The sequence below is a fragment of the Cervus canadensis genome, chromosome 13 (assembly GCF_019320065.1).
Source record: "Cervus canadensis isolate Bull #8, Minnesota chromosome 13, ASM1932006v1, whole genome shotgun sequence".
In the NCBI taxonomy this organism is placed as follows: domain Eukaryota; kingdom Metazoa; phylum Chordata; class Mammalia; order Artiodactyla; family Cervidae; genus Cervus; species Cervus canadensis.
The window spans coordinates 73,576,575-73,644,758 of record NC_057398.1 but is presented as its reverse complement, the minus strand read 5'-3'; the positions used below and the strand labels follow the sequence as shown (position 1 = coordinate 73,644,758).

Here is a 68,184-nt window from a genome sequence, read left to right as displayed (position 1 = left end):
ACCTGTATGTGGGTCAGAAGCAAAGTTTAGAACTGGACATGGAACAACAGACTGGTTCCAAGTAGGAAAAGGAGTATGTCAAGGCTGTATATTGTCACCCTGCTTATTTAACTTATATGCAGAGTACATCATGAGAACCGCTGGGCTGGAAGAAGCACAAGCTGGAATCAAGATTGCCGGGAGAAATATCAATGACCTCAGATATGCAGATGACCCCACCCTTATGGCAGAAAGTGAAGAGGAACTAAAAAGCTTCTTGATGAGAGTGAAAGAGGAGAGTGAAAAAGTAGGCTTCCACTAAGGAAAGTTAAAAAAAAAATCATAAGAGTTAGTGGGGTTTGGGGCTAGAAAATGCATATAAGCACCCCCACATCTCTGATGGACTCTGTTAGGACCATCGCAGTGTCGACCCAAGCCTACCTGCTTGTTGTCGGTGAAGTATATCCTGCCTGTTCTGGCATATTCTGGTTGGGTTTCCACGGGCACACGGTGTGGAAAGTCAGGAGACTTACCCCGAGACAGCTTGTCGTGGCCACAGTGTGTTATTGAGGGGGTAGTGGGGCTGGGGTGCACAGGAGAAAGGAATCTAGATGATACATAGGGGTCATCTACACAGGGGGAGAGAGAGTCTGCAAGCGGAATAGGACCTGTAGATGTATTTTTTTTGGCTCACAGCTTTGAGGGTTTAAAAAATTTCTTAGATTAGTTGCCAATTTTAGTTCAATTTTAGTTAGTTTAGTTGCCAATTTAGTTCAGAGACTTCACCAAAATATCCAGAATTTTCACTCTTTTTGACAAACCGCCCCACCTTCCTGCATGGTGGGTCCTGGCTGGGCTGGGGAGCTGTTGCCTGCTCCAGGGCGATGTGCCTCCAGCAAGTCACAGGACTCACTCATTCACTTACACAATTTGCCTGGACCCACAGATGTTTGGGCTTCCCTGGTGGCTCAGATGGTAAAGCGTCTGCCTGCAGTGTGGGAGACCTGGGTTTGATCCCTGGGTTGGGAAGATCCCCTGGAGAAGGAAATGGCAACCCACTGCAGTATTCTTGCCTGGAAAACCCCATGGACAGAGGACCCTGTTGGGCTACAGTCCATGGGGTCACAGAGTAGGACACGACTGAGCAACTTCACTTTCTTTCTTTCTTTCTTTCTGTGGATGTTTGAGTTTGAGACCCCTGATGTTGTGAGCAAATGCTGTGAGTAATTGCTTCATTTCTTTTTTATTTTTTAATACTGTGGCAAGTATATATAACACATAGTTTCCCAGGTTGCTCAGACAGTAAAGAATCTGTCAGCAATGCAGGAGACCCAGGTTCGATCCGTGGGTTGAGATGATTCCCTGGAGAAGTGAATGGCAACCCACTCCAGTACTCTAGCCTGGAGAATCCCATGGACAGAGGAGCTTGGCAGGCTGCAGTCTGTGGGACTGCAGACATGACTGAGTGATTAACACTTTCATACACAACACAAAATGTACCACTTTAACCATTTTTAGCTATGCAGTTCAGTGATCCTAAATACTGTTGTGTGACCATCCCTACCATCCATTTCTGAAACTTCATCCTCCCAAACTGAAACTTGGAACCTACCAACCAACAGCTCTTCACTCCCCCACCCCTCAGAAACTGGCAACCACCATTCTGCATTCAGTCTCTATGAGTCTGACTATTCTAGGTAACCATAAAAGTGGAATCATACAGCACTGGCCCTTTTGTGGTTGGATTATGTTACTTAGCACACTGTCTTTAAGGTTCGTCAATGTAGTTTCCAACTCAGAAATCTATTGCTCATTTTACAGAGGAGGCAACTGAGGCTCCAGATAAGCCTTCCATGCCCACACGTAGTGGGGGCAGAGGTGAGATTGGAACCTGGATCCCCTGAGTTCCATCTCAGCAGCATCCCCCTTGTCATCCCCCTTGGGCCAGTTTCAACGCTCCAGCAGCATCAGGAAGAAAGACGTGCTCCCCTGGCAGCAGAGTCCCCCTGACTCAGGCTGGCTGTGGACGCGCCCTTCTTGCTTGTCCCACGCCAGTCTTGGGGAAAGCAGAAGAGCTGAGCTCTGATCGGAAGAGTAGTAGACGTCAGTGACCCATATTCCCTGAGAGGCCAACGAACCCTAGTTGCAACCACAACAAAGCAAATTCATCCTGTCCCCTCAGCATACTCTTAGCTAATCCCTCAGCTCCGAAGAGAATTTAACAATGGCTCTCTAGGAACTGGAGTTGTCACAGCGTTCTCCCGTTGTCAGGAAACAGCGAGGCACCCTCGTCCAAGCCTGCAGCGTACCTAGAATAGCCCCTTCTGGCTCTCGAGGGAGTGATTCATTAGGTAGGGTTGTGTTCAGTTTACACCCACACATGAGCCATCGTTCTTCAGTGAACGTGAACCAGTGCTGGGTGGTGTGTGTCTGCAACACCTCGGCATATTTCCTGCTGCTCTGCACTCACCTGCTTTGCCAGCAGGAAACGGGCAGGAAGCTGTCTGTGTGCACCAACGGGAAGAAGCCTTGATGGCAGTCGCTCTGGCTTCCACGTACCTTCTTACTGGGTGCATTTCTTCTGGAGCAAGCTTGCTCAAAGTTAGTGTGGCTTCACACAAGCTAATTGGCTTCCCTTTCATGTTCTGCCATCCAAGATTCTAGGGGAAATCTTCCTCAGAATCAAATGCTAAATTGGTTTGGCACTTTCTTATTTTAGCCTTGAGATTATTTCTTGATTTGGAAAAGAGTAACATTTAATTTTACTTTAGAGATCAGCCTCTTCATGCTACTCTAATCAGCAAGACTTTTCTTGGTTGGGGGGTAGTGGTGGGGTTTGAGGACAGAAGGAAAGTGGGGGCAGGGGAGCAAGAAGGAAGACCTCCCAAACATCAGTAATCCTTTTCCTTGCACATAAGAATTATTATCAATACCCTAGATGTGAATAATGTGGTCTAGCACTTTTTTATTTATGACTGTGGCAATGAATATAACTTGGTGCTTAACCAATTATTTTTAAGAAGTGGGAGCACAGTATTTCTTTGCATGTTGAAAACCAGAAATAGAACCTTTAAGAATTTCTTCCATCTGCCAGCCTGAACGTTGGCTGCATAGAGATTTTAACAGCACACGTGATAGAATAGAACCTGTTGCCCCACATGCAGAACACAGGCCCACGAAATCCAGCGCCCCTTGGGACATGAAATTAGCTGAATCCTGTCGCCAGCCAGTGCCCCCCTTAACTGCTTGGCAATCAGAGGTAAGAACGCTTACCCAGAGGTAAGTGACATTTGATCCATGTCACTACCCATGAGCATTACCCATGCCCAGGAAGGACAGACTGTTGAGGAATAAACACACATAATGATGCCTTTCAGCTGCAGTTTGCTCATTTTAGGAACTTCTCACAGGGATAAGTAGGAGGTGAAATCTAGGGTATTGGTTTTGTCGTTTCAAATGTCTGTTTGGGTTGGAAATGGCTTGAAAAGGAAGTGGGCTTGTTCTGGATGAGTCAGGACTTTTAAGAAGAGATCCAGAGACAGTTAAGATACAGTCCCCAACCCATAGAGCTACAAGATTTGTAGGAGAGGCAGACAAGTAGTTGGAACTGGAAAAATAAAACACCCTGATGTCTTGGAGTTTGCCCTTGATGAGAGAATAAATCTCTACACCAATTCCTTCCCTATCAGTGAGACTAGTGGGGGGAGGGAGTCCTGCCTGGGAATTCAATTTGGCCCAAAGTCAAGACAGTCTCAGTGTTCCGGCTTCTGCCGCGGGGGTGTATAGCTGAGGGTGGAGTGGGGCGGGTAGATGACTCGGAGCTGGGAGAGGCACCAAAGTAGGCTCTGTTCTTTCCTCTCCACATTTCAGTTTCCTCATCACGTCTCCAGTTTCAGAAAAGCCTGCTACGCACACAGCCTTCCCTGTACCAGCTCCGTGAGGTTAGTTTGGTGGCAACAGTTTCCTGGAGACTGAGGACGGCGGTCCTGGGAGGACACAGCTCCCCTCCGTATACACACTCTCCCCGGATCGCCAGGGCAAGGGGAGCCTTACAGAGACGACGGTGAAACACCTGGGTCACAGGATGAAGATTCACAGACCATGGCAGTGGTTTGAGTTCTCTACGCAGAGGGGTTTCAGTGGCCCCCTGTCACACCTACCCTTTTTGCTGGGTCAGTTGCAGCAGCTCCTTCCTTGCCTCCAGGGAGTTCCATGAAGGTGCCTCGTGTCTGCCCACCAGCACCAGGGAGCACCCCCTGACCTCCCACTCCTGCCCCTGCTCCTGCGGCCTTGTGGGACGCAGTGCCCTCGCCGAGGATGGCAGGGGAAGTCCGTGTCAGAGTGTGCCCCCTCCCTCCCACTGATGCAGGGCTTCCTGCTCCTGCCAGGCCCAGCACCCTGATAACTGCCCTGTGTGCCCGGAGTCTTTCAGGGGCCTGGGCAAAAGGCTCCTTCAGTCTGATGCCTCTTTAGAAGGCTTTCTCTACCCAGTTTTCAGGGGAAGGCATGGAAGCTATGGAAACTCTCAAGGAAGACAGTTAGGGAGGCGGGGATGGTTCGTTCTTAGAAGAGGTCCTCTTCTGCATTGGCCCTGGGATTAAAGACCTTGATATGGTCCCCGAGACTCGCCGTGATCCGAACTCTGCCCTCCTTGCCAGCCCCATTCCTCACCAGCCCGTTCAGTTTCATAGTGCTTCTCCCCTACCCGTCTCTAGAAACACTGTGCCCTAGGCCTGGAGACGGTCCTTTCACCTTTAGCCTCACCCACTTTCCTCCCACTTCTGTTGATCGAATCCTACTCCTCCTGCTGGGTTCAACTATGATACCACTTGCTCCAGGAAGCTACCCATGTCTACTCCCAACACTGGAGAAAGTCGCCCTTTTCTATACTCCCTGCCCTACCATCAAAAGGAGGTCACTTAACATTGCAATGTCTGTTGGCATCTCCTTCTCCCCTACCAGTCCCTTAAGAGTAGGGACTGTATCTTACACTGATTTTATTTGCCTTTCTATTGAGAGGATGCAGGAGATGATAAATTATCGGATGGATGAATAGTGGAACATTTCCTGAGATCAAACTCATACCCCTGAGTCTCTTCCTTTAAGACACATTTTTCTCAAAGAGGTAATCAGTGCACAGATCCCTGATGGACCCAGCCTGCTGGTCTTCTGGCCTGACGCTTAAGGTCAGCCTGGCTTAGGCTTGAGCTAGGATTCCTCCTACACAAGCATCTGATGGGCATGAAGCACAGCAGTGCTTCTCAAACTTTAATGTGTACGGGAATCCTGGGATCCTGTTAAAATGCAAATTCCAGCTTCGTGGGTTGGGGTAGGGCCTGAGCTGCTAAGGCTGCTGCTTGGAGACCGCACCTTGAGTGCTGAGGCGCTAATTGGAGGTCTTGTTCAGTCTCCTGAGACTGATTCCAGGATTCTAATTTACAAGAAGTAATCAGCAAAGATTCAAGGACTGACGAAGGCTTTCTAGGAGAGATTTATTTATTTTTTATGCTTTATCTTATTGACAACCGAACATGTGGCCACCACTATAGGTTGCTGTCTCCTCTTCTTATGCTCAATCCTCTATCCCCTGTCTAACAGAGGCTGCTAAATTTCAAATGCCCACCCTCCTAGCCTCCCTTACTGTTCTGCACACTAAGTCAGTTCAGTCATGTCTGACTCTTTGAAACCTTATGGACCATAGCCGGCCAGGCTCCTCTGCCCATTGGATTCTCCAGGCAGGAATACTGGAGTGGGTGGCCCTCCTCCAGGGGATCTTCCTGATCCAGAGATCGAACCTCTGTCTTCTGGGTCTCCTGTCTTGGCAGGTGGATTCTTTACCACTGAGCCACCTGGGAAGCCTTACTGTTCTGAATGAAATTCATAACACGAGCTGGGGATAGGAGGTGGTGAGTTCCTAAGTTCTGCCTTAAAATACTAATGCAATGGATTGAGTTTCAGAACTAATTTCAGGAGTTTAAAGACAGCAGGCCAACATCTTTGCAATTATCTTAGCTTTCCTCTTATGCTTTTTTTTTTCCTCTTATGCTTTTTAACTTGTAGTCACAGAATAGCTGCTGAAGCTCAATAAGATCAAGCATCTCTAAATATCATCAAATATCTAGTCAGTTTCAAATTTTCATGATCATAATTTTTTCTACAGTTGGTTTATTTGAGCAGGAACATATTACATTTGGTTATTTTTAATAGTATTATATGCTTTAAGCTCCAAATTTCTTTTTAAGAGATAAAAATAAATCCTTGTTTGTTTAAGCCAGCTTAACTGAGTTTTATGTTCCTTACAGCCAAACTGTAATACAGTATACATTTTTTAAAATAAAACTTTCCTGAATTAACACATTTCCTGAATTAACACAAATCAACACACTCTGCTTATAGAAATCCTTAAAAACATGGAAAAGTAGAAATAAAGACAATCAGAGTCCCATTTTTGAAGTACTATTAACATTTTTACATATTTCTTCCAGTGTTGTTTGTTTAGTTGTGATAATACAATAGTAACGAATCTGCATCATTTTTGTTTACTATTTTTAAAAAAGCATTTTAGGGGTGATGAAAACATTCTAAAATTGCTTGTGGTAATGGTTGTATACCTGTACATATTCTAAAATATAAATAGGTGACGGTTGTTCAACTACACATACTCTAAAAATCATTGACTTTTACACATTAGGTGAACTGTATGGCATGTAAATTATATCTCAATAAAGCTGCTTAAAATTTTTTAAATAAGCATTTTCTGTTATGATAAACTTTTTAATGTTTTAAATTCTTATACAGTCATCTGTCAAGAGGCTAGACCTCAACTTATTAAGCCTTTCCCCTATTGTTGGATATTTGAGTTGGCTCTACCTTTTGACTGCCATGAAAATCACTGCAGCTAACTTCTTGGTACTTAAGACTTCTCTCTGTCTAGAAGTAGCTCTTCCCAGAAGCTGAAATATTATGCCAAAGTGTAACACGGCTTAAGCATTTATTGAACATTTAGTGAGGGCTTCTACCAGTTAGCTGTGGATAACACCAAGTATTATATCATTACTTCATATGTGCAATTTCTTCAAATTCTTCACCCCCCCTAAGAATTTCAGTTCAGTTCAGTTCAGTTCAGTCGCTAGTTGAGTTGGACTCTTTGTGACCCCCCTGGACTGCAGCATGCCAGGCTTCCCTGTCCATCACCAACTCCTGGAACTTGCTCAAACTCATGTCCACTGAGTCGGTGATGCCATCCAACCATCTCATCCTCTGTCACCCTAAGCATCTATTTTATCCCTGTTTTCAGAAGTTGAACTGAAGCTCAGAGAAGACAGCTACCTCCCCCAAGCTCACAAAGCCAAGAAGCAGAGGAGCTCAGGTGCTTGCCCAGCCCTGCCCACCCCCAGGGCCGTGATCACTGCACTCCTTACCAGGTCTTAATCTTTTCAGACCTTTCTAAGTTCAATGGTGAAAATATAATCTTGTTCTGAGTGATTTTCTTTTCATTACTGGTGATGTTGGCTAGTTCTTTGTGTTTGCCAAAGCAGATACGCTCCCTTTTTTGTTCATCGCTTGTTTTGGCCTTGCCCATAGTTGACTACCCAATTTGAAGAGTGAATAAAATGTGATCCACAGCTTATCACCGCAGTGAAAAAGAACAACTCCAGGCACAGTTTCCTTCTTAGAGGGCTGCACGAACGTGAAAGTACTTTTAATGATGGCTAACCTGACTCCTACTATCCAGCTCTTTGACACAAATGCCTGGCTCGCTCCCTCATCCCTTCCACCTGTCTGGAGCCTGGTCACAGACCCTTCAGCTCAGCACAGGGCAAGGGAAGACTGCCCGGCTGTGGGGCTGGGTCTCCACCTTGAGAGTAGCCTCTGTTCCCTCCTGAAGCAGGAGGGCTCAGAGCAATACTCAGGCACGTGTTCCTCACTCTGCTTCCAAAGCACTTAACCAAAGAGTTATTTGCTTTCCATGGTTATGTAGACAAATATGACAATAATGAAGATGCCAAACACAGCAAGTGTCAAGCCCATTGGAAACACTTCCAGGTTCCCGTTTCCAGCTCTCCTGTTCACTCTGCAGCAGGCTTTCTCTTTGAGGTTCCTCAGTGCTTTGTATCTGATGTTTGGTGCCCTTGTAGCACATCTGTGAAAACAGTAGTGGCCTTTAGGGTTGTGTACAACTGCTACTCGAGGACCCCTTAAAATGCGTGGGGCTTCGGTCCCAGGGGAGCAACCATGGTGGGACTTCCGGAAGCAACCCTCTGCTCATTTAAAACCTAAGCTAATTTCAAAGAGTAATATTAACAGGATATCACCAAGATGTGAGATCTCTAAAATCCCACAGAACATGTATTTATCACCATGTGTGTGATATCTTCCGATGGTGGTGCAAGGCCAGGCTCAGGGTCTTACGGTCCCCTGATGCCCGTTGGGGATGGGTACTCGCTGATGGGGGCATCTGTACATTGGCCCTCTCCCTTTTCTCCACAGGTATAAGCACTGATTTTTCAGGGAGGAGATGGGAACTACTTTTGAAATCTGCTTATTTTACATTGCCAAAGGAAAGAGGGGAATTTCTGATCTGCTAGTCAAATCCTGGCAATTGGCCAAAATTAATTCAGAAGTTAGGAAGTATACCAGAAGGCTTTACTGTTTTGACCCATAAAACATCTGTTTTGAGTTTTTATTTCAACTCCTTGCTCTTTTTTTTTTTTTCCTTTTCTTTTTCCTTTCCCACCAATAGGAATAAAGGTTTCTAAATGACTACTAATGTTTCTAAATGACTTGGGTTCTGATCTTAGCTTACTGTGATTTATTCTATCCTCCTCAGCTTCTCTGGCCCATTTCCTTATCTCTAAATATGAGTAGCGAAGTACAGAGTCTGTAAGGCCCCTTAGACTTTGAAATTCTGAGAGATCACCAATCTTTCTCCTTTTGCAACACATTGTTTTCAGACTCAAACCCCTCACAGAAATCTGAATAATGAGTTTTTTTTTTCCAGGAGTTGCATAAGACTCATATCTTATGCACATACATATCTTCTCATATGTTAAGAAAAGCATTACCTTCTTCCCTCAGTACGCTTAGAATCCGAGCAGAAGATTTCTACAGCTTTTGATTTATTGGTGGAAGTCTTGCATCTCTAACGAACAGAAAAAAATATCAAGAATTTATAGTTTCCAATATTTTATACAAAGAATCTTATTTTTTTTCTAGGAAAAGTCATATAATCTGAGAACTGATAAGTTTTGGTGTATCAGGTAGTCTGTGTGTGTGTGTGTGCTCAGTCATGTCTGATTCTGTGACACCATGGACTTTAGCCCGCCAGGCTCCTCTGTACATGAAATTTTCCAGGCAAGAATACTGGAGCAGGTTGCCATTTCCTACCCCAGGGGATCTTCCTGACCCAAGGATTGAATCCACGCTTCTTGCATCTCCTGCATTGGCAGGTGGATTCTTTACCCCTGTGCCGCCTGGGAAGCCCATTGGGTAGTTTAGTACCTCATAACACAAACTTTAAGTTAGCCTTCCTTTATTCAATAATTAGTAAAAACATCCAAGTTCTGTAGAGTAATATTTTACTTCAGTGACTCAACACGAACAGCAGACACGCCGGTGAAGAGGGTCACGTGATGCCAGCAGCGTTTTGTTCTTAAATATCAGCTCTTTCTTTTCTCTCTTATTTGTACTTCTTTATTGCTTGAAACTTTTCATAATGATCCCACATCATTTTCGTATAAAGAATAAAATTATTTTAAAAGACAAGTTGGCAATGAACATGGATTAGAAAGTAATTTAGGAAAATGAAAATGTTCTGTAAGAGTAGAAGGAGAGATAATCATGGCGTTTCTGTTTTTTCCTTTTTCCCCAAATTTCTTTCATACTGGTATATTTTTCAATTAAGTCAAAAGGTATAGCTCTTTAGGCCTTTGTTCCCTCTCTGTGAAATAGAGTTGTAAAGATTAAATGATTTAAACTGTATGAAGTGATGAAAACATCTGGCACATGGTAAGCATTCAATAAACATTAGTCATAATGATTGCGATAATGATAACTGTTATTAATCTCATGTTGTTGTGTCTCTTCATATGTCTGGTTCCCCTTGACAGTCCATTTATAGTTAAGATTCAGGCCTCATCATCCTCAAATGTCTGCAGTGTCCAGGGGGTGACCCCTAGGAAGGTGAAGATGTGGTGTCAGATGGTGTCGCTGACTGCCATTTACCAAGTTCTAGGTCCCATTTCCCATGAATGCACTGAGCCTCCTCGACCACCCTGCCCTCATCTGGTAGACACTCATGGCTCCATGTTAGAGAGTGTATGTTTGAGGCACAGAAAGGTTCATAAGTTGTCTAAGGTCACTCAGTATTATCAATGGAACTCTACACCAGACTCCTCTCTACCTTCCAGCTTCTAAAAAAATAATTTCCCTCCTATGAGAAGTCTTCTTCACTGCTCTTATCCACTCAGATCACTCGTCTGGTCTATATTTCTTTGACCCTCATATACATATTCTATACCTGACTTTGTTGACCTGAAGTTTTGTTTATTTGTTCAATAAACATTTGTACTGTGCTGCTGAGTACCAGTCCCCATGCTGGCAGTGAGGATTTTCACAGGGACCACCACACTATCCTTGTCCTAAACAGCTGATCACTGAGCATGGGGAGTTTGTGTGTATTCTGCACTGACTTCCTTCTCCCTAATCAGACCATCTGTTGGATCTCACAGAGCTGTCTTCTATTTCTCTCCACTCCCCCCCCCCCCAGTTTTATTGAAATAATTGACATACGTTGCTGTATAGATTTAAAGTGTATGGCAGGATGCCTTGATTTTCTATTTCTCTTTAATCAAGCCATATTATCTACCACTGGGGGCAGATATTTGTCCCCCTCCCAGGGGCCCAGCACCCCTGAACACAACAGGAGCCTCTGACAGCTGCCACGCCTCCAGAGTCCTCAGGAGGCTGTTGGCTGAGAGTGAGGGAGTCAGGCGTCAGGAGCAAGATGGGACTTGCCTCTCAGGAGAGGACTGACCCGCACATTCACAGAACAAACAGAACAAGATCCGGAAGGAAAGACCAGAGGAGGAGTTCTGACAGCAGGACTGAGATAGACTGACGCGGGGGTGATGGAGGGTGGGGCAGGAGAGGGAGGCCGCTGGGCACTCGTGTGAGCCACAGAATTTGCAGGAGGAAGGACAGCCCTGGTCTTAGCAAGTGTGTCTTCAGGACACCCCAAGAGAACACACAACTTAGTGAGTCTGGACACCCACCTTCAGAGGGTGCTGGGCCAGCAGGTGTGATGGTCTCAGCCCAGCGTGGGGTGGGAAGGGCCTGGCCTGCTCCGTGACCATCTACTGGGGGTCACCTACTCCGGCAGAGACCACCAGGGGTGAGTCAGTTGTGGCCTCCACCACTCCCCCCTACCCACTACCCCACCTTCTTAAACAAGATGGTCTCAGCAGTGGTTTACCAACTGCAGGGTTTCTGCAGACGGTGGGAGCTGTGCCTGGCACAAGAGCACCACGTCTGAGGGAGCACTGTTCTCAGCGAGGACACCACCACACACAACTGATGCACTGCATCAGTTTCCTGGAGGAAGAAAGCAAGGCTCTGGAGGTAGAAGGACTTTGAAAACTCCCACATGTGTGGGCTGCGGGGGTGTGCTCACCAAGAGACACTCAAACTATTTCCAAGGGGGTTGGAAACATCTTTTATAAGCACATTCTTTTCTTTAAACCTTTTTTAATTACGGAAGTTTCAAACATATACAAAAGTAGACAATAGTATAATGAACCTCTGTGTACCCATCAAATGCAGTTTCTTTTTAATCCTCTTACATTTAAAAATAGATATGTTAAGTAAAGCATTGGGGTAGAAATCTGCTGCAAAATCAAATTATAGGATTTCACAGTTCTTAGGCAATCACATACTCCCCTCCTATCTTTCCTCCTGTCATAGGAGGTGTAGGTCTTTGATTTCCTTTTCTTCTATAATTTATTGCCCTTACTTGTATTCCTAGAGTTCTCCTACAGTATGTAAAAGGTGAATGTTTTGATTTTCAAAAAAAGAGTAATTATGCTTGTCAACATGACTCTGCAGCCATCAATAACAATAATAAAGACTATATAACAGGGAAAGAGTTATCAGCTAATGTTAAACACAGTAAAGTACAAAATGCTATGTGCACATTGACGACAGCTGTGTAAACACATACTGCATGTGCACATAAACAAAAACCGGAGGGAAACTGAAAGAATTAAATCAGTTTTTGCATGTTTGTAGTTGATTTATTTTTTATCTTTGAACAATTCTTTAATGTTGCTGTAATACGATTTTCACTGTAAACACCATTTACAAGGGAACTAAAAAATATTGGTGCTCATTAAAGCCATGGCTTAGTGAGGGTAAATGGTACCCATGGGGAAATGGAATATCTCTGCTCCTTTCTCCCTATGCCCGGAGCTAGATTCTGCAAAGGCAGCTGCTTTTGCAGAGCATTTGCAGCTGATACTGAGGAAATGCGTAACCTCCTCTGCTGCTCCACCCCCTTCAGTACACCCCTAGCACTGAAATCAGAAAAATACACTCATCCACATATTATCGATCAACTGTAGATGTACATGTAGTAGTTCTGAGATATACCAGTACAATAAACCATGAGTGTCTCACTACAACACCAGCTAACGCTTACATAGCATTTCCGGTGTGCCAGTCCCTGTTCTAAGCATTTTACAGAAATAAACTCATTTAATCCTACCACCCTACGAGGAAGATGCATTTATAATGCCCATTTTGCAGATGAGAAAACTGAAGTATGGCTGGTTTAAGGAGTGTGCCCATGGTCATGCAGCTGGCGAGATGGTGGAGCCAGCGGCCAACCCAGGCGCTGCAGCCTCGGAGTCCCTCCTCCTCACAGCAGGCTGTACTGCGTAATGATGGTGCTCTTCACTGGAAGGGAATTAGAAATACCGTGCCCGAATGTTTAATATCTTGGGCATAGAACGTGCCTCAGTTCGTTTAATCTTTCTAACAACTCTAAGAGCTAATTGTCACCACTTTATAGGTGAAGACATAGAGACTTATAGGCTAAATTATTTACCCCAGATTACACAATTAGTGAAAGGAATAGCTGTAATTTAAATTCAGATATTCTGGCTTCAATGCCTATGCTTTCTGGTTTTTAGTTTTGGAATCATTCTGTTGGGGAAATTCATCATTACGAATATACCAAAACATATTTCTGAAAACTGATATCGTTAGTTGATAAATTATCCAATCATCAATTAATTTCCTAAAGAAGTAACACTTGTAACCATCAGATCTCTTCTTCAATATTTCAGATAAATTGTCTTTTTATAAGCTTTTTCCAGGTAGACTATTTTGTGCTAATTCTGGCCTACTTATATATCAGTTCAGTTCAGTCACTCAGTCGTGTCTGACTCTCTGCGACCCCATGGACGTCAGGCTTCCCTGTCCATCACCAACTCCCGGAATTTACTCAAACTCATGCCCACTGAGTCGGTGATGCTATTTATATATGTGTGTGTGTGTGTGTGTGTGTATACATATATATGTGTGTCATATTGAATGTGAAAGTGGATTGTGTATGAGATATTATGTCATACTCTATTATGGCTAACTATAAAACACTGGGCTATTATCTAGAGCCAGAAAGAACAATAATCATTTTGTATCCTCATTAAATCATTACTCACCCAAAAATGTATTCGCTCTTGAAAAATAATCTACCTTGACTAAAGCCATTCATACTTGCCCATAAAGAAATGCAAGTTTGTTTGCATTTCCACAAGAAGTGTATTTTACAATGTAGACCCAAATCTAGCCAGAAATGTCATAGGTTGATACCCACAATTATAGGCAATCAAAGCGGTGCCGCACGCTGGGTTTCCCACCCTTTTTTCCTCTAATCCTCCCATGACTTCAAACTGTTGGACTCTGGGGAATCTAGAGGCAGTGAAGCTCCTGGGGGTGGGAACGAAATTCTCTCCTAATCACTAATGCAATTAGTCGCTAACTCACTAAAGCAATTTTTGGAAAAGGCCTATATGTAGAACCAGACTTTTTACCAAAGACTTGGCAAACTGGCAGTTTGCGACCCTGCTTAAAGGCAGAAAAAAACCTTTTGATTTAGAACTCTTTAAAATTGAGTTAGCCCAATCCCTTTATTGACTAAAATGATTAAGTTAATAAAAGATTTTACAATAATCTCAGACTCTTTCTTGTTTTTACCTCAACTTTGATTAAATAAAGCTCTCATCTAAAACATTGTGTTCTTTTAACCTAAGTAATGATTTTGAATTAATTTAATAATCTGCATCACATTAACAAAAGAAAGGTTAAAAACCTTGTGATCATTTGCATTCTCAATTTTTAAAACAATTCTCAGCAAACAGGAATAGAATGGGAATTTCCTTAACTTGTTAAAAGATTTCTTCCAACACCTACATCAAAAATCATACTCAAAAGGAAAATGTCATAAACATTTTCTTTTGATCAGAACCAAGTAAGAATTCTTACTATTATCCCTCTGACTTAATATTGTAATAAAGAGGTCTTAGGCAGCGCCGTAAAACAAAAAGAAATGAAAGGTAATCAAAACGAACTAAAGAGATTTACAGAAAAATGATGATGATTGCAAAGAGTTCATTGTTAGAAAATCAATATACCAAAGTCAACTGCATTTCTATCTACGAGCAACTAACCATTTAAAACATAATTTAAAAAAGATACTATTCCCAACAGTAATCACAAAAAGTCGGACACGACTGAATGACTAAGCACAGCACCCCACAGCACCTAACAAAGCTAACAAAAGATAAGCCTGATCTTCACTGAGAAAATAATACAATCTTACTGAAGGACATTAAAGAAAATTTCAATAAATGTAAAGAACACGAACAGGAAGACTCAGCAGAGTGAAAATCTAGCTCTGTCCAAATTAATTTATTAAGTCAATACAATTTCAATCAAAATTCCAGTCTACATTTTTCATGGAATTTGATAAACTTATTCTAAAATTTATATAGAAGAACAAAGAGACAAGTAAAGACACCATTTAAAAACAACAAGGTGGGGGAAGATATGCCTCATAACTCAGGCGAGAAAAAACTAACAGGCCAACTCCAAGTTGACACAAATACTAAAATCATCTGACCAGGATTTTAGAGTAAATTTCACAAAGTGCTTCAAGGAACAATGAGACATGTTTGAAACAAATGAAAAAATTTTAATTCTCTACAGAAATGGTACAGGAAAATCTAGTGTAAATTTTGGAATTGAAAAAATTCAACAACCAAAATTTATTTAGATGGGCTTGACAGCAGAATGAAGAAGACAGAGGAAAGAGTCGATGTCCTTGGAGATAGAAGTATATAAGTCATCCAAAACAAACAATACAGAGAAAACAGAATAAAAAAAAATGTCTCAGAGTCTTAATGGATTATAATGTCTAACATGTACGTAATCAGAGTCCCTAAAGCAGAGGAAGATGAAGTCAGGCTAAAAAAGGTATTTGGAGAAATAATGACTGACAAGGTCCCAAATTTGACAAAAGGACTAGAAAAGTCAGTTTTCATTCCAATCTTAAAGAAGGGCAGTGCAAAAGAATGTTCAAATTACTGGACAATTGCATTCATTTCACATGCTAGTAAGGTTATGCTCAAAATCTTTCAAGCTAAGCTTTAGCAGTACGTGAACCAAGAACTTTCAGATGTACAAGCTGGGCTTAGAAAAGACAAAGGAACCAGAGATCAAATTGCCAACATTCACTGGATCATATAGAAAGCAAGGGAATTCTAGAAAAACATCTATTTCTGCTTCATTGACTAAGCAAAAGCCTTTGACTGTGTGGATCTCAACTGGAAAATTCTTAAAGAGATGGGAATACCAGATGACCTTTCTTGTCTCCTGAGGAACCTCTGTGAGGGTCAAGAAGCAATGGTTAAAACCAGACATGGAACAACTGACTAGTTCAAAATTGGGAAAGGAGTATGACAAGGCTGTATATTGTCAATCTGTTTATTTAACTTATATGCAAAGTACACCATGCTAAATGCCAGACTGGATGAATCACAAGCTGGGATCAAGACTGGTGGGAGAAACATCAACAACCTCAGATATACAGATGATACCACTCTAATGGCAGAAAGGGACGAGGAACTAAAGAGCCTTTTTTTTTTTTTTTAATCAGCCATGGATTTACATGTATTCCCAATCCCGATCCCCCCTCCCACCTCCCTCTCCACCCGATTCCTCTGGGTCTTCCCAGTGCACCAGGCCCGAGCACTTGTCTCATGCATCCCTAAAGAGCCTTTTGATGAGGGTGAAAGAAGAAGGTGAAAAAGCTGGTTAAAACTCAACATTCAAAAAAACAGATCATGCCATCTGGTCCCATCACTTCATGGCAAATAGAAGGGGAAACAGTGGAAACAGTGACAGATTTTACATTCTTGAGCTCCAAAACCACCTTGGACAGTGACTGTAGCCATGAAATTAAGACTGTTGCTCCTTGGAAGGAAAGCTATGACAAACGTAGACAGCTTATTCAGAAGGAAAGACATCATTTTGCTGACAAAGGTCTGTACAGTCAAAGCTGTGGTTTTTCCAGTAGTCGTGAATGGATGCAAGAGTTGGACCATAAGGAAGGCTGAGTGCCAAAGAATTGATGCTTTTGAACTGTGGTGTTGGAGAAGACTCTTGAGACTCTCTTGGACAGTAAGGAAATCAAACTGGTCCATCCTAAAGGAAATCAACCCTGAATATTCACTGAAAAGACTGATGCTGAAGCTGAAGCTCCAATACTTCGGCCACCTGATGTGAAGAGCCAACTCATTAAAAAAGATCCTGATGCTGGGAAAGATTGAAGGCAAAAGGAGAAGAGGGTGGCAGAGGAAGAGATGGTTAGAAAGCATCACCGACTCAACGGACATGAATTTGAGTAAACTCTGGGAGATGGTGAAGGACAGGGAAGCCTGGCAGTGCTGCAGTCCATAGGGTTGCAAAGAGTTGAAACACTACTTAGCGGCTGAAAAACAATAGCAACTAATCTATAGATTTAAGAAGCTGAATGAATTCCAAACAGAATAAACCCAAAGAAAGCCATGCCAAGATATGTCATAATCAACTTTCTGAAAACTTTCATGATGTTGAAGGGTATCATAAAGAAAGTGAAAAGGCAACCTTACAGAATGGGGAAAAATATTGGCAAATCATATATCTGATAACAGTCTAGTATTCAGAATATAAAGTCTTATAACAAAAAAAAAAACAACAAACTATCTGGTTAATATCACTTGAGGAGACATTTCTCGAAAGAAGATACACAAAAGGGAAATAGACACTTGAGAAGATGGTTTAGCATCACTAATCATTAAGGAAAAATGCAAATCAAGACCGCAATGAGATTCTACACCCACCAGATGGCCGTTAAAAAACTTGGATTGGAATAAGGAGAGGTGACAAGGATATGAGAAATAGGAACTCTCATACATGGGTAGTAGGAAAATGCTGCAGCCATTACCATACAACCCAGCAATTTCACTCCTAGTTATGTACCCAAAAGAACTGAAAACAGGCCCTCAACTATTTGTATGTGAATATTCAAGGTAGCACTATCCAAATGTTCTTCAATGAATGAATGAATAAAAAAATTGTGGTATATCTACACAATGAGCTTCCCTGGTAGCTCAGTTGGTAAAGAATCCACCTGCAAAGCGGGAGACCTGGGTTCGATCTCTGGGTTGGGAAGATCCCCTGGAGAAGGGAAAGGCAACCCACTCCAGTATTCTGGCCTGGAAAATTCCGTGGACTGTATAGGCCACGGGGTCGCAAAGAGTCGGACATGACTGAGTGACTTTCGCTTCACTCACATACAATGGACTAGTATTCAGTCATAAAAGATACAGATACCTGCTACAGCATGGATGAACCTTGAAAACCTTATGCTAAGTGAAAGAAGTCAGTCACAAAACATCACATACTAAGTGACCCCATTCATATGAAAAATCTGGAAGTAAATTCATTGAAACAGAAAGCATATAAGTCATTGTTAGGAACAGGGTGGGGAATAACTGGCCACTGGGTACTGAGTTTTATTTTGCGCTGATGAAAATATTTTGAAATTAGATAGAGGTAGTGGTTTCACAGCATTATGAACGTTCTAAATGCCATTGTTCATTTTAAAAGAGTAAATTTTGCATTGTGTGAATTTAACCTCAGTTTTTAAAAACGTCTGACTCCTGTCATTGTACTGTGAATGTCTCTATGCTGTGGTCCCCAGTCTTTTTGGCACCAGGGACCACTTTTGTAGAGACTGGGGAGGGAGGGAAGTGCTTTATTTCTGTTGTTATCACATTGCGATATGTAATGGGATAATTAGACAGCTCACCATAATGCAGAGCAGTAGGAGCCCAGAGCTTGTGTTCCTGCAGCTAGCCGGCCCCACCCGGGGTGGCAGGAGAGCATTGGGAGTGGCTGCAAATGCAGATGAAGATCTTCAGCTGCCCACCACTCAGCTTCTACTGTACAGCCTGGTTGCTAACAGGAGGCTGGGGACTCCTGCCTTTATGTCTTTCATCTAAGAAAATACATAATAAAGTTTTGGGGAGGGAGTAAAAAGTCATAATGTCTACAGTCTAGTCTGAGAAACAGTAATATATGAACAAAGCTAGTGGAGGTGATGGAATTCCAGTTGAGCTATTTCAAATCCTAAAAGATGATGCTGTGAAAGTGCTGCACTCAATATGCCAGCAAATCTGGAAAACTCAGCAGTGGCCACAGGACTGGAAAAGGTCAGTTTTCATTCCAATCCCAAAGAAAGGCAATGCCAAAGAATGCTCAAACTACCGCACAATTGCACCCATCTCACATGCTAGTAAAGTAATGCCTAAAATTCTCCAAGCCAGGCTTCAGCAATATGTGAAACGTGAACTTCCAGATGTTCAAGCTGGTTTTAGAAAAGGCAGAGGAACCAGAGATCAAAATGCTAACATCCTCTGGATCATCGAAAAAGCAGGAGAGTTCCAGAAAAACATCTATTTCTGCTTTATTGACTATGCAAAAGCCTTTGACTGTGTGGATCACAATAAACTGTGGAAAATTCTGAAGGAGATGGGAATACCAGACCACCTGACCTGCCTCTTGAGAAACCTGTATGCAGGTCAGGAAGCAACAGTTAGAACTGGATATGGAACAACAGAGACTGGTTCCAAATAGGAAAAGGAGTACATCAAGGCTGTATATTGTCACCCTGCTTATTTAACTTCTATGCAGAGTACATCATGAGAAATGCTGGGCTGGAGGAAGCACAAGCTGGAATCAAGATTTCTGGGAGAAATATCAATAACCTCAGATATGCAGATGACACCACCCTGATGGCAGAAAGTGAAGAAGAATTAAAGAGCCTCATGATGAAAGTGAAAGAGGAGAGTGAAAAAGTTGGCTTAAAGCTCAACATTCAGAAAACTAAGATCATGGCATCTGGTCTCATCACTTCATGGCAAATAGATGGGGAAACAGTGGAAATAGTGACTGACTTTATTTTTTTGGGCTCCAAAATCACTGCAGATGGTGATTGCAGCCATGAAATTAAAAGACGCTTACTCCTTGGAAGGAAAGTTATGACCAACCTAGACAGCATATTAAAAAGCAGAGACATTACTTTGCCAACAAAGGACCATCTAGTCAAGGCTATGGTTTTTCCAGTAGTCATGTATGGATATGAGAGTTGGACTATAAAGAAAGCTGAGCGCTGAAGAATTGATGCTTTTGAACTGTGGTGTTAGAGAAGACTCTTGAGAGTCCCTTGGACTGCAAGGAGATCCAACCAGTCCATCCTGAAGGAGATCAGTCTTGGGTGTTCATTGGAAGGACTGATGCTGAAGCTGAAACTCCAATACTTTGGCCACCTGATGAAAAGAGCTGACTCATTTGAAAAGACCCTGATGCTGGGGAAGATTGAGGAGGAGAAGAGAACAACAGAGGATGAGATGGCTGGATGGCATCACCGACTTGATGGACATGGGTTTGGGTGAACTCCGGGATTTGGTAATGGACAGGGAGGCCTGGCATGCTGAGGTTCATGGGGTCACAAAGAGTCAGACAATACTGAGCAACTGAACTAAATGAACTGAACTGAACAGATAAAATTTTAACACAAATGTGGTAAAACATTGAGACTTGGTATTTCTAGGTGAAGGAACTCACCATCAAACCGGAACTCCAATAGACAAAAACTCTTTGTTGGAAACTTTCTGTTAAGTTTGAAATCATTTCTTAAAAGACGCCAAGAAAAGAGTAAGAAGACAAACCTACCGATGGGGAATGTTAGTAATGGGAGAGGCCATCCATGTCAAGGGGCAGGAGTTACATGGGAAATCTCTATCTTCCTCTCAATTTTGCCGTGAACCTAAAACTACTGCAAACATACTTGTCTCACAAAAAAGAGAGAAAAATCTCAAACTACTAGAAGATACATTCTACACTTAATGACTGACAAAGGATTAGCATCTAAAATATACAAAGATTTCTTACAAAGCAACAAGAAAAAGGTAAACAATCTAATAGAAAAAAATGGGCAAGAGACATGAACAGGCATCTCACAGATGAGAAAACACAAATGACCCACTACACAAGTGTAAAGATGCTCAACTTGCAATAAGAAAAATACAAATTACAGTTGTAATGAAATACCATCTTCCACCCACTACACTGACAAAAATTAAATTTGTCAATACTACACTTTGAAGAAGATTTAGAAGAATGGAGCTCTTAACATACTGCTGGTAGGAGTGTAAAATGTTGCAGCTACTTTATAGAACCACTTAGCATGGTCTCTTAAGTTGAAGAGAGATATTTCCTTCGATTCCACTACTAGTGGAGCAGGTCCACTTCTCGGTATATTCATTCAATCAGAAAAAATTTCTTGTGCATGTACACAATGGGTCATGTGCCCCAGTGTTTGTGGCAGCACTGATTGTATTAGAAAAGCTTGGAAATGATCTGAAAAGCCCAACAAATAAAGAATGAATAGATATATTTTCATAATAACTGTATAGCAGTAAAAATGAACTAGAGCAACAGATATTGAGTGAAGCTCACAGCATAATACGGAATGATAAAGGAAAGTTGCAGAAGAATACTTGGGCTTCCCAGGTGGCTCAGTGGTAAAGAATCCACCTGCAATGAAGGAGACATGCTTTCAACCCCTGGGTTGGGAAGATCCCCTGGAGATGGAAATGGCAACCCACTCCAGTATTCTTGCCTAGGAGATCTCATGGACAGGAGCCTGGTGGGCTACAGCCCGTGGGGTCACAAAGAGTGGCACACGACTCAGGGACTAAACCACCACCACAGAATACTTACATTGTGATGTAACCTAAATAAAATCCAAAATTATGAGAAACTGAAGTTTGTGGATACTGTAAAGAAAAGGAAAAGAATGAAAGGTAGAAAATTCAGGGTAGTGACTACCTTGGGGAAAGGTAGGAAGGGAATACAGTCAGGGAGGGATACACTGGGGTCTTCAACTGAATTGGAAATGATTATTTTTTAATCTCTGGAGTGGGACTCTAACTACTCATGTGATTCTCCATACCTTTTCAGATGCATAAGATACGTTATAATAAAATGTCAAAAAAAGTTTTTCAGGTTTGAATTTTCTTGTCCATTTGGGAAAGTTCTGGGTACCCATCTGCATATACGTCAGCCCATTTCAACTCTCCTGATTTCTGTAGCATGGTTTAATGAGTGAATGGAAGGATGGATGACAAGCGCCTCTCTTTACAAAGAAAGCCTTTGCTTCCACGGGTGAACATGGAGTCCTTCTGCGATACAAACAAAAGAGACACTGGGGGGAGCTGTTTCACCACTCAGGTGCCTGGTTGTTTTTCCGCCCCTTTGAAAGCTTGATATACTGGAAAGGGCAATAGAATGGAAATTGGGAGGCTGGAATTCTATTCCAACTTTTCTTCTAACGCTGTGTGGGTTGGGCAAGTCATATCTCCTCTCTGCTTGTTACTTCATCTATAAGATGAACCATATAGCCTCCTCCAAGAAGCCTTTCAGATAGGAAATTCCATAATCAGTAGCTATCTCTAGTAAATCATGCTTAGACTCATGAATTGTGATGAATAGTTCCTGGTGCTCACAAAGCCCTACCAAGTCCCAAGAAATTAAAATAACTCATGGGTCCTCATGTGAGAAATTCCTATCCCCCAAATGGATACACATAACTAAACTCATAAGGCAAATTATAAATTAGTTAAAGTCAGTGTGGTTATATTCTTAGATGAAAGGGAATGGAAAGATGTACATCCTAAACAAATACATATTTTTCCTACAGAAAAAGATCACCACTGCTCATAATTCTGTTTTATGAAAATAAATGTTTATTTTTATTATCAGCTTAGAATCACTATAATCAGAGTTTGGTTTCACTATCTCTTCCTGCTGCTCTTGTATTTCAAAAACTGAGTTTTACTACATAGAAAGAACCAACATGTAACCAATAAGATAAAGGCAAAAAAAATACAATAAAGGCACATTGATTATTAAGCATATCTACCGGGAGGTCAGTATTTTTAGCAGAACAATGTTAAATTACATTCCCTGTAAAGATGGCATTTAGCTCCCATTAGCACATGTCATAGGTAAGAACAAAGGGCTTATTAAGTAGTTATAGAATATGCAATTTACTCTTCACTTTGACTCAACTGAATATACGACCATTATTGGGAATAAGGATGTTTCTCAATTAATTAAGAAACTACTATAGAGATGTTTAACATCAGGTCTCCTAAAATCTTTACATGCAACTCAAACCACACACTTAATGGCAGTCTTAAGAGTAGTATATTCCCTAGGTATACAGGGTCTTCTGTTTGCAGAGCTTGGGGTAGGCTCTGTACGTGATAATTACAGGCCTACGAGGCATATTATCAGCAACAATAGCAATTGAGACACAGAGAGTAAAAAATCCTATGAAAGTCCTGGCACAAAGACACTGAAACGATCTCAGAATCAGAAATGGAAAAGACACGAAGCTTTCTCTCCTTTCCTTTTCCTTCCCCGGATTGCCAGTGTGTTCTGCACTGGAAGACCAGAAGAGGGGACAAGGACTCAGAGTGCCAGCCTGCCTGAAGGTCGAGGACATGGAGCAGGGGGCTTCACACACAGCCCTCTGGGGGTACCTGATGGGTGGAGGACAGGAGCCGACGGGGAGAGAACAGCCTGGAGGCTCTGTGTGCCTCTGTCCCAGGACAGAAAGGCCGTGAGTGGAGGGCCCCATGGAGGTGTTGGCATGTCCAGGGGTCAAGGAAGTAGTGATGGGGGCTGTGCAGACAAGGAGCTGGCTATTACGACTGTGAAATTGCTTATGCTGAGAGAATTAGAAAATTGAACAAAAAGGTAAATACACTGAGGATAATGGAAGGCAGGTTTCTCCCTGTCAGAGCAGTGACTTACAAACACAGAAAGAAGAAAGGTTAGAACACTGCAATGCTGGATTGTAATCGAAAGCCAATATGGACTCATACTTTAAAAATGTACGTATATAGAGATATAAAAATAGTGATTGATGCATATGCCTATGTGTACATAGAAACAAACATTTTCTAACTCTGTCCACTGAGAGGGCCTAGAAGCAATGACTCCCCAGTAACAGTGAGCTCACCGAAGGTCTTGGTTTCTGAATATCATTCCGCAGTAAAAGAAGCCAGCATTCCTGGGGCAGAAAAGCACAAGATGGGTCTGAAACATCTTGTTAGTTTCGGAAGTTAAGGACGTGCTCAAGGAATGATGAGCACATGTCAAAAAGACACAGTATCCATGTCTTTTTCTGTTTTTGTTTTGTACTGTTTTCACTGCACTGCATGTGGGATATTAGTCACCACTTCTTGTTATTTAGTCACTAAGTCATGTCTGACTCTTTGCAACTCCATAGGCTGTAGCCCACTGGACTCCTCTGTCCACGGGATTTCCCAGACAAGAATACTGGAGTGGGTTGACATTTCCTTCTCCAAGGGACCTTCCCAACCCAGGGATCGAACCCACGTTTCCTGCAATGGCAGGCAGATTCTTTACCATCTGAGCCAGCAGAGAAGCCAAACCAACCAACAAATAAACAAATGAGGGTGAAGGGAAAGTCTTCCTTATAGTAAAATACCAACTACTAAACGTGGAAGAAATAATAGAAATAGAAACTTTCAATGGGCCATCCTGATGATGGAAGTTGAATTAGGCAGTCATTTCTGAGTACTGGGCTAATGAATACTGGGTTTGATGAGGTATCATTTCAGAATATTTTCCCTCAAAACTTTGTTCAATTCCAAAGAGAGAAATGATAGCTTTATGGAGGGACCTGACAGACACCAACTTTTCCAGGTGATTAAGGTTAGCATTTACCAGCAGTGGGACAGAATGACAAGAGCACACCATTTCTGAGGGATTCCTGCCCGGATACACGGCCTGAATGAAAATCAAAAGAAAAATCACCCTGCAAAATGAAAGGCCTGTCCTCCTTAAAACAGTCAGGGACATTTGACAGGGAAAGACCGAGGCACTGTTGTTTCAGACTGAAGGAAGCTGAAAAGACTTGACAACTACAGGCAACACGTGTTCCTGGATTGGCCTTGGGCCAGAAACCAGAAGACATAATGGGAACAGTTGGTGAAATCTGAATGGGGTCTGAACACTGGATGGTAGCATTGAATTAATGTGCATTTCCTTATTTGGAGTGTTATACAATGGTTATGTGGGAAAGAATCCCGTAGGGGTAGGCAGAATACATGCTGGAGAACTGAGGGGCTGTATGACTACTGTTTGCTTTTAGTGGTTCAGAAAGACATAATGGTGGGATACACGCATGCACACGCATGCACATATGTGCACACACACACAAAATAAGGGCCTACTATATAGCATAGGGAACTATACTCAATATTTTGTAATAACCTATAAGGAGAAGGAACATATATATCATATATATACAAAAACTAAATCACTAAAACTAACCAACATTGTAAATCAACTATAGTTCAATTTTTTTAAACGTGGTAAAAGGTAACCCTTGGATTTTCTGGGATATGGGAATTCTATTGAGTTGGTCAGAAAGTTATTTTGGGTCTTTCTGTAAGACGTAATGGAAAAATCCAGATGAACTTTTTGGCTAACCCAATACTATTCTTGCAACTTTCCCCAAGTTTCAACTTATCTCAAAATAAATTATTCAAAAAATGTTTAAAGAAGCAGGGGATAGATTTAAACCTAAGATTGAGAATCCTATGTACTGAGAGAGCACATATAACATTTTTTAAAAAAGTTTGATCTGCCTCATTCAACACACAGCACTCACAGAGAGCAATCTTTAATTATATCTGTATATTTAACTATATAAATACATTTGTGTGTGATGTGATAAGTCACTTCAGTCATGCCTGTTCTTTGCGACGCTATGGACTCTAGTCTGCCAGGCTCCTCTGTCCATGGGATTCTCCAGGCAGGAGTACTGGAGTGAGTTGCCTTGTTCTTCTCCAAGGGATCTTGTGGACCCAGGGATCCAACCCACGACTCCTGAGCCTCCTGCGTTGGCAGGCAGGTTCTTTACCACTAGCGTCACCCACCTGTAGGCTACTGTAAATCACATTCTATGGCACTTGGGAGTTCAATACTGAAGATTCCGTCTCCATTATATTATTTTTCACTAAGTATATTGCTTTGTACCGCAGATAATGAAATATCATGCTTTTTATATAATATCAATGATAAGAATATTATTTCTTTGTACTTATATAACTCATTATATGCCATAACTTCTCTATTTTACCCACTCCAACTTAATCCTTACAAAATTCTAAGAAGTTGAGATTATTATCATCCATATTTATGGATGAAAAAGTGAAGACACAGAAAAGCCAAGTGTCTTGTCCAAGTTAGTGGCAGAACTGGGATATGAACCTGGGTGGTAGAGTCCATATTTTTATATACATGTTCTTTGTTTTTGGAGCTCTATTTAAATTTCTGCAAGGCAGAAACTATGGCTCCTTTTGCACCTATTTTCTTCCTGAAGAAGGTCTAGCACAACACCCTATATATAGGGTGTATAACTGTATATACGCTATATACAGTTAAGAACCATAAATAGTCACTAACTCACACACTGAGAGCCGGTGGGAGCTCTGTTGTCACGATTTCCCGGATGGTCATTAATTTGCTCTGACCTAAGCATTGTCTCTCAAGAGACTGCATTAAGGTATGTCCAGGAGATGGCACAGACGAGGAAGTCAGAAAGCCAGATTATCGTTGTTAGTGCAGGGCGAAGCTTCCCTTCCGTTCAGCCACAGGGACTGATAACTGCCCCAACCCACACATGCCTGGCATTGAATTAAACAGAGGACTCAGATACAGTTTTTCACCCTCAAAAGCTGATGGCCTGGAACACTCCTGGGCAGAGGGTGGCAGTAGGTGTTGATTGAAAAGGCAGATTCCTAGAACCAGACCCACAGAACACATTAGGAGAAACTTGTGGTGGAATGTCGTATAGGATAGGCGGCAAGATGAGAAGAAGGCATTCCAGGCTGGGAGAGCAGAATGAACAGGGATTCTGGCCGAAAAGAGCACACTCTGTCTGGGAGAGAATAAGGAGACACCCAGATGGGACCAGGAGCACATACCTTCCAGGGCCAGCTGCCTTCTGGGTGTTGCAAACGGCAGCCGTCCCACCCGCCAGACGCGTGCATGCACAAACACGTCACCCTTTGGAACCACTCCCAAACCCAAGGGTGACCATATGCCCTGTTTTGCCAGAACAGCCCTGTTTTTACTCCTGCTATTTCAGCATCCCTTCTGGTTTCATTCTCAAAAGCATCCTGTTAGGGATAATAAATTTTATAGTCACCCTACTCAAACCCTACTTTATGCAACCTCAGTGCTGTAGATTGTGTTGCCTCCCTCAGTTCAGTTCAGTTCAGTCGCTCAGTCGTGTCCTACTCTTTGCGACCCCGTGAATCGCAGCACGCCAGGCCTCCCTGTCTATCACCAACCCCCGGAGTTTACTCAAACTCATGCCCATCAAGTCGGTGATGCCATCCAGCCATCTCATTCTCTGTCATCCCCTTCTCTTCCAGCCCCCAATCCCTCCCAGCATCAGAGTCTTTTCCAATGAGTCAACTCATTCACATCAGGTGGCCAAAGTACTGGAGTTTCAGCTTCAGCATCAGTCCTTCCAATGAACACCCAGGACTGATCTCCTTCAGGATGGACTGGTTGGATCTCCTTGCAGTCCAAGGGACTCTCAAGGGCCTTCTCCAACACCACAGTTCAAAAGCATCAATTCTTTGGTGCTCAGCTTTCTTAACAGTCTAACTCTCACATCCATACATGACCGCTGGAAAAACCACAGCCTTGACCAGACGGACCTTTGCTGGCAAAGTAATGTCTCTGCTTTTTAATACGCTATCTAGGTTGGTCATAACTTTCCTTCCAAGCAGTAAGCGTCTTTTAATTTCATGGCTGCAATCACCATCCGCAGTGATTTTGGAGCCCCAAAAAATAAAGTCAGCCACTGTTTCCACTGTTTCCCTGTCTATTTGCCATGAAGTGATGAGACCAGATGCCATGATCTTAGTTTTCTGAATGTTGAACTTTAAGCAAACTTTTTCACTCTCCTCGTTCACTTTCATCAAGAGGCTTTTTAGTTCCTCTTGACTTTCTGCCATAAGGGTGATGTCATCTGCATATCTCAGTTATTGATATTTCTCCTGGCAGTCTTGATTCCAGCTTGTGCTTCCTCCAGCCCAGCATTTCTCATGATGTACTCTGCATATAAGTTAAATAAGCAGGGTGACAATATACAGCCTTGATGTACTCCTTTTCCTATTTGGAACCAGTCTGTTGTTCCATGTCCAGTTCTAACTGTTGCTTCCTAACCTGCATACAGGTTTCTCAAGAGGCAGGTCAGGTGGTCTGGTATTCCTGTCTCTTTCAGAATTTTCCACAGTTTATTGTGATCCACACAGTCGAAGGCTTTGGCATAGTCAATAAAGCAGAAATATATGTTTTTCTGGAACTCTTTTGCTTTTTCAATGATCCAGCGGATATTGGCAATTTGATCTCTGGTTCCTCTGCCTTTTCTAAAACCAGCTTGAACATCTGCTGCCCTACTTCCACCCAAACACTATTTTTCGCTCTTTGGGAGAAGGGGACTTAGAGCCTGAGTTATACAGATTGGCTTAACTCCTTCCTCCATCAGTGGAAGCATAAACTGTGTCTGGAGTCTATCTGACGGAAAAAACTCAATTAAAAATGTTCACCTGGCTTTGCTGGTAGTCTTAATTACCAAATCAAATGGGCCATATATGTGACTTGATAAAACACATACACATATAGTATTAAAAAGTATCCAGAAAATGACACAATCCAAATCTCCAAGTGGTTTGTATTCCACTAGAAATCTACTAAAATAAGAGGGAAATGTGTGTTCACTGGTGTTTCAGAGAAATGTAAACACTACCCTTGCAGGTACTTAGAGGAATATTAGATACAGACCATTGCTTTTAAGTAATTAAAGTCTATGGTGTTCGACAAGTGTCTCAATAAACACACTTTCTACCACCTTTTACATGGAAATTTAAGTGCTTATTTACATTTACTTTCAGACTTAAAGTTGAAAAGATGTCTTGGGGCACTTCTGAGAATCGAAATGGATTATATAAATCCTTCAGATCAAAACATCTTATGCCATCACAAACTTTCTATTAAATTCTATTGCTAATTCAAAATATTGATGTGTTTTATTTTGGGTTTCCGTAGAGCAAAGCCTGAAGGACATTGGTCCCACCTGATGCATTTTAAATACTCAGACTGCTATTTTTCCTGTAAATGTCTTTGCAGGAACTATACAAAAGGCTTTTCTGTGGAAATAAGGTTTACTGAATGGAAAGGATTCCTTTAATGAGCCATTTAGAAGAATTTAAAAATCCTTTTAGAAAATTTGTAAGATATCAGAATTCCTTCATCAAATTTGAATTATGTTTCAATGGGAAGTTAAAGCTATAGTGTACTGCAGGAGTGTTTACATGGGGGCTGTTTTTCATTTGGTATTTAAACTCAGCAAGTAGTTTACATACTAGATCACATTGGTAAACTTACCTATTTGTCAACAGAACTGTTTGGTAGATTTGATGAGGTGAGGTTTGTGCTCCAAGAGCCTGTGACAACCCCTGAAGGGGACATAAGGCATCAGGGATACACTGCATTGGCCTTTGAGATGTTCCTTAAGTCATCACAGGATTTTAACAGGAAGAAAAATGGGGAGCAGGTGGGAAAATGAAAGGAATTCATGCAAAAAGAACAGTTGAGGCAAAGGCCTGTGGAAAGAAAGTGTGAGAGGTGCAGAAACAAGGAATTATGGTTGAGTCTGATGATGAGGGAGATTAAGTTACTGGAGACACTGGTGTCTCCTCATAGTGTAGAGTAAGCCTGCATCTTGTTCTAAAGTCTCCAGGCAAATTAGTAGTATGATTTAATTTCTACTGGTAGATTTGAACCTGACTTGGGTAAAGTTGGAGGAAGAGGCCAGTTAGGAAGATTTTGCAATTGTTCAAAATTTTTTAAAAAGTAGATGAATGCAAACCAACATAGCAGCAGTGGAGAGAGAAGGAGGGATAATTAAAAACAAAACAAAACTCATAGTTCTAATCCATGGGACTTGGCGATGATGTGTTATATAGGAAGCTGAGGACTGTGAACATCCCACGGTAACTCAGAGGTTTTGAGCGTGAACAGTGGGAAGGCAGTGAAGCGATCAGAATAAGCAGAGGCCACAGATGGAGGTTGGGGTGAGTGAGAATGAGCTGAAGGGGGAAGTATAAACACATCTGTCTGAACTGTGAAATGTCCAAGATGACAAATATTTGTTGGGTGAATGCGAGAAATGGGGAAGGAAGGAAGGGGAGAAGAAGGAGAAGGAAGGAGCTCTCCAGGACAGGAGGCAGCTGGATATGCAGACCCAAGCCTAGGAGAGGGTTCTCTGTACAGGCCATGTAGAGACACCCCAGAGAGAGGCGGGAGGGGAAGAGACGGAAAGGGGAAAGACACGGAGTGAGTGCTCGCTTCAGCAGCACATATACTATGACGCGGAGTGAGAGGGAAGCGGCTTAAGACAGACCTCGGCACCAGCGCCTGTAGGGGCCAACAGACAAAGACCCAGCTCGGAACAGGAAGAGGGCAGAACCAGGAACCCAGAGAGCACAGAGCTGCCAAAATCTAAGGAAACAGGCAGGCAATTTGGCCTTGGAGTACAGAATGAGGCAGGGCAAAGGCTAATAGAGTTTTGCCAAGAGAACGCACTGGTCATAGCAAACACCCTCTTCCAACAACACAAGAGAAGACTCTACATATGGACATCACCAGATGGTCAACACCAAAATCAGACTGATTATATTCTTTGCAGCCAAAGATGGAGAAGCTCTATACAGTCAGCAAAAACAAGGCAGGGAGCTGACTGTGGCTCAGATCGTGAACTCCTTATTGCCAAATTCATACTTAAATTGAAGAAAGTGGGAAAACCACTAGACCACTCAGGTATGACCTAAGTCAAATCCCTTATGATTATAAAGTGGAAGTGAGAAAAGATTTAAGGGACTAGATCTGATAGACAGAGTGCCTGAAGAACTATGGACGGAGGTTTGTGACATTGTACAGGAGACAGGGAGCAAAACCATCCCCAAGAAAAAGAAATGCAAAAAAGCAAAATGACTGTCTGAGGAGGCCTTACAAATAGCTGTGAAAAGAAGAGAAGGAAAAAGCAAAGGAGAAAAGGAAAGATATACTCGTCTGAATGCAGAGTTCCAAAGAATAGCAAGGAGAGATAAGAAAACCTTCCTCAGTGATCAATGCAAAGAAATAGAGGAAAACAATAGAATGGGAAAGACTAGAGATCTCTTCAAGAAAATAAGAGATACCAAGGGAACATTTCATGGCAAGATGGGCTCAATAAAGGACAGAAATGGTATGGACCTAACAGAAGCAGAAGATATTAAGAAGAGGTGGCAAGAATACACAGAAGAACTGTACAAAAAAGATCTTCATGACCCGGATAATCACAATGATGTGATCACTCACCTAGAGCCAGACATCCTGGAATGTGAAATCAAGTGGGCCTTAGGAAGCATCACTACGAACAAAGCTAGTGGAGGTGATGGGATTCCAGTTGAGTTCTTTCAAATCCTGAAAGATGATGCTGTGAAAGTGCTGCACTCAATATGTCAGCAAATTTGGGAAACTCAGCAGTGGTCACAGGACTGGAAAAGGTCAGTTTTCATTCCAATCCCAAAGAAAGGCAATGCCAAAGAATGCTCACACTACCACACAATTGCACTCATCTCACATGCTAGTAAAGTAATGCTCAAAATTCTCCAAGCCAGGCTTCAGCAATACGTGAACCGTGAACTCCCAGGTGTTCAAGCTGGTTTTAGAAAAGGCAGAGGAACCAGAGATTAAATTGCCAACATCTGCTGGATTATCGAAAAAGCAAGAGAGTTCCAGAAAAACATCTATTTCTGCTTTATTGGCTATGCCAAAGCCTTGACTGTGTGGATCACAATAAACTGTTGAAAATTCTGTAAGAGACAGGAATACCAGACCATCTGACCTGCTTCTTGAGAAATCTGTATGCAGGTCAGGAAGCAACAGTTAGAACTGGACATGGACCAACAGACTGGTTCCAAATAGGAAAAGGAGTACATCAAGGCTGTATATTGTCACCCTGCTTATTTAACTTCTATGCAGAGTACATCAATGAGAAACACTGGGCTGGAAGAAGCACAGGCTGGAATCAAGATTGCTGGGAGAAATATCAATAACCTCAGATATGCAGATGACACCACCCTTATGGCAGAAAGCGAGGAATTAAACAGCCTCTCGATGAAAGTGAACGAGGAGAGTGAAAAAGTTTGCTTAAAGTTCAACATTCAGAAAACTAAGATCATGGCATCTGGTCTCATCACTTCATGGCAAATAGATGGGGAAACAGTGGAAATAGTGACTGACTTTATTTTTTTGGGCTCCAAAATCACTGCAGATGGTGATTGCAGCCATGAAATTAAAAGATGCTTAGTCCTTGGAAGAAAAGTTATGACCAACCCAGACAGCATATTAAAAAGCAGAGACATCACTTTGTCAACAAAGGTCTGTCTAGTCACGGCTATGGTTTATTCCAGTAGTCATGGATGGATATGAGCGCTGGACTATAAAGAATGCTGAGCGCCGAAGAATTGATGCTTTTGAACTGTGGTGTTGGAGAAGACTCTTGAGAGTCCCTTGGACTGCAAGGAGATCCAACCAGTCCATCCTGAAGGAGATCAGTCCTGGGTGTTCATTGGAAGGACTGATATTGAAACTGAAACTCCAATAGTTTGGCCACCTAATGCAAAGAGCTGACTCATTTGAAAAGACCCTGATGCTGGGAAAGATTGAGGGCAGGAAAAGGGGACAACAGAGGATGAGGTGGTTGGATGGTGTGAAAAACTCAAAGGACATGAGTTTGGGTAAACTCTGGGAGAATTCATGGGGTCGCAAAGAGTTGGACATGACTGAGAGACTGAACTGAACTGAACTAAAGGAAACAGATGTCTCTAAATAAGGAGGGACAGTGGTCAGAAGGCTGAGAAAGTGTCTCTAGAGTTGATGACCTGGAGTTCATTACGTGGGCTAACGGTGCTCCAGGTCCAAGGCTAAGAGCCTTTCCCTTCCCAGTCGCCCAGTGTGACCCGCGCAGCGACCAAACTGCACTCGGGGAGTGTTAAAGTCTCACAACCAGCAAGTGGAAAGGCAAGGCTGCTAAACCAGCGGGGCTTCCCCAAGCCTGTGACTCCCACACAACGGGCTGCTTGCCTCAGTGGTGATGAGGGTGGAGGGCAGACCTCGGCGTCCGGGAGACAGAGAGAGAGAAGGGTGTGGGAACTCACACTTAGCCCACACTCACTGTGGGCACGTGTGTGACCACGGGCAAGAGGACAGACAGGGGACGACAGCTGGAGGGGGCGAGGGTGGCTACTCAGGGAGGGGCGGGAGGACACTGTTACTCTGGGTCGCGTGCTGGGATGTGGAAACACTGTTACAAAACAGATACCTGCATTAACGTGAGCTTTTAAAAAAACTAGGATTTTACCATTATAACCAAGTATAGCAGACTAGCTATTTTCCTAAGACACATGGAAAGTGCTCTTTCCTATATTTAACATATGTGTAAAAGTATTTATGCATTAGAATTGTACATACATTTTTGGGTCCCTTGCTTTTTTCTGATGAGGGTGTGATATTTCGTTTCAAAATGATAGTGGCATTAAACTCTGGATCATGGGAAACAAAAGGAAAATCAGCCATGAGAATATACAAGCTAGCAAAGGGAGTACACACCAATCACAGGAGTGAATCCTCTCAGTCACAGGGCAAAAGACTCTTGTGAGGGGAAGAAAATTCACTTCACCTTCTGAGGGCAGATCCTGCATTGGCCTTTGTGGAACACACCAGCCTTCCCCTGGGAGCACGGTGCGGACTCCTCCCTGGGAGGCTGCGGTCGTCTTTGTGTGCCTCTCAGAAAAACACACTGCAGAGCTGGAGCTGGCTGCTCATCTGGGCGTGTTTTTGGTCTCATCTTTGCCCCTTCAAAGCGGCTGTAAGCCTCATGCATCCTCTGATCCTCAAGACAGGGCAGAATTTGTCCCATATTCAAAGGAGCACCCAGGGGAGGGAAGGCCCGACCTGTGCTATAAAGGCTTTAAAATCAGGGGAACCGCCATGAGCAGAAAAGGTGGTTGTTAATCAACTCTCGGCTTCAGTTGGCAGAGAATTGTTTTGATCAACTTGGAGCAACTGTGTGCTGTTGGACATGCAGCAGAAGTTTTCTTGCAGAGGATTTTCCACGAGTCCTCCAAGTCAAAAATATCTGGGAAGTTTGAAGAGGTTGTGAAAAGTGAAAGTGAGTGAAAGTGAAAGTGAAAATGAAATCACTCAGTTGTATCTCATTCTTTGAGACTCCACGGACTGTAGCCCACCAGACTTCTCTGTCCATGGGGTTTTCCAGGTAAGAGTACTGGAGTGGGTTGCCATTTCCTTCTCCAGGGGATCTCCCCACCCAGGAATGGAACCCAGGTCTCCTGCATTGCAGGCAGATGCTTTACCCTCTGAGCCACCACGGAGGCCCCTGAAGAGGTTAGATCCCGAATGCCAGCACAGTGAGTGAGAAGGAGAAGAACCGAATCCACTCATTGTTTGGACGACCTAAAGCTCAGCCTCAGGTCTGGTGCGGCCCTGCCTCCTCCACTACAACCCCACCCCAGGACTGCGTGTTTCTGTGAAACACCCAAGGCCGAATGTCCACAAGACCTCACGAATTCCATGACAACTCCTGCATTCTAATACCACCAGAGTCTATGAAACTCCTCCAGTGGGCAGATTCAAATGTCCAATTCAGACCTGACCTTGAGAAGCAGGTTTTCTACTTGTACTACCCACCGGCCATTGACTCTTGCATTACAAGTGTAGGACTGAACCAGAGCTTTTACTCTGACCTGATTGCCTGCAGTTGGCTAGTGTTGGGTGGACAGCAAAGCAATAGCAGAGCTTGCAAACCGAAGGTCCAGCTCCCTCCTAGACCTCGCATAAATGCACCTCTGGGGAGAATCTGCCTGCTGAGAACCAGCGTGGCTTGGCTTGAGACCACAACAACTTGGTTGTGTAGCTCTGACCTGCAGTCCTGGGCAGTCATGAGCAGTGAGCGTACAAGCCTTCCTCTCTGGAATCTTCTAGGTTGCCACTGCATTTATCAGAGGGCTGGTCAGGTCCCTTCAGCTCCTGTCTCTGGCAGGGAACAGAGGCAGCCCCAGATCTCGGTCAAGAGTCTGAACACATCCCAGCTCCAGAAAAACTCCGCAGTAGCCATTTGTCCTGAGGGACCCCCATGCTAACTGCTCTGCTCAGGGGCCAGTGAGGTCTGTCCCCAAACTCCACTGCCATTTCCAGATGAGGTCATGCCAGGCTCAGGAAAGCCTCAGGGTCTGCGCCACCATCAACACTGGGCATCCCAGGGGATTCTTCTGGGCCCCAGGTAGTTACGTTGTTTGTCGAGTTGTTAATCTGAACTATATGAAGTTGCCATTTTTTGTAGGTCAGACATGGACAAAAATGTCATATGTTCGTCCTCATAATGGAAATTGTGAGAAAAGTGTAGAGTGACTTCCTGCTGCGTGTGCAGTATTGTTCCAGGACCTGGACACGTAGTGATAATGAAGACAGATGGGCCTTGCTCTTCATGGCACATTCTATTGGGAGCTGGTTTTCTGGGGCCACTTCCGAGCTATATGTTAAGCCAGTTACTTGGCCTCTCTGAACTTCACCTAAGTATTGTGAAGGATAAATGAGATAATGTATATTAGGCCAGAAATGCATTGATGGCCTTCAATAAATGATAATTCCTGTCATTTTACTGTGGCTCACATAGGACTCCTAATAAATGTTTATTGAACAAAAAAAGCCTCCGAATGCTGTGGGAATCTTAAAGCCCACCCCCTCAGCCTGAACTGGACACTCCCTTAGGGGAACTGTACACAGGGGCGGGGCCCTGAAAAGGAAAACCACGGATCCCAGAGTTCACCACTCCCTGCCCGCCCTGGGGCCTGGAAGAGACCAGCTGTGGTCAACCTGCATGGAGTCAGGAAAGCAGTAGGCACAGGAGGACTCTGGGGAGGTAAATCTGGTTCCTACGTCTGAATGGGCGTGTCATCATTTAGTCTGAAGAAAATAATCGTCAAATTTATTGCTTGAGGCAAAGCAGAGGTTGAGACCTCAAAGGAGACTAGGAAATTACCTGTCGGAACTTCTGGTTTTAAAAATCAAATACAGAGTTGGCTCTGATTAGTAACAGAATGTGCAAATTGACCAGTCCTTTCTCCAACAGTCCACCCACTGAGTCACTGGCATGAATGTAGATATGGAGTTAATAGATTCCTTTTGCAGCCCAGGGGCCTATTTTTTGGCTCTGTGTGCAAACAGGCCACAGGGATATTTCACAGGTCACCTGGCATATCATTTAAGGCTGCATAAATCGTACCGTACAAGGTGTGAATAAGTGCATAGCTGTTATCTACAGCTCAGCTTCTGATGGTACCTTCACTGTCATCGTTGTCCTGAGCTCTGTCCAGTTCTCTGGGTCCATTCTTCTTGGGTGGCGCACAGGAAGTTGAGACCAACAATTGCGCTAGCTTCTTTTCATATACTTTTCTGGTGGAAGCTGAGAAAGAATGTGGAGAGCAGTTTAGTCACTCTGTATATGTGATCTCACTGGATTCAAAATATTACACAACTTAGATTTTTATTCTTTCATTATTGGGAAATTGTGGCTTTTACAATAAGGTGGACCCCATACCTACTGAACTCACTCCTTTCGTTCCACCAGCACTTAAGGTGGGGCTTCTGTGGACTGGCCACAGAGTTAGGTATTGTGGACATTGGAGAACAAGACTGACAATGTCGTACATCCTATCTATGGGAAATATGGACAAGTACACAAACAGTTAACACGGTGCACGCACTAGAAATGTAAAAAGAGCCCAGGGTGATATAATCAAGAGTAACTAGCTTCTCATGATTGTAAAATACCAACACTTTCCCTTCACTAACCTGTGAATAAGAACTGGACTCTTCCTTCTATATGGTTTTCTGGGTTTTAAAATTTTTTCCTATTTCTATTTTAATGTTTTTTATTGCATATGTTCCTTCCACTACAAATAATTTTCAGCCTTTGGAGTTAGCGCACAAGTAATCACTGAGTGGTCTCTAATAATTGCCACATACGTACGTAGTATTGGGCCAGGTGAAAATCCGAGTTTGTAGAGTTCATTCTGCAATTCGTCATCACTCAGACACTTCACCTCCACCATGGTGACAAAAGTTTGGTTTTTTTTCTGACAGTTGAATCCTTGAGATAGCAAAACATTAAGTTATAAATGAGACCTATAAATGAGAACTAAAACTTTACCAGTCCACAAAAGTGTTTACAGCCCCAGCTCCCCAGTTGTGGAGATGCATAGTCAGTAAAGCAAAACCCACCATTTTCTGCTGTTTTTCTGTCACCAATCTCTTCTGGGTTTAGTGGCCTCAATGCAAAGCTTTGGTAGGGTGTCACTTTCCCCAGTCTTCGGGGTTCGATTATTTCTAACTTTTCTACTCAACTAATGTAAGAAAAATCTTCTACACAAAATGAACAAATATTTCGATCACTGCTTAGGAGCTCTGAGTAAGACACAAGCTCTGAGAAGACAAGTTAATTAAATATGAAAGAGCTGAGAGAGATTTTTTTAGTGCGTTAAATAAAAGTTATTTATCCCTGCCCTCCTTCTGACGAGAGCGTAGAGAGTACAGAGCATTCAGTTATTGCAGACAGTCCTCTTTTCACACTTGTAATTTAACTCTGAACATAATGAGACAGTAGTTTTTAATTAACCGCCAGCAGACTTTGTAATTGCTGAATTGGCATTTGAAAAAAAGTCAGCTATTCATTCTCTGGCACACAAATTGATTTATATAGATTTAGGCAAGTCTTGATACGGCTTTCCAAATCTGCACAACCTCAGGTTCAATCAGTTTTATTTCGTTGATCCCTGTATCCCCTAAAACTGACCTTCCACCTACTTAATAAAACTCTGAAAAGACAGATGCATTTGTCAAATCTTTATTTATTATACCTCATTTCTATCATGTTCTTCTTAATATTGCAGTAAAAACAACTTCAAGACAATTACTCAGCATATCAGGATCTGGACCAATTTTAAGTAATGACTTTGAACTTTATTGGTGATCAATCAATGTCCAATTAGGAAGAACATTGTATATAAGCTAGAAAAAGCTGTGAATTGTCAAGTATAACAGGATTGTTCAAGAACGCCTCATTTACCAGTTCTCCACCTTAAAGCTATACTTTGGCCAGAGTCACATTCTGGCACATAGTAGGTACTTGGTAAATGTAAGTTTCCTTCTTTCCTGTGTGTTTGGAAAGCTGAATTGACACTTTTAAGGCCACTAGTAAATGACCTAATGTTATGAAGGAAAAGAATGATGCACCTCAGATATTTTTTAAACTGGAAGCTAGCTTGGGCAGATCCTATGACACTTGTTCCCAAGAACAGCTGTCTGTCGTTTCACCACCTTCCCAAAAATAACCTCCAAAAAAGCCCTCATCAATTTCAAGTGACAGTAGACAATTGCTTAAAGGGAACACACATATGGAAGAAAAATTCAAATAGAATCCAGTTGAATGATTAATTCACTTACCTGTTTACATGGTTGTCTAAAGTCTATGCAGTTGGGATGGTTACTAAAGCTGGGTGAGTTTCACCCAAGGATTTCCACTAGCAACCAATCACTTTTTGCCTGTTAAGTATTATGGTAATCATAAAACTGACATGTGACATCAGAAATCCCCCTGGCAACAGACTGATGTGAAAGTCAGATGATGAATTTAACCTGAGTTCAAGCAGAAGGAGGCACTGGTCAACTTCACAGGCTAACTGCCATGGTAGAATGTCAAGGGATGCAGGGAGACTATCACACATAGAAAGTGAGAAGGATCTGTTACCAAACCAAATGGTGCTAAGAAATTGGGAAGATAAAGGAGAAATCAAACAGACTCAAGTGTCCAGGCCATCATCAAAAGACTCACAGTAGTGGATAGGTAATTTGGCTATATACTCTAGGGAAAATAGGAAGGTAGAAGGAACTCATATTAACTTGTTAAGGAACTGCTCATATAGGAAAAAGAGTCAGTGTTTTGATAAACAATGTTTCAGAACTTTGATGGTTTTGGCCTTTCAAAGCACTCTCATATCATCTCATTTCATCCTCTGCACACTCCTGAAAGACCTCTGGCACAGATATTATTTATTATCCATATTGCAGCAGCTAGTTTTTGTTGTTGTTGCTTAATTTTGTTTAAGAAAGAACCCTCAGACTATTAGCTCGGGTATTTCAAAAAATACTGCTGAGATTTTAAGAACAATTATGCAAGACAAAACATAACTTCGTGAAAACACAATGCCTTCATTAAATACCAGGGGTAGGAGGAAATCACTGGGAGAGCTTAAGAGAAGAGTGGAGCCAGCCTGGCCAGAGTAAAATTCCAGTTCTGCGTCTCACCAGCTGAGTGACCCTGGGTGGGGTAAGTTACTAACCTCACTGTGCCTCCATTCCTTCATCTGTAATGCGGATGACAGTGGTACCTACCTCACAGGGCTGTTACGTGGATTCACTGAGTGCTTGGCATATGAAGTGCTTGGCACATAGTAAGTAGTATATAAACGTTTTCTGTTGTTTTGATTTTTCATGAACCGTATGCTCAGAAAGTTTCTACAACCAGTGTCTTTCTTAGAAGTCTCCATCCCACTTACACTTGCCCATGGGATTCTGTCATTCAACACTGCAGATTCTGGGAAAGGACTGAACATCTCTGTGTGCACGGTCAGGGAGTCTCACTGAGGCGTCCCAGACTGCGGTTCCAAGGGCTCTGGCTTCCGAGTCTGTGAATAAAGCATCAGTTTCCAAACAAACATGCAGTGCAAACATTTGCCAACATCTGAACACTGGGTTTACCAAACAAAGACTTTGAAAATTGACACATTTGTTTCAAATCAAAGCAAATAAATGATAGGCTTGGGTTATTAGGATGCACAATCATTTTATTTACATTTCCCAGAATTGCTTTAAACAAAGAAAGCAGCCAGCAGGTGGAACTGCTTCCATTTAAACAGTTAGACTCTTGGATGAAACTAGCATTTCTAAAATATTTTCTTGGTCAGACCTCTGGAACCTAAAACAAGTTAGGTTGACAAAGAATTTAATCAGATGATATGATTGGGTTAATACCCCTATTATTCACAAACCATTCTGTCTGAAGCATATGCATGATTCTATTCTCAGTGTTATTCTGTTTAAAAATCCCTGTATTCTGCGACATCCTGAAATATTTGATTTTGATGTTTACATCACCCATTTCCCTTGGTTTTATCTGTGAAGTCCTGGTCATTAGCTTGTTTTTTGTTTTATTCTCTCCATGGCTGCAAAGATGTTTTATTCCATTTCTCCAGGGAAACAAGTTTTAATTGCCAATCGACTAGGTATTCAACATGATAAGGTATCTAAACCCTGAGAGCTTCCTCCTTTCATTAAAATGTAGATCCAATTTCTTTTCCCTTAATGCCACATGCTGTTACTAAACTGAAATAACGGAAATAGTAAAAGCCAGATGTCACTTCAGTCTCAGGTTTGACATGGGGCACAATTTCCTCTCCTCAAGCTTAATCTGATGTTATTTACTAACCCCATGCTTTGGAAGAATGCACAATTTAAATGTAAATGCAATTTACATAGGGGAGCAGAGAGTAGATATGCAGTTTCAATTGCCAATAACCATTTGCAAAGGGGGAAATCAACTAAAGCGAGGATCAGCAGCTGTCAGGCTGAAGTCTGCATCACTTGCCATTCTCACCCAACTTTCCTCCCAAAGCCACCTGCCTCTGAGCCTCAGCTTGGCAGGTACAAGGAAGTGGAGAACTGAGGCATTTTCTCAGATATTTCAAGCTGCACTTACTATTGACTCAGGGACAAAGGAGGAAGTTTGCTTCAGTGAGCTAATCCGGTTGGCATCTCTATTGAAATTATGAACTGACCAATTTCTTTCAACAAATATTTATTGGTCATCTATGGGATAAACTTTATGTTTGGCCTAAATTACGGAGACGGAGAAGAGAAAATACAAAGATGCAAAACCCACAGTCCTTCTTTTAAGGAGCTCATTCCCTTAAAGAGAAAAGAAAGCAAATAATTGCAAGAAAATAAGATAAACTGTTAACAGAGTGCTCCAGGAGCCCAGAATTGGAAGTTTCTAAGGGCTGAAAGTTTCATCTGGGCTGAGGCTTCTAGAAGAAGCCATAGTGAAAGTGAAGTCGCTCAGTCGTGTCCGACTCTCTGTGATCCCATGGACAGTAGCCTGCAGCAGGCTCCTCCGTCCATGGGATTTTCTAGGCAAGAGTACTGGAGTGGGTTGCCATTTCCTTCTCCAGGGAATCTTCCCGACCCAGGGATGGAACCCAGCTCTCCCGCATTGTAGACAGACACTTCACCGTCTCTGAGCCACCAGAGAATAAGCCATAATTTGCCCTATAAAAAGAGAGCTGGGGACCATCATTCTGGGATGCGGTGAGCAGGAAGGAAATGAGCCTGGTGGAGAGGTTGGGCCAATTTGTGAAGATTTCTGTGGCCCATGCCAAGGAGTTAACCCTTCACCTCTACGCACATTTGGAAGTTCTCAAGCAGCGCATGGCATGACTATGTTTGACACTGGGTTGAGGACAATGCATTTATGCATTTGATACAATTTCAGTTTGAATCTGAGTAGAGAATGAGTTGGTAGGGCAGAGTCTGGAGGCCTCTTGGGGAAGTTATTACAATAGTCCAGAAAAGAGTTGATTCAGTCTGGACCAGGCCAGTTTGCGGGAGGACTAGAGAGAAAGACATGTGATTTGCAAGTGTATGAGAGAGTTACTTCAGCCTAAATCTTTTGTCTCAGCCATGAGCCTACTTCACAAGGAGCCATCTGGAGTTTGGTCTACATAGCACTGACACTTAAATGATTATTCTTTGCTCATCTAGTCAACTCTTGATTCTCCACACTGCTTGAAGGCAGCAGCAAAGCAGATAATCCATAACTCTCCTCTATTTGGCTTTGGAATTAATTACACTTTTAAGAGCAAATTTGCCTTCCTAATTAATCTTTCTTAGGCTAATATTAAAATTAACTAATACTCCTGGAGCCCGTGACAGTCAGGCAGGGGAAGAGGGGCGCAGGGGAGGGGAGGGCAGGGTAGGTGCTCAGCCTTAGGCTGGAAGCAGGAGAAAGACAGGCCACACCCAGAGTCCACGTGGATCAGCCACAGAGGCCACAAGCTGGGCCTGGCTCACTGAGAGAGGGCTGAGTAGCTAGAGACTCCGGTCCCTTGGGAGATCAGTTACTGAACACCTACTGCACACCAGATACCCTGTTAAGACTGAAGATGAGAAGATGGATAAGGCAGTGTCTCCTTTCAAGGAGCTGCCTCTTTAATGGGGACAACAGAGGAATGGACAATTGTTTAACCAAACGCAGTGAGGGCTCTGGCAGAAGCATCTTCTCAGGAGAATAAGGCATGAACAAGGCTAACGGAAAAAAACAAAACCAAATTTGTGTGAAACAAAGAGAAGAAAGTTGCTTAATTGCCATTTTATAAACACAAAGCAAATATGTTTTCAATAAGATTGAGTGCATACAGTCTCTTCTTTCACCACCCAAGTTAGTAAATGCTGCTTATGTGAAGTAAGACAAGATGGATCATTCCCTGTGGTTTTCAAGATACAATACTCCATCCCCAAGATTTCCTCCAAGCTGCCATGGAGGGGGGTGGTGAACAGAGAGTGGCCACACTCCAGGGCAGTCAGAACTAGTCTGCCTCTGCCAGCTTCGCATGTTGGGCGCCTATGAAGATTGCTTTTAAAGGCAGAATTTCACTGCTATGCAAAGTTAGGAAGCTGCCCATCTACCCTGTTCTCTGTACTGCTTCTTAAAACCAAAGTGAATCTATCCTCTAGTTCTCTTATGAAGGCAAACCAGCCCTTAGATGCTGACAAGTTATTATCTTAAGCACTCTCTTTCTGGTATCCTGTAGGTCTTGTATACGGGATTTATTGTGCATAACTCATGTGCAAAAGATTTTGGATAATCTGTGGACAATAGAAAGAGATCTAAAATGTGATTTTTGTCTTCAAAGAGATTATGTCTCCATGAAGAAACAAACTCCAAACACATAAGATAAAAAGTAAGAAGTCAAAGTTCATAATTGGATACCAACATAACACCCAAAAATGTTGCAGAAGTTCAGAAGCAGAGGAGAAAGAATCACCCCTGGTTAGGGGTGGGAGGTGTTCAGGGAGAGCTTCCTGGAGAAGGTGAAACTCCAACTTTGTGTGTGTGTGTGTATGTGAGTGTGTGTGTGTGAGTGTGTATGTGTGAGTGTGTGTGTGTGAGTGTGTGTGTGAGAGAGTGTGTGTGAGTGTGTGAGTGTGAGTGACTGTGTACGTGTGAGTGTGTGTGTGTGTGTGAGTGAGTGTGTGGGTGTGGGTGTGGGTGTGTATGTGAGTGTGTGGATGGGTGGGTGTGAGTGTGTGTGTGTGTGAGTGTGTATGTGTGTGAGAGTGTGAGAGAGAGAGTGTGTGTGTGTGTGTGTGAGTGTGTGAGTCGCTCAGTCGTGTCCAACTCTGCAACCCCATGGACTGCAGCCCACCAGGCTCCTCTGTCCAAGAGATTCTCCAGGCAAGAATACTAGAGCGGGTAAGCAAAAGGTTGGGCATTCCAGGCAAGGACAGACACTTTACGAACAAAGACTTAGAGTAGGAATGGGGATTAGAGCAGACCAGCTTCAGCAAAGGTTTGCTTTACATAGGGATGGACACGGTTGGACAAGAGAGCCCTAGGATTTCCTACAAAGGTGTAGCGCCCCAGGTCGCTTCTGCCTCCAGGATCCTCCCGTTCTGGGGCTCTCTGATGACAATGGTGGGTTGTCCCTGGAGGTCCCTGACTGTCAGAAAGGCTAATCTGACAGTGCGGGACAAGATGCAGCGCAGGGGGAGAGCGGCCGTGGGGAGAGCGGCCGTGGGGAGGGAGGCGTGGGGGTCCTTCACCCCAGTCTCCCAGTGAACTGATAATAAACAGTAGCAAAGGCAATGGAGGGAGGCTGCAGACTGCCAGTCTCAGCCGGGAGCTCGGGACCCTCCGGAGGAACTTGGAGGCAGACGCAGAGCGATCAGGAGCAGACTCGGGGGCCAGGCTGCCTCTGCTTCTATCCTGGACCCGCCTCCTACTCTAAGCTCTGGGATCCTGGGCCCTGGCTTTCACATCTGTGAAATGGAAACACAATAAAGTTACCTTCTCCACAGAATGCCCCAGGACCGAGGCAATGCACTTCAAGCGCTTAACGCACTGTTTTCAGTGGTGTCCACAGTAAGGACTCAGAAGTGTGGGCTGTGAGCGAAGCCCCCTTACTCTGCGGGCCAGGGCTCTTGGTGGGGCGGGGACACGGTGTGATAGGCGCCTGCCGACCTCACTGTCACAGCCCACCTCTCCCTGCGAATCAGGGGAGACTGAAGGGAGCCTGTCCTCCTATAATGGCCCATCAGGCTGCTTGTGTATTTTGGAGATTAATCCTTTATCTGTTGTTTCACTTCTTATCTTCTCCCATTCTGAGGGTTGTCTTTTCATGTTTCCAGTTTCCTTTGCTGTGCAAAAGCTTTTGATTAGGTCCCACTTGTTTATTTTTATTTTAGTTTCCACTCCTCTAGAGGGTGGGTCATAGAGGATCTTGCTGTGATTTATGTCATCGAGTATTCTGCCTATGTTTTCCTCTAAAAGTTTTATATTTTCTGGTCTTACATTTACGTCTCTAATGTATTTTGAGTTTATCTGTGTGTATGGTGTTAGGAAATGTTCTAATTTCATTCTTTTACACATAGCTGTCCAGTTTTCCCGGCACCACTTATTGAAGAGACTATCTTTTCTGCATTATATATTCTTGCCTCCTTTGTCAAAGACAAGGTGCCCATGAGTGCATGGGTTTATCTCTGGGCTTTCTGTCTTATTCCGTCGGTCTATATTTCCGTTTTTGTGCCAGTATCATGTCGTCTTGATGACTGTAGCTCTGTAGTGTAGCCTTTACCCTCTTGCACGGTTGGTGGGGGGTGTGAATTGATACAGCCGCTATGGAGAACAATATGGAGATTCCTAAAGAAATGAGGAGTAAAACTACTATATGACCCAACAGTCCCACCAATGGGCATATACCCTGAGAAAACCACAACTGAAAAAGACACAGGTACCCCAGTGTTCATCGCAGCACTATTTGCAACAGCCAGGACATGGAAGCACCTAGATGTCCATCGACAGATGACTGGATAAAGCAGCTGTGGTACATATATGCTACAGAATAGTACTCAGTCATAAACAGGACACATTTGAGTCAGTTCTAATGAGGTTGATGAACCTAGAGCCTATTATATAGAGTGAAGTAAGTCAGAAAGAGAAAAAATATGTATATGGGATCTAGAAAGATGGTACTGATGTATGTATTTGCGGGGCAGCAATGGAAACGTCAACATAGACAGCAGACTTGAGGACACAGTGGGGGAAGGGGAGGATGGGATGAATTGAGAGTAGCACAGAAACACATGCATCACTGTGTGTAAAACAGACAGTGAGAATCTGCTCTATGGTGTAGGGTGCTCTGCGACAACTTAGGAGTGGGATGAGGCGGGAGGTGGGAGGGAGGTTCAAGGAGGGGATTTGTATGCCTATGGATGATAATGAAGTTAAATAAAAAGGCCAGTCAGGGATCTGCTTTTACTCTAAGGGACATTTGAGAGAGAGAGAATGCTCTGGAGGGAATGGGCTCACATCACAGGGAGAGAGTGTTGTTCAGCAGAAGGAACAACTTGCCAAACGGAGACCAAATTTAATAAAAGATGAGACAAACCAAGATGAAGAGGGCATGGTGGGACATCCATTCCTGCCCCTAAAACCAAGGAGAGGTGAATTCCCACAGCTTAAAGGAGACTCTGTATCAGCGAGGGTTTGAAGACAGGCATAGAAAGATAATCAAGGTAGAAGCAAAGGAAAAAAAGAACAAGCAGGAGCATAAAATGGAACCAAGAACAAGGCCAAGAGAGATGGAAATGCTAATGGCCTACATATACTTTTACAGTCTTTGCAGGAGACGCTCCAAGCTGACCCTACTTTCCAGCAGCCCACCCCCCACCCCCACACACAGATCTACAATTCTATACTCAAAAATGAAAACAGAAAACTGTTCCAGTGAACTCTGAGTCTTCCTGATGCTAACAAGTGCGGCTGTTCCACGGGGATCCTCTCAATGTGCAAAGCAACGAGGTGACCGCTGAGGGTGAGGCTGGAGGCCTGGCAGGGGCTGGAGACTGAAGGGCGTGAGGAGGAGCACCAAGGCTTTGCCCTGAGGACAGTGGGAGCCACTGAAGGTTTGATCATTCTTTTTTTTTTGCTTCCACAGTTTTCAAATTCAATTTACTTTAAACAGTCTCAAACAGTAGTAAGTTACAAGCAAGTAAAGTGGAAGTATGATAAAAGCCACACATACCCTTCACGCTGCTTCAACGGTTGCCAACATTTTGCCTGTCAACAAAGGGCTCTGAGCAGAGGAAGGACATGGTGACCCCGGTGTTGGAAGAGGACGCCTCTAAATGTGACGGAAAGAGAAGAGCGGGGCAGGGCTGCGCTACCATGAGGTGGTGGCAAACTAGTCACTCACTGATTCATTCATTCCTTCAACTAACATTTCCTGAGTTCCACCACATGCCTGGCACTGTTCTTGGTGCTGTGGATTTAAGGGTAAATAAAGCAGATGGGGTTCCTGTCCTGCTAGAGCTTGTGCCCCTGGAGGAGAAAGCAGACAAACAAGCAAATGGACTGAAGGAGAGGATTTAAGAGTGTGATAATGAGACTGACATGTGACAGAGAAGGACTTGGGAGGGAAGGGCCTAATTTCTAGAATGGGTGGCCAGGGATGCCCATGTGCACCTGGGACATCAAGAAAGTCAGGGTGGCTGGAGAAGTGTGAGTGAAAGGGTGGTAGAGACAAGATCAGAGGTTAAGGTGAGAAGAGATGTCGGCTTGGGCTAAGTTGCTGGCCGTAGAGATGGAAATAGGCAGTTTCGATGGAGATTTAGGAAGAGCCCACAGGCATGGTGATGGATCGAATGTGGGGGTGAGGTGGAGAGTGGGGGAACGTCAAGATGACACTCTGGTTTGAGTTGAAAGAAGAGTTCTGGCTCGAACACCTGGGTGGACAAGGGTGCCCATTACGGGGTCATGGAGGAGTGATGGAAAAAGTCCGGGTGGCCCCGTCACAGCCTTTCAAAATGGGGGTCTGGTAAAGTGAAGCCCCTTCCACCACTAGACCCAGTCAAGAAATCAACTATCCATGTAGCTTTTGGATGAGACAGTTCCTCAGGCAATTCTGAGTGATCATACCCTCCAAAGTAGCACCAACCCGCCTTCACCCCCAACCACTGACAAGTACAGAAGGACACTTCTGAGTCCAGCTTAACTTGCCTGGCCCGTAGAGAAAACTAAGGAGATGCCACAGTGATGTAACACAGCCTGAGGGGAGGGGAGCTCTGAGACCACCCAGACACCTGTGGTATCCGGTATCCGTGGAGATGTTTTTATCGCAATAGCAGGGGTCCTCTGAAGCCATGTCACTGTCTCATGCCACGTTGAGGCTTCACTCATCTCAGAGTCCCTTGTCTCAGGCAGATATGAGGGCTGAGATTTAAAAGGAGCAGGATTTTGCTGGGAGGCAATATACACGCCTGGCTAGAGGGAAGTCTGGAATTAGAACACAGTTATACCCTTATCTGGTGACTTGTGCATGATGAACAGATTTATTAGAAAGGACAGAAAAGGTGGCCTCTGAAGACAGCTGGGCAGGGCAGGAGAAGACCCGAAAAAGCAATCCAGACAGGAGACCACAGTGGTTAAGGCATGTGTCTGTTCTCGGCAATGACCCCACTCTCCGGTGCGGATTTCTGGCTATTCTCTGTCCTTGCAGCGCCTTGTCCTAGAAGGGCCTTGCTTTCCAGCTGTCTATCCGGGGAGGGGGGTCGGCAGGGACGGCGGTGGGGTCATCGTCTGGGAATGAATCCTGGACAGCAGGAGGCTGCTGCCCTGACTCCTCGTCGCCCTCATCCGTCACCCAGCGAGGGCGGCGGGCAGCCAGGCTGCGGGCTGCCTAATGAAGACGGAGAGGCGGCTCCGGCTGTGCGCAGGGCCGCCTTCCCATCAGCAGAGGTGACATTCCCAAACAGCACTCATTACAGAGCAGACGTTGGACGGGTCTGGGACACATATTGATGGCAGCAGAGCCAGCCAGCGTCTGTCTCAAATCCCACTGCCCCTGAGAGAGCGAGCCAGAAAAAAAGCGTCACAAGCGTCAAACCCGCAGGCTCCTCACTTTACCGAGAAAAGATTCATTCTTGCCATGGCTGACATTTAAGGCGAAGTCACTCTCTCCACTGCTTGCAGATCCAAGGGGCCTTAGCTTCAGGCCCGTCCAAACGTTGGAAGGCACCTTCCTTCCCTGGAGTGGCTGTACTGTGGACGCCCGAGTGGGTAGCGGGGGTGGTCCTCAAAATGACACCTGGATCTGGAGCCCCAGAGGTCTTGCTTTAGAGCTCGGATGGGTCCAAGATGCAGCTAGGAGGGATGATGGTTGTTGAGCTGGGGGCTGAGGTTATCAGGGGCTGGGGCAGGGGGACTCTCCTTCCCAGGGGACGGTGCGCACAGGACAGACCTCCATCCTGGCTGGGGGGGTGGGGGGGGGCGATGCGCGGTCTCCCCTGTCCGCTCTGGGAAGGCAGGCGTGGCCGGTTTGGGTGTCCGCGCGTCCCGAAGCTCGGGGCAAGGTGGCTGGAGGATGAGGCTGCGGCCACCCGCGCCGGGCTCAGGCACACACAGCCCCCCGGAGCCCCCGCGCCGGAGCCGCTCCGCGCGCCAGCCCCGCCGCGCCCGCCGCCCGCGCTCCCCTGCAGGGCGCCCCGCCCCCGCCCTGCTCGATTTTAAACCGCAGCAGACGGAGCTCGACTTAAAAATAACTATTTTGACAGTTCGGATGTAAATATGTGAGCTGCGCGTGGGGCTGTTTTCCCTGCGCACTCCCCCTCACCCCTCGCTCCCTACCCCAGCCCCAACTCCACCGGCGCGCCAGCGACCGGAGAGCGCCGCCTGCAGGACGCTCCCCGAAGTGCGGCGGGGGGAACGCCGGTCCACGGCCTCCAGCCTGGGGGAGGGGAGGGGGAGGGGAGAGGAAGGGGGAGGGAGAGGGGGAGGGGGAGGGGAGAGTAAGAAGTTACAGGAACTCCGGCTGACTTTTCAGCACACCACCCCACTGTGCTAAAGGTACATGTGTGAGATAAGGGCAAAATCTCCTGCCATTCTTAGCTAACCCTCTCACTTAACTCATTGGACTCATGCTTTATGCCAGGCACTGAGCTAAGTAAGCATTTTAGCACATGCTATCTTTTGTTTGATCCTGAAAAAACATGCGGTGGGCATTATTATCTGCATTTTACAAACGGAAAACAGAGGGTGGGGTGACTGAGTTCTCTGGACTGCCACAGCTAGTGAAGAGAACTGAGATCAGAACCCAAGACTTACGTTCTTGCCCCCATAGCCAGCTGAGAGGAGGGGAAGTGGAGGCAGAGATCCACCTGTTCCATAAAGGGGGAAACTGGAGTTCAGACAGATGAAGTCATACATCTTCCTGGCCACCAACAAGCACCTTAGCTGGGGCAGGGCGGGACAAAAACACAGCAGCTTTAGGACAGGCAACCCCCGGCTCTCTCCCCAATCTCCTGGACCCTGGCAGTGTGCTGGGACATGATGATACATCCTTTGGAAGGAAGCTGGGGGGAAAGAACTTGGAGAGAGAACACAAGAGGGAGGGGAAAGGAGGGAGGAGGTCTAGAGCATGAAGGAGCTTAAGTGTGCATGGACTGCACAGTTTGGTGCCGGGGGAAGCTCACTGTCAGAGCTCCCAGCCACCCTTTGCTTCATCCCTCTTCCCCGCCAGGTGCCCGCACGACCACCAAGCCATGCCACCCTGGGCCCAGATGTGGACTGACGCTCTCAAGCTTCTCTCTCATCCGAGTGCAACCTGCTCCGGGAGAGAGCCTGATGTATCCTCTGATGCTGTGGGGCAAACGCCTGATGACTGCCCAGGGTTCCCCTTCCTCTTGGAGGACAAGGCCCAGGGAGTCAAAGCTTGAAGAGGAAGAAATGTCAGACTCCTGGAAAGGAAAGGAATTTGGGAGCAACAGGGCCCACCTGCGACAGGAGAGGCTCTGTACGGCACTTGTTTGCAAGGTCACTGCATGTGTATACAACCATGGGCAAATGTCCTAGATGCTGGCAAAGAGAGAGGGGTCCTGGGATCTGTGCTTTGAGCATAACTTCCTCTCCATCCTTCAAATCTCAGCTAGGAGTCCACCTCCACTGTGAAGCCTTGCCTGATCCCTCCCCACTCTCTGAACAGTTGAGAGTGTCTGGAGGCCCCTCTCAGGCCCCTGAAGCCTCAAAGCACTTTCCTTGTACCCTGCATCTTGCATCCTTCAGGTCTTTCCGTTTTACTAAATTGTGAGTTCCTCAAGGGCCCAGACAGTGTGTGATTTCCCCGTGTTTCTCCTACGGCTCTTCCCCGAGGGCCTCGCACAGTCAGGACTCGTCTGATGGGACAGATTAATAGACAGCAGTGCGCTGCACACGTTTCCCCACATGAGGGGTGAGGACTGGGATTCTGACAGCAGAAGCTGACACTCCAGCTGACTCCTGAAGGCTTAGAGGCGTGGGGCATTTATTAATCCCAGACGGTCAGCAACCACTGTTGCGTGCCTGTTACTAGCTCTGCAGTGGCTGCGCCAGGAGAAGGGGCGGGCCGCTCCAGGGCATTCAGTCCTCTCTCCAAGCGGCAGCAGCCCGAGACACTTCATCTCCACCTTGCCCCAGCCACCCTGGGCCTCACAGAAGGCTGGCTGTGTGTGAGACCTGATGGCTCTAGCTCTCTGGCCCCCTCAGAGCCTCTTGCTTCACTGATGATTTGAAATCGCTGGCCTTCTAATCAAAGTGGAGTTATGATATAATAATCCTTTTAAAAGACAGTTTTATTGATACATAATTCACATACCGTATGATATAATCATTCTTGTTCCTAATATGGCATCTTTCTGTCCTTGTAAGTCTGAAAATTCCCATTTGTCCCTTCAATAGTACACCTAAAGGTCTTTATTTCTCTTGTAAAAAATAAAAGCACCTTCATACCTGTGTGATCATACTGTAGTCCCAAAAGATTCTTCCTATTCCCCACTTCGTCTCCTCCAGCCAGCTTTATCCCACTATTTCTCTGAGATGCTTGGAGGGAGAAGGCCTGCCTTCCTCTAATTTCTAGATCACACAAGTGAGGTCCACGGCCCCAGGGCTCTGTGCATCTCCCAAAACCTCCTCCTGGAACCATCACTTCACTTTACGTTTATGCTCCTCTTTTTCCCAGTCTCCCTTCTCCCCAACAGAGCTGGTGGAAATAAATGCTTACTTTTGCTGCTGCAGTGTGTTACAGTGCGAAATAAACACGGATGCCCCACCTACCCTGACAACATAATTCATTTACTGCAAAGGGATATAATAAAAGTCTGTTTATTACAGCAGTTAACAGAGCAGCATTTGCCGGCATGCTTTCTCAGAGGCAACCAGAAAAGTGCTTACTCCAGGTGCATAGATTGTGGAAACCATGCATCTTGAGCCAAAATGAAACCCATTAGAGGCTAGGTGAATGGGTCTCAGCCACCCTAGAAAAATTAGCCATCTAGGAGTCAGATCACCTCAGTGCAGGAGTCTGACACAATATGATTGTACTTTACTGGGTTAAGACCTGGACCTGTCTCCAGGATCATGATCTTAAGTACATACATGAAATGCTCCCTCTGAACCCAACTACCCCAGCTGAAGGGCTCAAATCTCACTGGCCTTCAAAGCGTATCAGTGGGGAAGGTTAGCACCATTGACTTTCAGGGGTACCTTGCCACTGGAGTAGGTGGGGCGTAGGGTGAGGACCAGAAGCCGGGCCAGGGAAGAGAGGCTAAAAAAGCTTTTCATTAAACCCAGCCTTCAAGAGCATCATCAAAGTTTAAGACTTCAAGCCAGAGGAGAGAGACAGCTGTTGAGGGATTAGGGGGAGGGAAGGCGACAAACCCAGGCTAGAGAATATGTGCTAACAGGCTTTGGGCATAAAAACTGGACAAAGGTATGACGCCCAGTTGGCCCAGTTCTTTGGTGGAGGGGCAGAGGAACAGGAGGAACCGTTAGGTTCCCTAGTGATGTCCAGTATAGCTGATTGCTAATTAACCAAACTTAGCTCTCCAGTCCCTTTCAAGGGGCCAGGGGTTGGCTTGTACCAACCGGACATTCTTCAGAACCAGCTCTGGTTTTCCCAAGAAGGGCAGCAACCCCAGTGTCATAGCTTTGTGGGAAAAACTCATTGCAAGCAGCAGCTCTTCCTTTTTTCTCTGGAGCAGCCTCTCAGGGAGACCATGGGGAGTTTTGATCTCACTGAAAACATAAAACTGAGTGCCTAAGCCAGCTAGAAAACCAAAGGCTCGAAAGTGCAGGGGCAAACTGCTGTCAGACAGTCCCCTGGTTGAGGGGTGACCCAGCGGGTTTTTGCTTCCTCCATTCCGCTTTCCCCTGCCAGGCCTCTGGGAGAAGGTGCTGCAGTGAAGGATGAGGGCAGAAGACAGCCTGGCCTCTCTCTGGAACAGAGAAAGTCAGAGCTTTGAGCATCATGAACAATGGGATAAAAATAGCAGCGTTGCCATGGCAACGAAGGCTGGGAGAGTCCTGAGGATCTCTGGGTCCTGCCATCTCCCCCTCCAGCCTGCCTCCCACCTCTCGCATGGAACTCAGGGATGGGCAGAGGGAGAAGGGAAGGCTGCCCAAGGGGAGGGAGACAGGAGAGTCACACGCTAGGAAACCCCTGAGCTCCAGAGCCTGAGCTTTCTGCCAGAGCCTGGACTGCCCAGCTTGGGGGCTCTTGGATTTTTAAATTTCTTCCTCAGTGTAACAAGTCCAGGGTAGCCCCCACACTCCACCCTCCTGGTGGACGGTCCTGACCCTCTGGGCTCCCCTGTGAAGAACCGAGGTTACTGTTTGGTCCTCCTGGTCTGTGGTTCTGATCCCAGGCAGGACTGGCCACAGCAGCCAGCCAGCACTGACCTGGGGGTGGAGGGTTAACTCCCCTGTCCCTCCGTTGAGCAGTGCCCTGGCCTTAGGGAGCTGTGTGTCGGGACCAGGGTGAGGGCAGGACCACTCTCTCTTGCTCTTGCTTCTGTGTCTGATGGGTGCAGCGTTGGCTCCTTGTGAACAGATTCTGGTTCTTGGTTCTTGTGGTGGTGTCAGCTTCATCACCTGCTGGATACAGCGGCCACCTTCACAGTGAACACCACGCTTTCTGGACCAGCATGCCAAGGAGTTCACCATACCCAGCAGCCCGAGATTTCCTTCTCTGGTGAAAGCCCATCTTCATGGCTGTGAACCAAGTGTCTGTCTGCAAAAGTTCAAGTCACCCTTGGCACACCTGATACAATGTACGCCTTCCTATGAGGTAGAGAGGAAATGGGTCTTGTCACCACCTTTCTTGGAGGCTGGGAGAGAGGAAGCAGGCTGTCGAGGTCAGGAGTCAGCCGTGGCGGAGCACGGGGAGATGCGGGCCACAGCTCTCCATCCAAGGACAGTCAAAGGCCCATCCCACATCCCAGAGCGCTGGGCAAAATGCACGTCCAAGTCTGTAGACAGCAGATTGCACCCTGAGGCACTTCCCCGTGCAGAAGGCAAGGTAATAACGCGGGGCGGGTCAGACAGCTTGGAGATGGGCTCACCAGCAGCTGTGCAAAGGGTTACATAAAGTGCAGCAGGGAGCAGACCCTAGAGACCCATCTGCAAGGTGTGTGTGTATGAGAGAGCGTGCACAAAAGTGGCACTTGGGATGGCCCCGGCAGGGCCTGGAATTGGAGTCCTGGCTACGGGAAGGAGACAGAACTGCAGGGTGTCCTGGCTCTGAGCAGGCGGGGTAGGGCGGGCGGGATTCTAGCAGAGGGTCTGGGTGCCTTGGCTTTTCCTCAGTCCTCCCACCTTTTCTTGGATCCACCTTATCGCTCCCATCCGCCCTCCCCATATTTGCTGCATGGACAGAGCACAGGGGCGGGGGCACAGGAAGGCTGCAAGCGCTCTGGCTCCACAGCCCCGGCCCCACGGGCCTCCCAGACCCAGAGCCCTGGACTCTGCAGGGGGCTATGAGGACATTGGTGCCGTTCTCTCTTTACAGTTGAGGAAACGGAATCCCAGAGACAGAAGGTAATTAGCCTAAGGCCACACCATCGTCCGTGACCAAGCAGGGCCAGAACCCAGGAGTCCTGGTTCCCAGCCCAATGCTCTTTGCATCCCACACTGCTACCTCGTGCATCCTGCACTTAGCTAAATTACTGCTTTTTTCCCTCAAAAAATAATCATCTCCCTGTATTGTCCCATTGACTCATATGCTCCGGAGAAGGAAATGACATTCTAAAAAAAAGACCTGAGACAAGAAAAAAGAGCCCTGGGGGCCCTCCGGCCAGGGTCCCAGACAACAGTCCAATCATGCGAGCCTCGAGCACGCTTCACCTCTTTATCCTGCCACTCAACAGCCCCCATGGAGGGGAAGTGCTCCTGGGGAGGGAAACTAAGGCCTCCACGTGTCTGCAAGGATTCACGCCACGCGGCAAGACCAGGAGGCCCGACCCCTCCTCAGAACCATCACTCCTGGGACCCCTGCCTCACCCCCGGGGCTCCTGGCCCCTCCTCAAGGTGGGGTCTGGGAGAGGATGCTGGACTGGAGGGAGGACACTATGGTACAACCTGATCTCTGGGAAGGAGTGAGACTTAGGGCTGGAAGCAAGGTGGCCAGACCCCACCCTCCCCACAAAGAACAGGAGGAAGAGTCTGGACTCCAAGCCTGCTGCCTGGGGAGCATGGTGTGTGGATGCCGGGGCTGCTTCTGCCTTTTGGGGTGAAACCTGTGCCCTGGGCTCACCTTCGAGACTCTGAGAGGAGCGAAATCCCCGTTTCGCTGAGAGAGAAACTAAGGGACTATGGGGTGAGCTGCCGGGAAGCTGCCACCGCTTCCTACCCAACTGCCGTGTTGCCCTCAACTTCAGTCCAGGACGAAAAAAGGGCCACAGCTTGGAGGCGAGGCCAAGGGCAAATGTCTGCAGGCACAGCTGGGTCGTGACCTTGGGACCTCTCCACGTTTCCAGAGCAGGGGCTCATGGTATCCAGTATCCCTCCAGAGCCAATGGAGATCCCCTGCGGGAAGCAGCTCTCCCAGAACAGGCTCAGGGCCAAACCCCTGCAGCTGAAATCCCTGCCGGGCCTGAGAGCAGAGAGGCTCTGGTTCACCACCCCTCCGGCGTGTTCCCCACTCTCCTGACCTTTCCTCCAGGTCAACCTGTGTGGTCAGGACAGGACACCCAACACCTCGCTCTCTAGGGATACAATTTCACCCTCCGCCACAGAAGTGACTTCTCGGGCTGCAGCCTCGCAGGCAAGTGCCAGAGCTGTCCCTGGCCATCAGGAGGGCTCTGTGGCTTCATACCAGGACCCTGGGGTGCTTTCCTGACCATCTCTTTGCCTCATCTGAGGCCGCTACTGTTCAGGAGGCCGAAGAACCTGGGAGGTTTTCTTCTGTCCCTTGTGACCCCAGTGGCCATTATTGCTCCTTCCTCGAGGGAAGGACTTCTGTTTATAATTCTTTGGATATAAAAGGAAATAACAGATTGTAGAGGGCTTGGGCTCGGCGGTGAGGGCAAAGGAGGGGGCTGGAGGCTGGGAGGAAAGAGATCTTAAGCTGCTCTCTGGCCTTGCAAAGAGGACCTGGAAGCCACCAAACCTGCTCAAAGCCCAGGAAATGCCCCTGAGCGTGGGGGTGGGCAGGACAGACAGAAGCTGCCAGGATGGCACGTGCCCTTGCTTCCAGCGGAGACAGCAGAAGTCTCCTGCCCTCCCCCACAACCCAGAGATGGGCACATTCCAAGCAGAGGGTGCACAGCCCCCTTCTGTGCTGACCCTGACCTCCTCTACCCAGGTCACTTGTTATGTGTCAGCAAGGTTATTTTGTCTCCGGATGCAGACTGTTCCTGGGCTGAGCTGTTCCAGTGACAAAGTAGACGGCAGACTCGCTTAAGACGCAGAATCTGCTCACTGTGTCTCAGCCACTGGCTTCGCTGTGTGTGACCCTCTAGCACCCGAGAGGTCCAGGCACAGTGACAGAAGGCCAGGTTTCATCAAAATGAGAGGACAGAGGAAGGGAGGCAGAGAAGGAAGGAAACGGTTTTTCGTTTGCTTCCCACCTCCTGGAAACAGGCTGGGAATGGGATAGATTCTGACCCTGAAGATAGGATTAGGGGACACGTCCAGGAGGGTATCAGAGTGTCCCCTAAAGGCACCACATGCAAGCATTCCCTCCTATGGCTTCTGAGAGGAGAAGGAAGGGGGAGAAGATGGGAGAACAAAGGAGGGGCTCGGTGTAGTGCAGGAAAGGGGTCCCTCGGTCTGGGCCCGGAGGGCAGTCCCTGAGGAGGCCCCGCCACATGTGAGCTGCAGTGGCCCAGATGGAGGCGAGTGAGGTCAGGCTGGGCGGAGGTGAGGCGGGCTGGAGGGAAGGCTGCTCTCCACGGTGTGGAGAGTGGGGCAGGGAACACGTGGCCTGCTGAGGTGAGGACAGACATCTGTTCCTTGTCCCTGTCCCTCCACTGCGCTCCTCAGCGGCAGGGGGCCTCCCTGTGGCCGGGCCCAGCGGGACACCGGGAGGGGATGGAGGGCAGGGGACTCAGCTCCTGGCCACGCTCCCGCAGACGTGGTTCCAGGCTCAGCGGAGGCTCTGGGCTTAGGTCCTGGGATTCCAGGACAGACTCCATCCTGGGCTTGGAGGGGTCTACCTCACACTTCCACCTGCTTGAGGCTTCCCCCGAGGTCAAGGCTGCTTGGAGCTTCTCTGGCAGAGCAGCCGGTTTCCTATTTTGCAGCAGCTCTCTTGGCCCCACACAGCATGTCCCTCATGGGAGTGGTTTGTCTGGGCAGAAGCCCCCAGGGCAAGAAGATGCTTCACTCTTGGGGCCTCCCTGGGGCTTCTCTGACTCTGGAAGGCCCACAGCAGGTCCTGGGCTTCCCCTGGTGTGACCGGGTCTCTCTTCAGGGAGGTCTTGGGACTGGAAACTCAGGGGCAGGAGGCCAGGCCACACGGAAGCTGCTGTCTACAGGTGAGATGAGGTCAGGGGGTCAGGTCACCCGAGAAGAGCCTGACTCAGAGGGAGGCTTCCTGCTCCGAGCCTCAGCCAGGGGCGGGGGCTGAAGAAGGGCCCCCGGTTCGGCTCACACCGCTGTTTCCCGCTGCCTGTGAGCTTCCTCCTTCTTTCGCTTCATCTTGCAGAAACCGTGGAGGCCGCAGAAGCAAGCCAAAGTGAACTGGGGCATGCCCTGGGCCAGGCTGTGGGCTGCTCACCAGAGATCTGCAGGGAAAGGCAGAGGAGGAAGGGGGTGGGAGAAAGGCAGGAGAGACAAGCAAGCTGGGGTTCACCGCGGGGACCCCCGAGGCCGCAGAGGTCCCGCGAGGCCTCTCCCACCGCTGAGGGAGGGGCTGCATCACCAAAGGGTGGTCTCTGAGAGCTCCGTGCATCCTGGTCTCTGAGGACTGATGTCCCGACTCGGCCTGGAGCCGGGCGAGCCCAGGGAGAGGGGGCCCTGGCTGTGGCCGCCCGGTCCCACACGTGCAGCTGCCTCGTCCCCGCCCGCCCTCGGCCTCCCCGTTCCCGCACCTGCCGCTGGGGGCAGGCAGTGCGCCAGCTCAGAGTGAGCTCTGGGCTGGGCCACCGCGGGCGTGGGGCGCCCACTGGGTCCTCGGGACCACACAGTCCGGCGATCCAAGAGCGGACTTCGGGGGCCTTGACGGCAGCCCCTCAGCCGGCACCACGTCGACGCAGACACCTGGTGCTGAGTCTCGGATTCCTTGCACCCCTCACAGCCCAGATTTGTCTGAGACCCTTGGGGAAACCTATGGGGAACAAGAGGTACTTCCCCTGACACCCTCCTCAGCAGAGAGCAGGCAGTTATTTCAGCCCCCGGGTTATTTTATTGAGCAATAGGCAGGGCAGCGGAGAAGGCAATGGCACCACATTCCAGTCCTCTTGCCTGGAGAACCCCAGGGATGGAGGAGCCTGGTGGGCTGTGGTCCATGGGGTCGCTAAGAGTTGGACCCGACTGAGTGACTTCACTTTCACTTTTCACTTTCATGCATTGGAGAAGGAAATGGCAACCCACTCCAGTACTCTTGACTGGAGAATCCCAGGGATGGGGGAGCCTGATGGGCTGCCATCTATGGGGTTGCACAGTCGGACACGACTGAAGTGACTTAGCAGCAGCAGGCAGGGCAGAGGGGTGGGGGGTAAGAACATGGGTCAGGACGGGGCTGCTTCCCTGGTGCTGAAGTCTCAGCCTGAGGTAGAGGCTGAGGCCGGATCTACCCCAGCTGGGCGCACTGTACCCCTGTTCCGGCTGACACGACACTCATCACAGGAGGCAGGGGCCCCTCTGGGGTCTGCGGAACTTGTGCTGGGCCATGGGCGGGGTCAAGGCTCCTGAAGGCCAGCTCTCAGTCTGTAACCCTTTCTCCAAACACTGAGGCCTCCCTGACTGTGGCCATCCGCAGACGCCTGCAGCTCCCTTCTCTGCCTTTCCTCTGCCCCTGGAGGGAGCAGAAGGGACAGAGGAAAGCCCTCTGCCTGGAGGTCAGGCCCACACCCTGGGCCTGCTGCGATTACTTCTCTTTCTGGGAGAAACACCAAGGACAGCCCAGATACTGCGAGGAAGCGGCTGAGAATAAGGAAGCATGCCCTTCCCTGCCCCGGCCCCTCCAGCCCTGGGAGGGGATGGAGTGAAGTGCACGGGATGGCCCCAGCCCTGATGCTGGGCACACGGGCGGACTGCCTCCATTGCCTCTGAGGGACCTGGCAGGGCCCAGGTGTGGCTCTCCGGAGAGTTCCACGTGTCCTGCCAACCTTGCTCCTCTGAACAAACTCCCTTCACGCTTCTCCAGGCAGAGCAGAGTGCCCAGCTGGCTGGCAGGTCCTCACTGAGCCCAGCACCCACAGTGGACTGGGTCCTGTCAGGATTCTCTCCTCCCTCCCGCTCTCAGGATCCTGGTAATATGGATAATGACTGTAATTAATAGGTGCAGCATATTTCCAATGGCCAGCTGGGTGGGCAGGAAGCCCAGCTTGAGTCAGCATGGGTAGGTAGACTGGTTATTTAATCACCCACTTTCCAGCACGAGCCACACACCCACTCTTCTGGAGTATATATAGAGAGCAGAGCACAATCTCCAGGATATATATAGACAGAGCCGAGACACAACTACTATATCTATCTCTGGATTCCTCCCGTGACAAACCTAGAGAGAGACAGGGATCTTAATGGGGGCTTAGGTGGCCTGGGTTCTATTCTTGGCTATGACGCTGGTATGCGTATCACCCTAAGCAAGTGAGTGTACCTCTCTGGGCCTTCACTTCCTCATTTTCGTGCTCCAGGAGATTAATCAAGGTTTAACAAATTAGACCCCAAAGCTAAGGGGCTGAAAGGGCAGTGGGAATCCTCGCCTGACCAGGAAGAGGGCGAGAGTCGGGGGGTCCTTGTAACCAGTGATTGTTAATGCACACACTTTCTTTGCTGCAGGATGTGGAGTGAATCAAGGCTACTATCGACAAAGTTCAGGAGAAAGTGTCGGGGGAGGAATCAGCAGGCGCAACAAACTTGATCTGGGAAAGGAATTCACAACTAAAACAAGTCTGGTCCCAGGGTTCAGAGATCCTCTTCCATCCCCACCCTACTTCCCTTCCAGTGCCTGCTTTCTTAAAAACAGCAAAATGCACACAACCACCCCAGCCCCCACCTGCCCTCCAAGCTAGGCCAACGACTGTGCCTCCCAGGGGTCCTTTGGGGAAGATGGGAACGAGCTGAATTTTCTGCCCACTGTCAGCAAGGTGGGGGATGGGGGAAGGAACCAGGACCTACACGTTAGAGGAAAGGAGGGCTGAAAAAGCCACTCAGAGCTGGGTGAGGAGCTGTGACCTGACCCCCTAGTGTGGATCTGGGGACCGCCCCCCTGGGAGGCCGGACCCCTGTTTCTAAGGGTGGAAGGTGTATTGGGGAAGCCTGGTTACTCTGCTCAGGGCTCTGACCGGAAGTGCCTGGCTGGCCGCCTGTTCTCTCCCAGGGCACGCAGGGTCTTCACTCCAAGCCCTCTCGGCAGCAAGTCCCAGGCAGCCCCTGCACCCACTCTCAGTGTCTGGCCTGCCGAGAGCCCCTTTCCTCCCCGCCCCGAGTCCCTCTGCCCCACCGGCAGGAAGCTGGGTGCCCTCTGTGCCCAGGCTCTGTGCCCCTTCCTTCTCTTCACAGTAGCTGAGAAGCCAGACCTTGAAGAACCTCCTCTTACAGTTTCCAGGGGAAAAGGGTCAGAATGTTTGAAATGAATGGAATCTGAGAGTCTCAATGAAGCCAGCGGACCAGCACGGGGGCACTCCCTGCTCACGTGTGCGATGGAAACTTCCCTTCCCGCTCTGCAGCTTTCCCCTCCAGCCTCAATTTCCCTGCCCAGGAGGGGGCACGGAGTTGAAAAACAGCTCCCAAAACCCAGAATAGGAAGGAAAGGGACGTGAACACTGGACAAACGCCTGCTCTCCCATGCTAGGCTGCATCTGACTGCAAGCTGTTGGCCTTGGTTTCCTTCCCATCCTCCTCTCTGGCCGGACCCCAGCTCAGGTCCAAGATGGTCTGGGGTAAGGGGCCCTAGAAGATTCTCTGCCAGTCAGCTTTGTGGGGACTCAGCACAAGTGCTGCCCACCCCCAGAGCATCATCTCCAGCTGCCAGGAGTGTCCCCGCCTCCCTGCCAACCCTTCCAACCCCTCACCCCCGCTTCACTCCGAGAGGACCCTGCAGACACCCGACAGGGTCTTCCAATTCCAGCACCTTCAGCAGAAATGGGGCAGTGGGTCAGAGACGGCTGGAAGAGATGGTGGAAGAACCAAGAGGTAGACGGGAGCCAGAGCTGGCCAGAGGCTAAAACTAGGAGAAAGCCAGGGTTCTAGCAGACCACAAATTCTTAGGTGTCTCAAATTTTGGTAATGTCCTTCACCAAGGTGGGTGGGAGTAGGGGTTGGAAGGACAGGAACATATTTACAAGTGTTGAGACAAGCCTGGAATTCTCTGACAGACTAAAAGGGATATATCCCTCCCCCCAACTCCCCACCCCCTCACACTCCCCCCACCTCCTGAAGCAGGGTAGCTTCCAGCAAGGCACTCTTGTCTGCACTCTGCTCCAGCCCCACACCAGGTAAAGGGCTGAAGGGGAATGACCCTGAGAGGAGGGGTGCCCTTAACCTCCAGAGCACTGCAGAGCCACCCCCCCCACCCCGCCCCCATCCCCGCCCCTCCCCAGCTCCCCTCAGCACCGCGCCTTTGTAATTAAAATATGGATTCACCTTCCCTCCCCACGCCATTCATCACGGGGAAGCAGCTGCGGCTTAGCAGGCCGGATTTGGGGGATTAGATCCGGCCGTGGAGCAGACACACCAGGAGAGAATTAAAGGGGAGTGAACTGGGATTTCTCTCCACCTCCTCCCCTCTGCCTCTCCCTCCTGCCACCCCAGAGCCTCACACCCCACCCCTTCCCCCAGAGTCTGGCCTCTGTAGGTTTCTGGGAACTGTAGTCTCCAGCCTGTGTTGATAAACAAGGCAGGTCAGGGGTGGGTGGTGGCACAAACTACAGATCCCAGGCCTTCTTCCCAGAGTTGGCAGCAGCAGAGCTGGGCACCGGCCTCCTGTCTCCAAGAAGCCCAGGTCTCCTTGGAGATTAACTCCTTCTTGGCCTGCTAGAGACCGCGTTCCAGACTCTGGCTCACTGGGCGCCTGGAATCTGAAGCCAAGGTCCCCTCTGCCTTTGATGGCTTGCCCAGGCCAGCCCCCACCCCTTGTATCTCGCTCGCCCACTTACGGAGAAAGAGAGGAAACTTTCAAAACTACAGGGCAGCCCCTCATTTACCAGTAGTTCTGGGGAACTTGGGGGCCTTAGGAGCTCAAGTGGTCAAAACACTAACAGTCTTGAAATGTCTTTATGCCCTGGCTTTCAGGGTCTTCCAGGCCTGCCTGTCTGAGGCTGGCCCATCCCCAGGGTCATCACAAGAGTGACTGGGGTCATCAGCGCGACATGGTGACATGGGCCCCCAAATGTCAAACTTTAAAGCCACCCCCTTCTAAAGATGGGGCAGAGATTTTTTTTTCGATAGTCTTTGCATTCAGAAGGCAGAGTTTTAGAAGTACAACTCCATTTCCACTAAAAACGGGACGAATATGGCTGGAGAGATTCACTTGAAACTCAGCAGCGTTAAGCACGGGCCCACTCTCCCCAGGGAGGCCTTATGCTGGGTAGCTCTGAAGACTGTGAAAAAGGCTTAGATTGCTCAGAGTATTTTAGGTTTCAGCAGTCGGCAGGCAGAGGACAGGACAGACGCAGCCTTCCGATCTGCACGTCGTCGGGGAGAGGGCAGGAGGCCAGCTCGCCTATTCAGTTCAGTTCAACGGTTATGTGAAATATTTAACTGCCTATCTCTTCCAGGCCTGCCCCACTGGCAGGGGCCAAGAGACAAAGAAGAGAAAGGAGCTGCAGTTTTGTAACCCCAGAAGCACTCAGGCCCAGGCTCTGCAAGGGGGGACTCTCAGGTGAGAGGTGGGCTGCTCCTGTGCCCCTGTTAGTGGCTTCGACCCCTCCCTCCTGCTCTCCCGGTTCAGGATTTATTCAGCAAATATTTACCCAGCAACCCCTGCTGCGAGTCTGCCTTGCTGGAGCATCACAGGGGGATAATAATCCTTGAAGGGGTCATCTGTCCCCTTCTTCCCAGGCCCAGCCCTGTGTCCGGGGCCTTCCTGGTAAATTGTGTAACAGGATTCCTGGGAAAGACTCAGCCTTAGGCAGGAAGGGGGCACTGCTCCAACCCCTGTTAATTTAGGAGACGGGAGCTAGAGGGAGAGAATCAGGTGCCTGGATGTCCCAGAGGAACAGCACAGGCTCATGGGAGGGAGGCAGGGAAGGAGATGCCAGCCCCCCTCTGATCTCTGGCCAAGGGAACTCAGGGGGAAAGTGGGAAGCCCTGGCAAATTCTCATCCCTGTTCTTGCACCATCTAAGCGGGGCAAGAGGGGAAGTGGCTTGGATGAGCCCCAGGAAAAACCCAGCTGCCTCGGGCTTTCTCTTCGCTTCTGCCATTGTTTTCACTTCCCCCCTCACTTCTGATGGAAAAGGAGAACCCCGGGATAGACAAAGGGTGATTACAGCTGCACCTCCGGGCCACTTGCGAAGCACCTCCTACAGAGGCCTGGTGAGGAGAGACCCCGGTGTGAGGCAGGGCTTTCCCATGCCCTCACCTGCCGGCTCTCCCAGCACCCAGTATGGTGTGGCGAGAGCACCCATTTGAATCCCAGGCCTGCCCCTTCCTCACCACACGAACTTGGGCCAGTTCCTTAGCACCCTTGTGCCTTGGATTTCCCGTAAGTAAAATGGGATAGTAACAGTATCCTTTTCATGGGGTTGTTTCCAGGATTAAATGAGTTAGACCAGGTAAGTTAGAATCATGCGTGGTACATGGCAGGTAAATGCTGGCCGGGGAAATTAAGGGCTCTGAGACATTATAAGTAGCTTGCCTTCTGATTCTCAATACCAAACAGAGTACCCTCTGATCCTTCAGTGGTCTTAGGCAGACCAGGGGCTGGAAGCGGGACAGAGGAGAAGGTGGTTCCTCTGCTCTCTAGCCAGGCTGCCATATTTCCATGTTTTGGCGTCTTCCAGGATGGAGTCAGGCAGGTTAAACACAAAAGGAGAAAGAGCCCTGGGGAGCCCGGCAAGAGGGGTGACAGGCAGGAGGGTGGAAGGAGAACAGGTGCCATCGAACTTCTGCACCAACTCGAAGCCTTCCCAGCTTCATTCTGTTGCCTAAGCTCTCCCGGTTCAGCCCCTGAGAAGTCCTGAGGTCTCTCTCACACAGAAAAAGGCTGAGGATCCCGAGCTGACAAGAGACGTCACCAAGCCTGGAAGCAGAGGCCAGAGTGCTATGTGGTCCAGCGCCCTGACTCTAGCCGCCCGATCTCTGAGAACACGACAGGCCTCCGGAACTTGGCAAAGGGAGACGCACCAGCCCAGAGACCCCAGCACCCCTGAACGTTTCCTTCTGTGCTGAGGGAGCCTCCCTGGGGAATTGCTCGTCCAGCCTCTTCTTATCTGAGTGAGAGACCAGGTCCAGAGAGGGGAAGTGACTTGGCCAAGGTCACACAGCCTCCGGATCCCAGGTTACCAGACCCCCACATGCACTGCCCCCTCGGGGAGCCCCCTCGGTACCTGCTTTGTGGCTGCCCCCCAGCGTGGTCCTGGCGGGGGGATGTGGGTGGTGCGGGAGTAGGCGCGCGCCCCTCACTGTAGCCCATGGCTTTTAGCCCTACATGAGTTTGGAACAGTAATCACATAGGAATGAAAAGCCATAGGCCACAGCAGAGCTGGGGGGGAGGGGGCGGTCCAGCGGCAGGAATCTCAAAAAGGAGCTGGAGGTTTCTAGGGAGTGCTCACTCATCTTCCCACCGACCCTCCCACACCCTCCCACACCGCCTCCCCGGATGTACAGGGGCCCCCCAAGTTACATTCTCTCACCATCCCCCACCACCTGCTGGGGCCTCAGCGGCTTTAAAGCCATCCCAGTAATGAGTTTCCAGTTCTCGCCCTACAAAGGCCCCACACAATGGGTCTCACTCTGGGGTATGAGGAGGGGTGGCTTCCCGGCCATAAAGGACCTCCTCAAATGTCCTTAATGAGCCTCCAGCCCCCTGCCCAGGGTCCTTAACTACCTCCTCCTCTAGAGAATAAGGCCGGATCTTTCAGCGCCACTGCTCAGCGCTCAGGACCAGTCCCATACTGGGCTCTCGCCTTACAAAGCTTAACCCTTTCTAGTCCAGCCACGGGAAGCAGAGAAGACAGAGGAGGGCCTGGGTTTACAGGGGTGAGCAAGTTTCTCGAGCAACCCCACGGCTGGGGGCCAGCCCACACTTCCTAGACTAGTGCAGGTGGCTAGCAACTGCATCCATTCTTGGGTGGCCCCAGAGTTGGGGAAAGGGATCTGTCTTCAGAGCTCAGTGGAGGCAGGAAAAGGCCTGACCTCAAAATCACTGCAGCCGAGGGCAGCTAGCTTTGGGGCCATCCCTGGGCGGTGCTGGGGGAGAGGGCTCCTGGTGCTCTGCCTCTCTCACTGGAAGGATGTGTGGTTGGCCAGGCACCTCTAGAACTAGGGTGAAGAGCTCAGCTGAGATGAACCAAGGTCTCGGGACCCCAGAAAAGATGCTCTCGAAGTCCAAGTACTGTCTCTTCACTCCCTTTCCTGTGATAGGTCAGTTGTGGGCCTGCATCAGCCTTGGAGGGCATGACTGCAGGGAAGCCCCAAGGGATTCAGATCCCTGAGCTGGCCTTGACCTTGCTCAGGGACCCCCAACAGGACGGGAAGAGACCCCAGGACCGGATCCAGCCCTGTGTCTGTCAGGGAGCAGCAGCACCCCCGCAGCAGCCCCCAACCCAGCCTCGGGGCGGCTCCCTGGCTCTCTCTGCAGGACCCTGGCAGGGAGGCCTCCTCCAGCTGGGCCACCCGCATGCCCCAGCAACCCCACACAGTGCACCCCAGCCTTGCCCAAACTTGGGACCAACCTCTCACCTGAACTTGGGTCACTGACCCCCAACCCCAGAAGCCTTTGGTTTCCCTGCCCTTCCTCTCCCACGGGGCCCCAAACCCCAGACTCAGGACCTGTAAACACCTGTGGGCACCAAATGTCATGCCCGCAGTCCCCTCCCAAGGGACTCTGCGCCCTGGGCTGGGGTCCAAGGGGCTGCTCACCTGGTGGGCCCAGCGGGGCCCCTTGTCCGCGAGGTCTCCCCGAGGTCTCCCTCACATCCCGCAGAGCCACTTCCTGCCTTCCAGCAGCCACTCGGTCTCCACTTACCCCCAGAAGCTCCAGGCCCTGCCCCCAGGGCAGGCCTGCTCCTCTGCCCGCCCACCGCGGCCCGCCTAGCGCCTAGCGGTGCCCAGCTAAACTTGACTTGCGAGTGAGGACCTGGCCGGCCACCCCCGCCGGGGCCGGGATGGGGGCAGGACCAGGAGGTCAGGTATTCCTTCAACCCTGACTCGGGCCTGGGTAACAAAGGTCTCATTGAGCCTCTGGCTGTCTGGTCGGTGAAGCACAAACCTCTTGTATCTGCTGGCTTTTGATCTCACTGCCTCTGAACCAGCCATGTATTACTCACGTCCCCCCGCCGGGCTATTGGTGTGGAGGGGCTGTTTGGTCTCCTCCCTCCCTCCCCACCTCTTTTCTCTCCATCCTCCCCCCGCTGCTCCCCTCCAGCTTTTTTATGGTTTAATTTTTGGCAGGAGACCTGAGGCGGCTCCCTGGGGGCCCCCTCTCCCGCCTGCCTGCCCCTCCCCGTCTCTGCGGCGGAGCTTCTCTCCACGCTCACCGCTCCGCCCCGGGGCCCTCCACATCCTCCGGCCTGGCACTGCCCACCTGCCTTCTATCTCAGAGATCCTCAGACCCGCTCAGGGTGGGTCCTGCCCTCGGGTTCCTGGGCCACAGCTGGGACCCAGGGCTGGCTTGCCCACTCTGGGGCACAGGACAGGCTCAGCCCCAGACCCGCCAGCCCCAGCCCACCTGGGAAGCCCCTGGGAAGCTCTGGAAGCAGGCAGCCCCTCTCCACTGGCATTTCTGGGGCCAGGAGGATTGGAGGGAGGGGGAGGGGAAAGAACAGGTATCAAGTCTCAGGTACTGGCCTGTCCAGAGCTCCTTGGAAAGTGCAGGAAGGGGAAGAGGTCACCAGGCCTCACGTCCTTTCTTGCTTCCTCCAGGCTTGAGAACCTGCTTTCTGCTGAAAGACCACCACTTGCTGAGAACCCCAGGGATTCACCCTCTCAAGCTAGGGCCACACCCCCTCTATTCCTGTCTCCTTTGTGGCTGCCTCTGAAGCTCTGTGGGGGGTGAGGACTGGGTAGGGCCCAGGCAACCCAAGGAGAGATACACAGAAGCCACCGCACAGGCCGCTGGCCTCCTTGGTCCTGCTCCCCAGGACAGGCCAGTCCAGGGGAAGACACAGTCACCTCTGAGGTCTGAGCTCTCCCTGAAACGCCAACAGACACTAGCAGCGCCGGGGAGCCCTGCGGGTCCCCCATGTCTACACCCGTGGGGGCCTCCCCCCGCTCCTGGCCCCCGGTATTCCCATTCAGCCGAGCCGAGGACGTGGAAAGCTTCTCCTGCCCAGATAGAGGCTCCATCCTTCCTGCTGCAGGCTCCCACTGTCCCTCCTGACTCCACACATTCTTGGGCCTTCGGTGAGAAGCCAAGACTGCCACCTGCCCACCCAGCCCTGCTCCAGTTGTCAGCCCTGCCTGCGCCCGGCTACTGGCCTGCAGGCTTGCAGGAGGGCAGGAGGTGGAAATAAGGGGGAGTGAATGGAGGTCGGAGACAGAACAGAGGCGGGGAGGAGACAGAAACAGGAGAGACAGAACAGAGACACTGAGAGAAACCGTGAAAGAAAAGGAAAGACATAGGAGGAAAAAGAAAAGGAACTCATATTTTATTGAGTGAAAACTACGTGTCATGCAAGTGCTAGGCCCCTGTTAATTATAATCATTTGGTTAATGCAAATGCTATCATTCTTCTTCCCATTTGGTAGCTAAGGAAACTGAGGCTTGCAGAAGCTGGGTGGGCATTCTGCTCTTAGAGAAGAGGGCAGGAGAAGGCTGAGAGAGAAAAGGAGCAGGCAGGCAAAGGAAGAACGCTGACCATGAGGAAAGTGGAGGGCTGCAGTGGAAAACAGGCAGAACAGGAGGAAGCAGAGAGGGATAGGGGAGCTGGCTGCCGGCTGAGGCTCGTGGGAGCAGACCTCAGGTATTCCTGACCTCCTGCCCTTCCCCTCAGGGCCATCTGACCGACCAAGCGCACACCCTGAGGGCCCGCAAGTGTGCCATCCCCTCGCCAGTAAGAGTGCCTGGATGCCCACACAGGCCGCAGAACAGACGTCCAGCCTGGAGACTGAAGCCTGTCTCATGGGGGACAGGCTGCAGCAGCTCCCTTTCTGGGAGCCCCCAGCCCCACTATTCCCTTCAAGAGCAACACTTAACCTCAGCCTGCACGGGGCCCTGGGGCTGAAAGTAAGGGGTGGGGGATGCAGGCTGGGCTCAGCCAGAGAAACGACCAGAAAACTAGAACTCCAGTGGGGCCAGTGTGCTGCCTTCCACCAGAGGAAGCCAAACACAGGGTGCAGAACCACTTCTCAAACCAGCGCACGGTGGCACTCAGAACCAGTATGCTAGTGTGGAAGC

General features: G+C 47.6%; 1 protein-coding gene across 1 annotated transcript; it reads right to left on the bottom strand.

Moving 5' to 3' along the window:
- Positions 1 to 7,495: 7,495 nt before the first annotated feature.
- On the bottom strand, positions 7,496 to 38,340 carry LEMD1 (LEM domain containing 1). Its single transcript, XM_043484676.1, has 6 exons — positions 38,326 to 38,340; positions 36,854 to 36,973; positions 36,164 to 36,286; positions 33,277 to 33,347; positions 9,045 to 9,121; positions 7,496 to 8,122 (listed from the first exon to the last, which is right to left on the bottom strand). The coding sequence occupies exons 2-6, from the start codon at positions 36,933 to 36,935 to the stop codon at positions 7,936 to 7,938; spliced, it is 540 nt and encodes a 179-aa protein (XP_043340611.1). The 5' UTR covers positions 36,936 to 36,973; positions 38,326 to 38,340; the 3' UTR covers positions 7,496 to 7,935.
- Positions 38,341 to 68,184: the final 29,844 nt, after the last annotated feature.

Excerpts from the sequence above, each read along its gene's own strand:
- LEMD1 (XM_043484676.1), bottom strand. The coding sequence starts at position 36,935 with ATGGTGGAGGTGAAGTGTCTGAGTGATGACGAATTGCAGAATGAACTC. Across the intron at positions 33,348-36,163 it reads GGACAACGATGACAGTGAAG|AGTTTAATGCCACTATCATT; the intron begins GTACCATCAGAA and ends CCCATGATCCAG. Across the intron at positions 8,123-9,044 it reads AAGCGTACTGAGGGAAGAAG|ATGTGCTACAAGGGCACCAA; the intron begins GTAATGCTTTTC and ends CTGTTTTCACAG.